General features: G+C 40.1%; 1 protein-coding gene across 2 annotated transcripts; it reads left to right on the forward strand.

The window, feature by feature from the left end:
- Nucleotides 1–661: 661 nt before the first annotated feature.
- Nucleotides 662–54,508, forward strand: ndfip2 (Nedd4 family interacting protein 2). Of its 2 annotated transcripts, XM_078402322.1 has the most exons (9): nucleotides 662–953; nucleotides 14,251–14,398; nucleotides 18,313–18,446; nucleotides 19,555–19,605; nucleotides 24,196–24,283; nucleotides 31,015–31,139; nucleotides 40,389–40,455; nucleotides 48,658–48,763; nucleotides 50,212–54,508. In XM_078402322.1, exons 1-8 carry the CDS (start codon nucleotides 915–917, stop codon nucleotides 48,759–48,761), a joined length of 756 nt encoding a protein of 251 aa, XP_078258448.1. In that variant the 5' UTR covers nucleotides 662–914; the 3' UTR covers nucleotides 48,762–48,763; nucleotides 50,212–54,508. The 2 variants fall into 2 exon arrangements, with proteins under 2 accessions (XP_078258448.1, XP_078258449.1); XM_078402323.1 differs by lacking the exon at nucleotides 19,555–19,605 and having other exon boundaries at nucleotides 663–953.
- Nucleotides 54,509–72,089: the final 17,581 nt, after the last annotated feature.

The raw sequence follows: 72,089 nt of genomic DNA on the forward strand, positions 1-72,089 counted from the left end.
CCACTGTCAGAGTTAGACGCAATGCAAATTAGAGGAATAGCATCTCACATTTCGCTTGAGCAGCTTACAACTCAGCCGTATGGATTTTGATTTTTCTAACTTCATGTAACCCTTGCTTTCTCCCACTCTCTCCGTTCCTCCCCCATCCTAGTTCTCTGACTAGTTCTACTGTCCTCCTGTCGTTATCTTTCAATATCTCGTCTCCTTCTCCCCGGCTCTCAGTCTGAAGATGGGTTTCGACTCGAAACGTCACCCTTGCCTTTTCTCCAGAGACGCGGCCTGTCCTGCTGAGTTACTCCTGCATTCGGTGTCTGTCTACACTATCCCATTTTCTCCATACCCTAATAATAAATCCCACCCTATTCCACAAGCCCCATCACAGCCTGTAAAATATGCCGCATACTGCAGGTTCTCCCTACTCCACTTCTACTTCCCTAATTTCACCCTTCTTCAAATTACCCATGCAGCATATTTTGTCATTCTACAATTGCCACGCGCCATGTTTTAATCGCCTCCCTCACACCACTAAATTAGGGGTGTGCCCCCCCCCCCTTTCAGCCTTCAACTCAAGCTGACTGGTTAGGCCGTGACGTCAGACGAGCGGCGGTGGCGTGGGGGGACGTTCCAAGGAAGTGACATAACAAAGGGCAGGCCTGCGCCGCGTTCAGTGCGCCGACCGGCTTTGGAATCATTGCTGGCGGCGGCGGCGGCGGGGGCGGGTTGTTTACTTTCAGGCGGCAGTTGAGGAGGGCAACAACAGCAGCAGCTGGAGGAGACGGCGGCAGGGGAAAGGGGAGATCGTTAGTCAACGTCGAGGGCAAGAACAACAACAACACCAGCAGCGTAGCGAGCGTGTTGGGGGAGGGAAGGAAGGAAGGAATCGACGGGCGGGCGTTTCTGCTGAGGCAGCGAGGATGATGCAGCATCACCAGGCCTGCAGTCGCTACCAGGCGGTGAGTCTGTCCCGTCCCTCCTCTCTACCCTCCCCACCCCGACTCCCAGTGTCTATGGGTGGATCGGCAATCGGGTTCCCTCTTATTTGGGTCGCTGGTTGCCCCGCGCCCTGTCCTGCTGCTGGGTCTCGACCTCGAACGTCCACTGTGCCCGCCCCCCCTCCGACAGATGCTGCTCGATCCGCCGAGAGTTCCTCTGACAGTTCGTTTATTTTTTGCACCCTTATGGATTTTGCTTCTTTTGTTGGGGTGCGCATCAATAGACAATAGACAATAGGTGCAGGAGTAGGCCATTCAGCCCTTCGAGCCAGCACCGCCATTCAATACGATCATGGCTGATCACTCTCAATCAGTACCCCGTTCCTGCCTTCTCCCCATACCCCCTCACTCTGCTATCCTTAAGAGCTCTATCCAGCTCTCTCTTGAAAGCATCCAACGAACTTGAGGCAGAGAATTCCACACCTTCACCACTCTCTGACTGAAAAAGTTCTTCCTCATCTCCGTTCTAAATGGCCTACCCCTTATTCTTAAATTGTGGCCCCTTGTTCTGGACTCCCCCAACATTGGGAACATGTTTCCTGCCTCTAATGTGTCCAATCCCCTAATTGTCTTATGTTTCAATAAGATCCCCCCTCATCCTTCTAAATTCCAGTGTATACAATCCTGATCACTATGTGCCGTGGGACGAGGAAAGATCTGCCTCGTGACCAACGCGAATATTTTCCTTTAATGCGGCGTATTTTGTGCATTGTCGTTTCCACCCACAGTGCTCCAATGCGGCGACTGTCAGTTTGTGTGTAGGTAGTGTGTGTAGGAGGTGGTGGTGTTGGCTTTTTTTTACTCTCTGTCGTTGTCATACATTTCTAGAGTGAGGCAACTGGAGTTGGCTCAAAGGCAGATGACAGGTGGCGTTGAGGCCTGACATATTGCACTGGCAGATCAGATTTTGTAATGTCACAATTTTAATGAAGGTAGAATTTCAAAAGCAACGTTATTAACTTATGAACCTTTTGCGAGGATAGATAATGAAACTGAAAATCTTTTTTTCTGAGCATTTTTTTTGTAACGGTGTTTGATTTTGTTTTTGAAAATAATGTATGAATAGGTGATTTAAATTTTGCTCATAAATTACATGATACATCGTTTGGTTTCTGTGGTATCATTTGACCTTGACCAAGTTTTAGTGCACTAAGGATGTAAGATTTATGCAGTTAATAATTATGATAAGTGGATTATGATACTGCAACATTGGCTTGTATATTTCTGGGAATCAATGTTTCTGTTTCTGGATTTAACATGAGGTATTAAGTGGTTCATATATATTTTTTAATAAAATGGTAGTTAGAGGCTGATTTTATTTTTGGTTTATACCCTTGAATTGTATTAATATGTGAAAAGTTAAGTTTCATTGTATAATAATTCAGCCTGCACCTGCCTTCTCTCCATACCCCCTGATCCCTTTAGCCACAAGGGCCACATCTAACTCCCTCTTAAATATAGCCAATGAACTGGCCTCAACTACCTTCTGTGGCAGAGAATTCCACAGACTCACCACTCTCTGTGTGAAGAAATGTTTTCTCATCTCGGTCCTAAAAGACTTCCCCCTTATCCTTAAGCTGTGACAATTATTTTTCTCCACATCCTAGATGGAATTCAACAGTTAAAGATACAATCTAAGCCACAAAAAGATGAAGAAATGGGGTACAAATCAAAAGGTATAGGTTCGGATCTATTTTCAATGAGCAGCTGAATTATTATACAATGAAACTTAACTTTTCACATATTAATACAATTCAAGGGTATAAACCAAACATAAAATCAGCCTCTAACTACCATATGTATTAACACCGCTGTAATTTCTACATGGTGAAACCAAAATGAATAGAAATACCCTTTAATAAAATTTGACAATGTACACTTTAACCACGTGTGATTCTTTTTCTATTTCAAATCTCAAATTGTGGAGTACAGAGGCAAATAAATAAATGATGGGTCTTTGTCCCAAACATTATGGAGGGCATGGTATATCTGGAATTCCCCGAGATGCATTTGGAAACAGTGAGATGCACATATTTGTATAAAATGAAGAAGCTTTTTCTGTCTTGACGCTGGCTAAAACAAAAAAATTGTAGCCTTGGGCAAATCAATTTTGTTAACTTTTCCAAATTGTAATATATACAGTGAGATATAGCAGAAGAAGGAAAGAAAAATATTTTAAACTCTCTACTTTGAAAATTTGAAAAACAGCATTTGAATTTATTTGTTTTTAAATATTATGCATTGCTTAATAGATAACAATAATGAGACTGTATGTAAAGTTTTAGTCTTTAAATGTCAGTTATTTCCAAAAATATCAAGGACAATACAAATATAAAGGTAGGAATAACACCAATAAAGTGACTACGGATTATTTTGACCCTTGGCACCAATACAACCACCCCTACTGTCTGAGTTATTATCCACAGACAAATACAACCACCCCTGTGCTCTGAGTTATCAACCACTGACAAGAAGGAAGGAGCGGCATTTCCCATTTATGTAATACTTTAAAGATTTCAAAACTAGAAAATTGTTGCTGGGTTGGGCAAGGAGATTTCAAGGAACAATTTAAAGGCGTTTTGTGGAAATAAATTAGCATTTAGGTCCCTGGTAGTTGAGACATTGCTGCAAGTTGTAAAGTATGTTTGGGAGGCAAGAATTTAAGGAGATTGGGCAACTTTGAGTGTTTTGAAGTTGAAGCAAATTACAACATAAGATAAGAATTAATTATGAAACACATGAAACAACTTAATTGTGGATTTGTGTAGGTCATCAAATATGGGAATAATACAAGCCAAATCCCAGGCAGCAGAATTTTAAATGACTTCAAGTGTACAAAAGGTGGCAAAAAAAGGGAACAGACAGGAATAAAATGGACTAATCAAGTCTAAAGGTAATAAACAAACAGATGTCTGAGGATGGAGTCTAGTCGCGTAATGCTAAGAAAGTAGCAACAGAAAATGTACGTGATGGGGCTTAGTTAATTTAGCCTACCCAGTTTACAACACAAATCGGGTCTTATTGCAGGAACTGAGACAGGAAATTCTTTCTCTATTTATAGAAGAGTTGTGCAAAATACTTTTTTTTGTATACTTAACTCCTAGTGAAATTCTGCCTACCTACAATTTACAGTCATATATATCTGATCTTGAAATGCATATTGAAGACTTGCACTCTCAACAAAATCCCATTTGTTCAACTGGGAATTTAATAATTAGAGAGATCTAATTCAACCTTTTGTTTTAATTAAACTTGAAACATTATAAACAGAATTTAATAGCAGGTACAAGCCCTTTGGGCCTGCTTTGCCAGTTGATTTGATAATGATTAAAAATCCAAATTCAGTGCCCGATATGTAACAGTCGGCTTAAAAATTCAAATATGTTAAAACTATGCTTTTGTAGTTAATTTATATGACTTTAAACAATCTACATCCTTCAACTGTTGATCTCATATCTCGTATTTTTATTAATGTTGATCTCCTTCAAGGATATTACTTTGAATAGATTTCTGTTTTTAATCCATTTTCATTCATTACATTGACATTTAATAGATTACATTAATATTAAATGATTTGTATTATTTTTATGAAAGTTAAGTTAATTGCAACATGAATGTCAATAATATCTGTTTAAAGTTTGGAAATGTGTAGATTTCAGAAATCATTTGATAAATATCCATGAAGAAAACGATGAGAAAAAATATAACAATTGTAGATAATTTTGCTTATATATTGAGATGGACATCCATTGTGTGTGTATTCATGTACTCAGATTAGCAGAATACGATGGTTTTCGAGGATCACAACTTTTCAACAAAATTATTACTGATTTACTGAAGAAGTAAATTCCACATCAAAATTGGCAAATGACATTGAATTAGTAGGTGGCAAAGACAAGAACAAAGTTGTACTGACTAATAAAAGTTCACATGACAAACGTGAGGACATCTAAAGTCAAAGAAGCTGAAATGGAAACAAAATGCTGGAAATACCCAACAGTTCAGGCTGCAAAGGTGAAAAGAGTAAAAAATAATTGACATTTGGATGAATATTCTTGCATCATGTTGTCAACGTCTTTACACAACCAGATTGATTGTAACGAAAAGATAAAACAAAATTAGATCTAGGCTACTCGGGGAACTTGAAGATTTATTTTGGAATTAATTCTCCTAAAGTTGGTTCATGCAAGAACTTTCGATTATGTCAAGATTGAAATTGCGATTAATTTAATTAATTGAGAGTAATATGGAAAGAAGCTGGAGCAGGGAAATTAAGATAATTGGCTATGATTTTTTTTTGCTTGACTGAGTAAGCTTGAGAAGGTAAATTGCCAACCCATGTTTCCATACTCCTCTTTCTCTCCCCCCCCCCCCCCGAAAAAAAAAAAATGCTTCATGCTTCTGGGACTGATTTAGCAACATTATGATTTCTTTTGCCAACGAGATGCAAGTTGGGAAAAGTGCAAATCTAGAAGTCAAGACATGTTTTAAAGGGACAGTTCCATTCCTAAGCAATTTAATTGAAATATAAATCATGTTATAGTTCTTAATTTAGTCATTGTAAAATGTGGGGAAACCTGAATATATTTCCATGTACAATTTAAAAATAGCACCACACTTGAGGTTGTGGCTCTGCTAAATTTAAATTGGACTTCTGTATTTAAATATCATCGCTCTGTTTACTTGTTTACTCTTGTAGTGCTGCAATCACCTTGCTAAATTGGGAGTTGGTTAGTGGATATGTAGATAGGTATGCTTTGAGTGGAAGAGATTTAAGTTGAGAGTTTGGCTCTGGTATACTCAGGATTCCTCGAGGTGCTCTCTGGAGATTCCCCAATTTCAAAGACATTGGGAGATTATGTGGCCATAGTAAATAGTGGAATATATGGAGAGTTGATGGGAATGTGAGAATGAAATGAGCTTAATTCAGTTGAGTGTCGATGGTTGGTGTGTACTAGGTGGGTGGAAGGGCCTTTTTCAGTGCTTTTGGCTCTTATGATTTGATTTCCTGTAAAAGGTAATTGTTCAGGATTATGGAGGGAACCGATTAAAGTGGAAGAGCTGGACTCTTGTCACCCGAAGGCACATTTTCGACCCTGACATCATGGAAATATGGCAAAAGTTTGCAGCGTTATTTTGCAAAATAACCCAGCTTTATTGTGCTTATCTTTAGAGGAAGTGGCTTTTGAAGTTCATGTTGTCGCACATGGCAGGATGAAACCTGCTTACTAAAGGTTCATAAATCTTTGCCAATGCCTTACACTGTGGCACCACTGTTCACCAACAGTGTGTCACAAACATCAGTAACCAGTATTATTGCGCAATTAAATTAAATAGAATTTGGAATTTCACAAGGAGGGCCAAAAAAATTGCACTCTGTATCTGCCAGAGAAGAAATAGTACAGAAAATCCTGGACAAAGTTTGCATAATTATGATAATTTGTTGAGTTCTCTTGGATTTCCACATTTTGTCACATTAAAAGCATTCTTTGTTGAAAGGCATGTGCACTTTCCTAAATTAGAAGCATTAATAACAATATTAATGCTCATCAAGCCATGGTGTATGTTCAAAGGCAAATGATGCAAGCGAGAATAAGAACAGTATTGAACTGTAAATAGAATTGCTTATTTGCCAGAAAGAAGTACTGTTGTCTCTGTGTAAGAACGAGGTTTTATTCTTTATTATGTTTAGCTAGACGTCTCTGTAAATGTGGACATCAGCTGTAATGTTTTAAGCTTTTCAAATATTGCTTAGCAGTTTTCAATAGAGCCCATTGCTGTTACTTATTCGCGTTTCCATAATAAGCCAGAGTCTAAAATATTGCAGCTCGTGGGACCAACAGCATGAATGCCCAAAGGAAAGGGCGAAGACAAATTCCTGCTTGACTTAACAGATTGTGATGAATATTGATATTTGAGCACATGACTTCTGAATTAATTGCTGGGGTTAGTGAGACTTTTGAATCTAATTTCTAATTATTATGATATTAGTGTATTTTCAAAGCTATTCTTTCAATAACATGACTACAACAAAAGTTTTGAATCAATTCTGTATGGTAAGAATCTAAAAAGGAGACTGGACTTGGTCAATACCTGAGTTTGTAAGGCATTTTTGTTGTATACAAGAGCTCTGTATTCTGGTGTAAATTATACACAAATTTTCCTTCACTATCACCTCCACCATTTGCTATCACTATCACCATTTGTGCTTCAAAACACAAAATGCAGAATTTCATATTTTCCCACAGTATACTCTTCTTCTTCTTAAGCCCTTGGCTCCTCTAGGGAGCATAGGCCATTGACAAATGTCCTCCACCTCACTCGGTTGTTGGCAGTTCTTTCGAGATCTCCCCAGTTGAGCCCACTCCCAGACATTTCTGTTTGGACACCTCTTCTCCAGCTGTTCCTGGGGTGACCTCTTGTCCTTTTTCCTTGGGGGTTCCATTTCAGAGCTTGCCAGGTGATGTTTGTGGCAGGTTTTCCAATCCAACTCCATTTTCTCTTTCGAATTTGTAAGTCGTTCCCTCATCTTGCTTTCCGGAGTAGATAATGGACTGCCCACTGGCCAATTTGATCTCCCCTGACTGTCCATCTTGTTTCTGCCAAGCCCAGGACTGAGAGATTGTAGCGCACCATTTCGTTGGCAACTGTGGCAGCCTTGCCAGCCTGGAACATGGTTCGGATGTTCCATGTCCCCACAAGGATGAATTTCTTTGGCGTCAGAAGGTGTGTCAGCTTCCCAGTGCCCTTGCTTGTTTGGCTGGGAAGCGTCATGTTCCCCGTCGCTGGGGCACCTTCTTCAACCAAGTGTGTAATTTGGTTTTCATTCGTCAAATTTTCTGCAACTCACACTTTTTCCAGTGTGGGGTAGTTAACCCCACGCCCAACCCCCAACTTGGAGTACCAGGGACTGCTTCGTTTGCCTCCTCACCCATGACCTGTCCAGTTTGGTTGAACCTGCCAGGGATATAAAACCCCATCCGGCGTAGCTCACAGGATCACTGGAGTATGCAAGTCTCTCCACCACGTCAAGGTTGCAGTCCAGGAGAAGCACAGTATACTCTTTGTGTCTTAATGCCTTCAGTGCAATTGATAATCCTATTTATTCTTAGTAGCCATACGATTAGTTCATTCATCCAAGTTATTTATATAAATGGAAAAAAAATAATGTCCCAGCAGCGATCCCTCTTATAATCGTGATAACAAGAAACTGATCCACACACATTCTCTTGCCGTTTCCTGTAAGCCAGCCAATCTCCTATCCGAGAGCTTTTAATTTACATGATACCCTTTGTGGCTAACGTCTTCTGGAAATTTAAGTATTGTTAATCTACTAGTTTAGTTCATTTACCAGTTTAACAAATGTTAAATGAACAACTTCTACCTTCTTTAAATTTTACCAAAAAAAACTATTCCAATCGATACATTTTCTTAAGAATAAAGTACAATGACTTTTTGAAAATGAATATTAATGTATCAGTCATCTCACTAGTCGATCAAGGCCTTGAGATGAAGTTCATCAGATTTGGCAGCCTGCAATTTCAACAATTTTTTTTTTCTGGTGATGTGAAATGACTTGCATTACTTGGGTAAAGACAATGCTCAATGGACCTGCTGCTTTCGTATTGTTAAAAGCCGTTCATAATTTAATGTTTTGTGCAGATTTCCCCTTGATCTGGAGTCCTTTCACATATTTTCTAGCGATTGATTAATACATAGTCTCTGCTGGAAGGGTCAGTTTACCTGGACGTTCACTGGTCAACATTTTACAGTTGTATTTGTATAATTGTAGCATTGGTTTTGTAGATTTTTTAGAAGTAATGCTACAGTTTAAATGTATTGGTTCCCTAAATTAGTGAGTTCATTTATAGTGGTGGGTAATTTTAATTTAACTTTTATATGGTTGGTATTGTTCCAATTGTAACAAGAGTTTGTCGGGAACAAAACCTTTTTTGAAATTTCAATTATTTGCTTTAATTTCAATTCCTTTGACAGGCCCTAGTTAATTAAACATTGAGCTTCCTCCTTAGTTCTTCTGCTGCAAAGCAACAGTTTCTCTGTGGCACATGAACATGAATGATATGTGTTAAGAGTTTGAATTACTATGATTTGGACTGCTGAATTTGCCAGTCACCGAGTTTGTGTTCTTATTTCCTGAACTACAGAAATTGCATCGTGGTGTTGTCAGTGTGGCTGAGCGTGGCGGTCCTCCATCTTCATCATATATTCTTAATGCTGATCGTTTCCTGTACACCATGCAAGTCCCACATAAATATAGCAGGTTTGTGATGCATGATTATGAATGTGTCACAAGCCTTTCCTATCCTTTTGGATATGAAATATTAGAGACCTTGAGATATTTAATGAGAATTTCCTTTTACAACTGCATAAGGTCATAACTAATAGGAGCAGAATGAGGCCATTCTGAAAGGGGAGGGAGCCCCATTGTGACCGAGGGGAAGTGCTGGAGTAACTCAGCCAACTGAATTAGTCTGAGGAAGGGTCTCGATGTTGCCTGTCCATGTTCTCCAACGATCCTGACCAGCTGAATTGCTCCAACACTTTGTGCCCTTTGAGGAAGGGATCACTGGATCACGTTGCAGTCAGGTGTGGGGTCGGAACCAATGCTCTAAGTGGCTTTGGGGATGGTGCAAGCCGTGGATGGGTCAGCAGCTCATTCCATTCACGTTTAGTTTAGAGATACAGTGACCCTTCGGCCCACCGAGTCCGCACCGACCAGTGATCCCTGCACATTAACACTATCGCACACTAGGGGCAATTTACACATATACCAACCCAATTAACCTACGATTGGACTCGTTACAGGCAGGAAATATGTTCCCAATGTTGGGGGAGTCCAGAACCAGGGGCCACAGTTTAAGAATAAAGAGTAGGCCATTTTGAACGGAGATGAGGAAAAGCCTTTTTCAGTCAGACAGTTGTAAATCTGTCGAATTTACTGCCTCAGAAGGCAGTGGAGGCCAATTCTCTGAATGCTTTCAAGAGAGAGCTAGATAGAGCTCTTAAAGATAGCAGAGTCAGGGGGTATGGGGAGAAGGCAGGAACGGGGTACTGATTGTGAATGATCAGCCATGATCACATTGAATGGCGGTGCTGGCTCAAAGGGCCGAATGGTTTACTCCTGCACCTATTGTCTATTGTACCTGTACATCTTTGGAGTGTGGGAGGAAACCAAAGATCTTGGAGAAAACCCACGCGGTCACGGGGAGAACGTACAAACTGTACAGACAGCACCCATAGTCAGGATCAGACCCGGGTCTCTGACGCTGCAAGGCAGCAACTCTGTCGCTGCGCCACCATGGCTGCCCCCAGTTTACATCTTGTATTTGTTTTATTTATGTTTATGGCGCTCCATGGCACTTTCGAGCATGGGAGGGGTGTCATTAGCAGGCCAGGGGTGTATTGTCATTTTGTATAAGAAAATAACTGCAGATGCTGGTACAAATCAAAGGTGCTTATTCACAAAATGCTGGAGTAACTCAGCAGGTCAGGCAGCATCTCGGGAGAGAAGGAATGGGTGACGTTTCGGGTCGAGACCCTTCTTCAGACTGATGTCAGGGGGGCGGGACAAAGGAAGGATATAGGTGGAGACAGGGAGATCTGGGAAGGAGGAGGGGGAGAGAGGGACAGAGGAACTATCTAAAGTTGGAGAAGTCGATGTTCATACCGCTGGGCTGCAAGCTGCCCAGGCGAAATATGAGGTGCTGTTCCTCCAATTTCCGGTGCGCCTCGCTATGGCACTGGAGGAGGCCCATGACAGAAAGGCCAGACTGGGAATGGGAGGGGGAGTTGAAGTGCTCGGCCACCGGGAGATCAGTTTGGTCAATGCGGACCGAGCGCAGGTGTTGAGCGAAGCGATCGCCGAGCCTGCGCTTGGTTTCGCCGATGTAAATAAGTTGACATCTAGTGCAGCGGATGCAATAGATGAGGTTGGAGGAGGTGCAGGTGAACCTTTGTCTCACCTGGAAAGACCGTTTGGGTCCTTGGATGGAGTTGAGGGGGGAGGTAAAGGGACAGGTGTTGCATCTTGTGCGGTTGCAGAGGAAAGTGCCCGGGGATGGGGTGGTTTGGGTAGGAAGGGACGAGTGGACCAGGGAGTTACGGAGGGAACGGTCTCTGCGGAGTGCAGAGAGGGGAGGGGATGGGAAGATATGGCCAGTGGTGGGGTCCCGTTGTAGGTGACATCAGTCTGAAGAAGGGTCTCGACCCGAAACGTCACCCATTCCTTCTCTCCCGAGATGCTGCCTGACCTGCTGAGTTACTCCAGCATTTTGTGAATAAACATTGTCATTTCATTATCATATGACCTTTGTTAGTCTAGAAAACGGATAATCCAGAAAGGCTCTGGCTCTGGGTGCCAGAAAATCGATGTTCAACCTATATCATCACCTGTAATGCTAATTTAGTTACAGGGATCATCTAAAGTGGACTCTGTTCTCTATAATAAAAGGTAATCTGATGATGGAACAGAATGACCAGACAAAGATAGGCAGTATTGTAAGGCTGTAGATGGAAAGCATTAAATTGTAAAGGTAAAGGGCAAAAGAGTGGCAAATGGATATCAGATACTTGGGAGTGAAAGTGGATTAGCAGGGCACATTCTAAAAGGTGAAAAGCTAAATATGTTGGAGGTCCAAAAAGAATTGGGAATTTGGGTACAACCTTACAATGTCAGGGAGAGGGACAAAAAAAACATCCAAATGAAATGCTGACATTTGCATCCAGAAGAATAGAATGCAAGGGAGCAAATTATATCATGGCTTTTCAAATTTCTGATTGGACCACTGCAGAAGTACTGAGCAGTTTTGGGCACTGTGACTTAGGAAAGATATATCGGCCTTGAACGGAATTAGTGGTCTCCAGGGGTAATTGCCAGAAAGTACCTTTCATGGCTTGAATGGTCCCAAAGTGCGTTCCGCTCATTTAAATACTTTACATTGTGGCCATTTTTGCAGGAAACATGGCAACCACTCTGTAGACAACTAGATTCTACACACATAAGAAATTTAGGGAACTGCAGATGCTGGAATCTTGAGTAAAATGCATAGTGCTGGGCTAACTCGGTGTTGGAGGCGGCATCTCTGGAAGATCTGGAAAGGTGATGATTCGGATCAGAACCTTCAGGACAGGTTTGGAGGGATAATGAACCAAGCGTAGGCAGGTGGGACTAGTGGAGCTGGGACGTTGGCCAGTGTGGGCAAGTTGGGCCGAAGTACCTGTTTCCACATTGTATCACTCTATGACCCTATGACTATGACTCCGATTGTAGTGTGAGGGAGAATGTTGGAAAAGAGGTGGGGGCAGATCAAAGCTGGCAAGTTTGTAAAGGTGCTTGTAAGTGCATCCATCTTTTGCTTATGTGTTGGTCTGCAAGATAAGAATTGAAAGTTGAAAACTGCAGATCATGAGAATTAAAAACAACGTGCTAAAAATATTCAGCAAGTTAAGCAACGTGTGGAGAGAAAAGTATGATTAATATTTCTGATTACTGACCTTTCATCGGAAGTGGTCAGAGTTGGAAAAGTGTATCAGTTTTGGGGATGGGGGAAGGGCGGAGAGACAGTGGCTAATGTGTATAAAAGGGTGGAGACCAAGAGAGACTGCAACATAAATAAAAGTGTTACTGGCTGAGGGATACTGGAAAAGGCTGAGATTATCTATTCGGTGGAGATATAAACAGGACAAGATGAATGTGGTGAGACAGTTTAAAAATTAAAGCAATGCAAGACCTGTCAGATACTGAGTTACTGGAAATCTGAACTTAAAGTCAATACTGGGAAATATTCAGCAAGCCAGGCAGCATCTGTGGGGAATGGTAAATAGTATGAACAGTTTTGTTACAAACGTGAATGGCTGGTTATCTGAAATTATTGAATTAATTGTTGAGCCCAAGGGCTGAGCCAGAAGGTGAATACTGTCTCTCAAGCTTGGATTGGGATTCATTTAGTAGAGTCAGATGACAAAGCCAGGGGGACAGATTGGGAGCAGAAAGGAAATTTAAAATCACTTCAGTTCTGTTTTTATTTGAGAAGGTTAATTTGTTGTCCAACAACATTTCTCATTGGCTGTGACAGAACTGCAGCAGTACTTCGAATTGAGCTGTTGTTATGATTCTGTTTGCTTCTTTTCCCCTGATGGTTCTGTTGTTCATTTGGGCATAGCATTGCACTGTGGCTTCTCCAGGCTGGGACATCTTTTTTTGGGGGGGAAGTCTGGAGCTAATTTATTATTTTTTAAATGGTGCAGATGGAATGGGTATTTTTTCTGATAAGCTTTTTGGGGGGAAAAAACAAATTATAAACTTTTTTTAAAGTTGGGGATTTATTTCTTCATGCAAAAAGGACAATTGGTGAGGTGCAGCATCAATTTTGTTTAAATCAAATTCAGAAAAGAGTGAGAGCAATGAATTTGATACCACAGAAGTGTTTTCGTATTTCAGAGCAAAAAAGGATGCTGGAAGGAACCCAGTGGGGCAGGCAGCATCTGTGGAGGGAATGGACAGACAACGCTTCCTGTTGGGACTCTTCTGGAACCCTCCTATCGTCTTATTTTAAATGCAATGGTGTCAATAACAGAATAGGGCTTGGATTGAACCATTGCACTATTTTGGGCATGTACCTCCCAAAAGATAGACATCTTCCATCTGCTTGGTTAACGTGAGCAACTTAATGTTATGATGGAAAGTGGGATCTATTGGAGAATGTCACTTAACTGACAAGTGTGTCGAATTTAGGTCCATTTTCAGGTGCATAGGATAAGTGGATGGCAGTGTGCTGTTGTTAATCTCTTCACTTTGGGATGGTGACGCCAAAAACACATCCAGAATTAACCCTCCCATAACTTTGGTATTGTCAGTGAAGTTTACTTTGCATTCATTGGGTGCTGCTAGAATTGGAACTAGATTTGAAGGTCAGGGTGGGAGGTTGGCTGAGAATCGGTTGAATTTTGGAATCATTGCATGCTATCACAGGTCAGATTAGAAACAGATGGGAAATGATATTGAAATTTGGATTAGGAGTTCTGGGGGTCTCCTCAAATTAAAGATAGGTGCAGCTGATCATAAGTGCTGTTATTGTTAGCTACTGACCTTGGAGAAACTAAATCATTCAGAAGGGAACCAATAACAAACATGTTCTTTGCTTGCAAATGCAGAAGGTTGCATAAGAATGCATGTGACCACATTGCAGAAGGTGCAAAAACAATCTGAGATGTACTAAAATTGTTTTTCTTTTCATAGCTGCACAATGAAGAAGTTTCTTCAGAGTCGCCTGAAGCAGTTCAGTCAGATGTTCCCATGGCTCCTCCTGAGACGTTGCCATCTGAAACAGAGGTACCACCACCACCTTACAGCAGTGTTACGCTGGGAGCAACTGCATCCACCACAGGTGTGATTCAGAAAGATCTTATTTCTTTTATTTTAACATTTGCATTAGTTGTGTGCTTAAGCTGGTTTCATCAATAGTTGATGCCTACCCCCAGATGATGTTGCAACGGTGCTGGTGGGACAGATTACAATTCAAAGGACTAAGAATTGAATATACTTCCATAATGCCTGAGATAAGAGCCAAGTTTTTATCCAGTGATGACAAGGAGTGGCATTGTTTTTCTGCATCAGAATGGTGTGCGGTTTAAAAGTAAACGTGTAGCTCTCAGGATTGTGATGAACCTATTATTCCTATGTTTCATGTTGGTATAGATCTTGGCTATAAGCAGAGTTCTTGGCGAGTTCTTGATGATTACCTTCATTTATCTTGTTCATTATACACCGATCAGCCAAAACATTATGACCACTGACAGGTGAAGTGAATAACATTGGTTATCTTGTTAGAATGATACCTGTCAAGGGGTGGGATATATTCGGCAGCAAGAGAACAGTCAGTTTTTGAAATTGATGTGTTGGGTGCGGGAGAAATGGGCAGGAGTAAAGACCTGACCGACTTTGACAATGGCCAAATTGTTATGGCCAGACAACTGGGTCAGAGCATCTCAGAAATGGCAAGGCGTGGGGTGCTCCCGGTCAGCAGTGGTGAGTACCCACCGACAGTGGTCCGAGGAAGGACGAACCACAAACCGGTGATAGGGTGTTGGGCGTCGAAGGCTCATCGATGCGCGAGGGCAACGAAGGCTGTCCCGTTTGGTCCGAACTTACAGAAGGTCTACTGTGGCACAAGTCACAACATTTTTTAATGGTGGTCATGGGAGGAATGTGTCACAATACACAGTGGATCGCACCCTGCTGCGTATGGGGCTGCACACGGAGGACCAACAGCGTATTAGGCAAGTGGTCATAATGTTTTGGCTCATCAGGTCATAATGTTTTGGCTGATGTTTTGGTGTGTATGCTGCAGCCCCTCGAAACTGTGCCCCCATTCAGCAGCAGCGTCAGCTCGACTGCGACGGTAGTTGTTTTGAGCGGGAAGTAACCACTCCCCTCATGTGGGACCCAGACCAATTGGGCGTCGAGCGGGAGGTCGGAGCCAATCATTCGACCCGACGTGGGGACCCGGGCCAATCGAGTGTCCAGCGGTAGGTTGTAGCCAATCAATGGACCCCACGTGAGGGTGAGCGGCAGGAGCAAATCAGGACGTGCCAGCGACCAATCAAAGTGGGGAGCGCCGGTGCTCCCACCATGTGGGACCTGGGCCAATCGGATGTAGAGCATGAGGTCGGAGCTGAGCACAAAATGGCAACTCTCCCCCAACTGCGCACGCGTCGGAGCTGAAGACATGGCAACCCTCTCCCAATTGCGCACGAGCTGAGCTGAACACAAAATGGCAACCCTCCCCCAACTGCGCATGTGCGGATGTGGCAGCCATCCGTTGGGCCCAAAGCTCTCCTGCATTGCTGTAATACCCTCCCCTCCCCCACTTCCATTGCCCACCTACTCCATCCCCACTCCACACCCCCTTCCCCCTCCCCTCCCCCTCCACTCCCCCTCCCCCTCCACTCCCTCCTCCCCTCCACTCCCCCCTCCCCTCCACTCCCCCACCCCCTCCACTCCCCCACCCCCTCCACTCCCCCACCCCCTCCACTCCCCCCACCCCCTCCACTCCCCCCACCCCCTCCACTCCCCCCACCCCCTCCACTCCCCCCACCCCCTCCACTCCCCCACTCCCTCCACTCCCCCCACCCCCTCCACTCCCCCCACCCCCTCCACTCCCCCCACCCCCTCCACTCCCCCCACCCCCTCCACTCCCCCCACCCCCTCCACTCCCCCCACCCCCTCCACTCCCCCCACCCCCTCCACTTCCCCACCCCCTCCACTTCCCCACCCCCTCCACTCCCCCCACCCCCTCCACTCCTCCCACCCCCTCCACTCCCCCCTCCACTTCCCCCCACCCCCTCCACTTCCCCCACCCCCTCCCCTTCCCCCACCCCCTCCCCTCCCCCACTTCCATTGCCCACCTACTCCATCCCCACTCCACACCCCCTTCCCCCTCCCCTCCCCCTCCACTCCCCCTCCCCCTCCACTCCCCCTCCCCCTCCACTCCCCCTCCCCCTCCACTCCCCCCTCCCCTCCACTCCCCCCTCCCCTCCACTCCCCCCTCCCCTCCACTCCCCCCTCCCCTCCACTCCCCCCTCCCCTCCACTCCCCCCTCCCCTCCACTCCCCCACCCCCTCCACTCCCCCACCCCCTCCACTCCCCCACCCCCTCCACTCCCCCACCCCCTCCACTCCCCCACCCCCTCCACTCCCCCACCCCTCCACTCCCCCCCTCCACTTCCCCCCACCCCCTCCACTTCCCCCACCCCCTCCACTTCCCCCACCCCCTCCACTTCCCCCACCCCCTCCACTTCCCCCACCCCCTCCACTTCCCCCACCCCCTCCACTTCCCCCACCCCTCCACTTCCCCCCACCCCTCCACTTCCCCCCACCCCTCCACTTCCCCCCACCCCTCCACTTCCCCCCACCCCTCCACTTCCCCCCACCCCTCCACTTCCCCCCCACCCCCTCCACTCTCCCCCACCCCCTCCACTCTCCCCCACCCCCCCCATCCTCTCCACTCCCCCCCCCACCCCCTCCACTCCCCCCCCACCCCCTCCACTCCCAGGTACGTCGGTGGCTGAGGGGCATCCTGGTGGAAGTATATGGGTCGATGAGGTCAGAGTTAGGGTACACAGTCAGAATCTTGTTTCCATGAGTGGAAATGTCAAAGATTGGAAGGGCATAGCTTCAAGGTATGAGGAGGGAAGGTTTAATGATGCACAAGGCAAGTTTTTTTTAAATACAGTTGTGGGTGCCTAGAACACGCTGCTGGGCTGGTGGTGGAGACAGATACGATAGTAGCTTTTAGATAGGCACATGGATATGCAGGGAACAGCAGGATTTTGATCATGTACAGGCAGAGTAGATTAGTTTAACTTAGCATCATGTGTGACATGTCCTACTTAAATCTCTCCTGGACAGATCTTGGAAAATTAACAAGCCTTCATCTCTATTTCAGCTGGCAACACCACCATTTGCCCTAGTTTCTTTTGGGTCTCTAAATTATCACAAGCGAGCCATTTGTCCACCCCTCCTTCTCCACAACTTAAAATGTGTTTGATTTTTAACTTTTCCTAGTTCTCATGAAAGGCCATTAACACAAATGCTACTGAAACTGCCAAGTATTTCTGGCAGTTTCTATTTTTTTAATTTGAGATTTCCAGCATCGATAGGTTTTTCCTTTTTAATGAATGGCACATTTTGTTTGGTGAAATGCCTTGGTATGTTTTACTGTATGAATGTATAACTGCGACTCCATTTAAAAAACTTTTAATATTGTCCTTTTAATTTTTGTTCTATTTTCCTTTTTCAATTCTATCTGTCCATTTTTATTTATTTTCCCTATTCTGTCTCATTCTCTACTACTTATTGTTTCCCTTTCCTCCTATTTACTACTTTTCTTTTGTTGAGGCTCCAACCTCTTATTTCCTGTTTTTTTTGTACCTGTTTCTTATCTGTTGTATAGACATTTTTTCCTATTGTCTCATCGAAAAAAAGTGCATCAGGTGCAGCCATACACTGCTAAAGCAGTTAATCTGAGTTATTTCAGACGGGATGGTGATACCAACTTGCATAAAATCAGATTTGCGAAAGGGTTCAAGGTGCGTTACCCTTGCATAAGTCAGGGAGTGCCTGTATTAACAAGTAAATTTGTTTACAATTCTCCATTTGTGTGATGATAATTTGCAGTATTAAAATCAATTTCAGTTTCATCCATATGGTTCATTACATAAATACAAATAAAGTAATTGTTTCCCCCTACTATCGCCCTGAAGCTTTTCCTAAGTTATGTCCCTGTCTATTTGACCAACAGAAACAGACTTCCAGAGTGAGCTGATGCCGGTGCCACCCCCTTATAGCGTTGCTACCTCCCTTCCGACTTACGATGAAGCAGAAAAAGCTAAAGCAGCTGCAATGGCAGCTGGGGCAGGAGAAGTTGGACAAAGAGTGAGAAATGTTTCATTTTTTAAAATATACTATATGACTATATATACTATACGGTTTATTATTTAAATAAATCTTCATTGCAAAATCTTCACTCCACAAAGGAGTTGGATGTACAGTGGTTTTATAGAAACATATAAAATTATAAAAGGACTGGACAAGCTCGATGCAGGAAAAATGTTCCCAATGTTCGGTGAGTCCAGAACCAGAGGCCACAGTCTTAGAATAAAGGAGAGGCCATTTAAAACTGAGATGAGAAGGAACTTTTTCACCCAGAGAGTTGTGAATTTGTGGAATTCTCTGCCACAGAGGGCAGTGAAAGCCAAATCACTGGATGGATTTAAGAGAGAGTTAGATAGAGCTCTAGGGACTAGTGGAATCAAGGGATATGGGGAGAAGGCAGGCACGGGTTATTGATTGTGGACGATCAGCCATGATCACAATTAATGGCGGTGCTGGCTCGAAGGGCCGAATGGCCTCCTCCTGCACCTATTTTCTATGTTTCTATGTGTAGTATATAAGCTACATCCTTTACGTGAGAACATGTGAGCATTATGCAACAATGTACATATCGATAGCACCAATTTTGTTTATAAAACAATAATATTATTAATTATGACATATTGCTTACAAAGATGTAATTTACTCAAAGATAGAATTTGCTAGATATGCCATGTATTGAAATTTGGTACACACCACAATTCTGTAACATAGAGTAGAATTGTTAATCCTCTTGGCCAGCTGTGCATCATTTGAACATTTTAGAAAGCTACATTACTGAGTCATGCAATGTTTGTATCTTTCATTTTTCAGGGGATTATAAACTATTTTTTAAGAGTGCACTCTTCAGAAAAATATTAACCTGTACATATCATTCTTTTAACTCTTGAATCTACTTGAAAATAAGCATGTTTTTAAAATTTAAGCAAATCATCTAAATGTATCATTTGTACAATTACACGACCTGTGAACAATGTGAATGAAACTACTTTTTTAGAGACATGAATGTCAAATGGTGAATTACCTTAATATTTTAGCCTCTACTTACTTAATTTGTGCTATGCTTTATTGTCTTGTGTTTTCCTGCTTAACACCTGCTACAAATGGACAGTTTAGGGAGCCTAGGAATCTGTTTGATGAAATTCTACAAGGTACATCTCAGGTACAGTTCCTTCCTGTGTAAATGACTATGAAATGCTTGAATTATATATTCAAAAATGTGGTATGTATACTTTACCAACTGAGTGCTATGCTTTCTTCTTGTGTTGGTGTTATGTTGTCACATGCCATTCACAAAGATGTCTTATATTGCCAATTAGCTTTTTCATGACCTTAAGTCTTGTTTATGAATAAAATGTATTTTACTTTAGTTTGAATTTACACATTCTCCGTACCTGCAAATACTTCAAGACAATGACTTTCTCAATTTCTGCAGTTCTTGGAGTATCAGTAATACTTCAAAGTGCAAAGAAATCCTTTTTTTTCCCTTCGTTTTGGTGACTATCTAATATATAATACTATCTTTAATTGACAAATCACGATCTTCAAGAGGAAATACAGCATTCATTTGATTCTTAAAGAGCAGATGACAGCCAGCCGAAGTGTTTTCAATTGGATTTCCTAAGAATTTGTAATTGGGTCTGAATTTCATGTTAAATGGTGATCTTTATAGGGAACACAACTAATTAACAATGGGATTAGATTACCAGAAACACATTAAAACATGCCATTCTCTCTTACAGGATTAAGTATGTAATAACATGGCCATTAATGTATCCCCAAGTTTACTGGTGATACAATATAAGCATTTTCAATAATATTCATCATTTGTTCAGTAAAAGAGAGAGTCAGATGGAATAGATTGGTATTGAAACATGATTCAAACCATGTTCAGGTAGAACATTTCCACAATGCTGGTAGTTGGACCTCTTTGTACACAGCTCAAAAGTATTTGAACTACAATTTTGTAAAGGTGCAAGCTGATAGTATTTGGTGAAGACAATTGGAACATGGGAATTTAGTCCCTTTAATGGCAGAACCAATGATCTTTTTAACTCGAGTGATTTAAAGATCAAAAAGGGATTGAATTAGAGTTTTGTTAGTTGAGGGTTGGAAAGGAAGTGGGGAGGTGATCAGCGGGAGAGGGTAATTGAAGAAAGACATGAAGATGGGAGAAACAATGTAGAAGCAAGTACTGATGTAAAAGTCAATTAGTTCTCTCTTGGTCAGCTTTGTTTCATTGAGAAAGGTACCTATCTGGTTAAGTTCCAGACCTATTTATCCAAAGTGTTTTAATGGATGATTAATGTGAAAATCTAATACATTCTTTAAAAGAATAAGAAAGTTAGAGTGAGATATAATCTATAAGCAAATGGTGTGGGACTGGCAGAATTAACCATTCAGTTTTGCAGATTCTCAGCTTTTATCATAGATCAGAATTTCCTGAATTGTAGGTTGTTTAGTCCAGCCTATCAGCAGGATTTATCACATTATGGTTTCAAAATGTCTTTAATTTTAGGCAATTGTTTTAATATTGTCTGTCTGCATGTGGTGGTGAATGTTTAAACACGTTTCATTTAATTTCAAGAACGTCAAGTTGCTTATGAGCAGAAATGATGAATTTGTCTTTCAGTCCTCCTTCGGATTAGACGGTGTCCAATACATGAATGTTCAAGGATTAAATGTGTCACTTAGTTTATCAGATTTATTGGGTAGATTTTTTTCTAATTTAATTGACTAGTCTTCATAAGTAAAACTAAAATTTATACCTTTAGATTTTCTGAAACCTGAGCTGAATGAACAGCCATGAAGAACCATGAAGATGAGGGCAATTCTATAACCTGGGTTTATGTTTTCCATTTGGGGATACCCTGTGCTGGATTCCATGTATTTAAAATGTAGATGGCTTTATTTTTTACTACTATATCAAATGAATGCAACTCCAATTCCATTCCTTACCACTGTATTACCTTTGAGGTAGGATTGTTAAAATTTAGTTCTCCATTACAACATAATCCTTGGTCATGGTCAATTTATAGATTATGGGTTGACAAAGGAACTGCTGAAAATCAAAATGCTACTGATTTGATCTGAGATTGTGGAGGCAAATGTAGCAACTCCTTGAAGTGTAGAAAGTTTGAGTCAACATTCAGTGTCAAGATGTGAAGATATTGGTGATGCAATGTAGTTAAAAAAGACCAGTTGATGAAGGCAACAAAGAATTATGCACTTTCATAAACACTGGAGATTTAAACAAAATGGAGTTTGCAGGGAATTGGGATATAAGATTGATGCAACAAGTGAGAGGAACTATGCAGATGCAGTTGTGGATAATGCATCCTTCTCAACAAGTCAGTATTATGCATTTTGTTGTGGGAGTTGTATGAAGATTCTACCCTAATTGGTGTATGCTGGGGGATGCGGGCCATGGTAGGATGCCAGTGTGGCATGGATTGTAAATTGTAAGGGCACAATTAAGCTTTGACACAGAGGTCTCGGCTTCAGTGTGATGTTTTGCTGGATTTTATCAAAAGCGCAGTATAGTACTTTGACAATATAAGGGTGGTGGAATTAGGAAAACAGCAGAGGGATTTAGGGAATGACAGGAGCAGGTGCAAGAATGAGGCTAGCTGCTGTGGGATAGGATAGGTAAGTAGGATATCGAGGAGGATTGGGGAGGTACATAGATCTGGAGAGTGGTAGGCAGGTTAGAGATTTCTAGTTTGTATGGGGAGAGGAGGTTCAGTGATGAAGGAATGCATTTTACTTACCTGACAGACATCCACTCCTGAAGTTGCTTTGCTAAGACCGTGTGGCATTGGCAGTGTCTAACAACAGATGCCCCTTTGAACAGCATAGTTCAGGCATTGAACGGGGAAGTGAGCTTGTCCTATCTGCCTCTGTGGAAATTGTGCAAGGGTGACTGACACCAGGAAGTGCCCTATTTTATATCCAGTGTGGGACACAACAAACTAGAAAAGATTGTTATAGCAATTTACCTTTGTGAAGAAAAAATATCTATTTTTAGGTGAATAACCCTTTTTTTCAAGCAATATGCCCTTGAATTTTTAGGTTAGGATATTTTTGGACTGATTACCACGATAAAAGCAGCATGCATTGAGAAAAGCAACAATAATGTAAAAGTGTGTCCACAATAGTTATTTTTAACCATGTTTGATCTATTGTGGGTGATTCTTTAATGTTCTGAAGAGCAAATTATCAATTCCAATTCTGTGAACATCATGAACAAACAATCTTTAGTCCCGAGGGGCTAGATGCAGGAAAAATGTTCCCAATGTAGGTTAATTGGCTGGGTAAATGTAAAAATTGTCCCTAGTGGGTGTAGGATAGTGTTAATGTACGGGGATCGCTGGGCGGCACGGACGGTGGGCCGAAAAGGCCTGTTTCCAGCTGTATATATATGATATGATATGATATGATATGTTGGGTGAGTCCAGAACCAGGGGCCACAGTCTTAGAATAAAGGGGAGGCCATTTAAAACTGAGGTGAGAAGGAACTTTTTCACCCAGAGAGCTGTGAATTTGTGGAATTCTCTGCCACAGAGGGAAGTGGAGGCCAAATCACTGGATGAATTTAAGAGAGAGTTAGATAGAGCTCTGGGGGCTAGCAGAATCAAGGGATATGGGGAGAAGTTGGGCACAGGTTACTGATTGTGGATGATCAGCCATGATCACAATGAATGTGCTGGCTCGAAGGGCCAAATGGCCTCCTCCTGCACCTATTTTCTATGTTTCTATGTCTGTGTTTCTATAAATTATGAATAAAGATAAGAAATTGTTTCAAACACAAGTAATATTTTCTTATTCCAGGAGCAAGCATATTTAGGATTAAATGAAAATAATAAATTCTTTAACTTTTTGAATATCTCATAATCGCAGATTAATGAACTGAACTAGAACTGGGACGGTGTAAGTAATGTGTGAACAGCAGAACAAGAAAGGAAGCTATTGAGTTGACAGAATTCTAGATTAATTCCTTGTTAGAATAGTTAACAATTTATACACAGTTTATGCAGTGCAGCGTTCACGTTTTTAAATCCCGAATGACCTTTGACAAATCCCATGATTGCTTGTGTTTATCGAAATACCAAACTCACTTATTCTACTTTCATTGGAAAGCACTGGAACAGGCACAGTTAAGACTAAGTCTGGGAGCACAGGTACATGGATAGGTTGTCAGCCATTTTCCTCATGTTTGGCTGAGGCTCTTTAATACCATTCTGTACGATACTCTATAATGGCATGGAAAGCCCATTAAATATATCGGATTTTGCTGCTGAGAATCCTTCCGTTAGTTCACACATGTTTAAATGGTAGGTCAGTGTAAGATGAGGCCAAATATTTTTGAAAGGATCTATTGCACAGTTGGAGATCACTGCTCACTACAAGTAGGCCATTTTGGTGCCATTGTAATCAAATAGCTTTACTCTGTTGTTTCTGACAATTGTAAACACAAAGTTTCAGAATGTACAATCTCATTAAAATCAAGAAAAAAATAACACATCTTTTCTCTTCACTTGCAATGATGCTAAAATCTCTCCCAAAATGTTCACAGAAGAATTAAGCTCTTTACAAATAATACTCTGTTTCTATGTGATGTTTTGCTGGGTTTTATCAAAGTGCCGTGTCATAGCTGGTTGTGTAAAAAATGGTAATGCGTGTGATTAACCGTTTAATTATAAACTCAAATTACATGCTTGCTCATACAACACTGTGCATCTTGTAAATATAGGAGGAAGATTTTCCACCAAGAGATGACTTCAACGATGCTGACCAGTTGCGAGTTGGTAATGATGGCATTTTCATGTTAGCATTTTTCAGTAAGTCTTTTCTTAAAACTTTAATTCACTATGATAAGATTGCTTAGAACTGGAGGGTGCAGGTCTAAAGTGAATTTGGAGAAATTTAAAGTGGATCTCTGAGGGGAAAGTTTTTCACACAGGGTAGTGGTTACTGGAACAAGCTGCCAGAGGTGGAAGTGGAGGAAGATAAAATTGTAATGTTTAAAAGGCTTTTGAACAGGTACATTGATAGGAGTGTTTTAGGGGGAAATGGGCTGCATGCAGGCAAGTGGGATTAATGGAGATTGATGTTGGACAAGGTAGGTATTAAAAAATCACCCTTAAATTCTAGACATGAAAGTCCACACCTTCCTTCAAGGTTCATCATTGTGTTTTCAGAAGTCATCATCTCATGTTAACTTTGCCAACAGAAACTCAGTTCACTTTACATAATACATAATATTTGTTTTTATTCTGCTATGTTTCCTAATGATCTGTCTCTAAATTGATTTGTTTTTTTGTCAGCTTAATATTAAAAAGTCAATTCTTGAATCTTAGACCTGATGGAGATTTCTTGATTCCAGTATTTTAAAGAATTTAAAGTACCTACATTTTAAATATTATTTTGGGAAGTATTCTACTGCTTGACGTAGAGGATCTGCAAGAACAAGCTGGGTTTGCTGCTTAACATAGTCATAGACATACAGCATGGAAATGAGCCCTACAGCCCATCTTGCTCACGCCGACTAAGATGCCCATCTCCACTAGTCCCCCTGCATTTGACCCATGTTAAAGCCCGTCCACCCTCTGAAATAACAAACACCGCCAGACACTGATAGTAAAGACACAACTTTATTACACTAGCGGGAGTGGGAGAGTCACTGCATGTGTGGTCACATACTTGCCAGCTCCTCGCGGTCCCACTCAATCATTCTGTGCACCGGCAGTATACTTATACACGAGTAGTCACGAGTCCAACTAATCACACAATCAGCACATTTCTGCACCGGTTCTTATTGTCTAGAACAGACTTCTTGTTCACTGCAGACTTAAAGTATAAGAAAATAACTGCAGATGCTGGTACAAATCGATTTATTCACAAAATGCTGGAGTAACTCATCAGGTCAGGCAGCATCTCGGGAGAGAAGGAATGGGTGACGTTTCGGGTCGAGACCTTTCATCAGACTGATGTCAGGGGGGCGGGACAAAGGAAGGATATAGGTGGAGACAGGAAGATAGAGGGAGATCAGGGAAGGAGGAGGGGAAGGGAGGGACAGAGGAACTATCTAAAGTTGGAGAAGTCGATGTTCATACCACTGGGCTGCAAACTGCCCAGGCGAAATATGAGGTGCTGTTCCTCCAATTTCCGGTGGGCCTCACTATGGCACTGGAGGAGGCCCATGACAGAAAGGACTGCTGAGTTACTCCAGCATTTTGTGAATAAATCACTGCAGACTTGTTGTACTACTTGGTACCGGGTCTTTCTCCTTCGTTACAACAACCTCTGCAGCTATGCAAAACAACCTGTTATACTTTAGCTAGCAATTCTAAGTAAGTAAAGCAGGCTCACCATGCGCAACATGCAATCTGTACACATTAACTCTTAAACCCCCATCCTCCTCTACACACATTTCCTTGTAAACCTTTCCTATCCAAGTACCTTTCCACATGTGTTTTAAAAAGTGTTTTAACAATGTTCTTAATTGAAGAAACGTAGCAACGAGGATCTGCAGATGCTGGTTTACATAGAAAGACTCAAAATGCTGGAGTAATTCAGCGGGTCAGGCAGCATCCCTGGAGAACATGGATAGGTGATCTTTCGGGTCTGGAACCTTGTTCAGTTCCTGAAGAATTGATGTCAATGTACTAAAACTATTTGGATTCATCTGTAATACACCCATGTTTTCATGCATTAATATGTTTTGAATCTGGAACTCAGTAGATAATGTTCCAATTGTATGTTTTCTTCTATGGTAAATAATCCCGTGATATAAATTTTTAGTACAGTGCATTATTTCTGCCACCTTGTGGAAGGCTAAACAATTACAGTGTTGGTTATGGCATGCATTACCCTGAGCAATTACTGAGATATCGCATTTCCTCTCTGCGCAGAAGTTAGCAAAATAAAACTTGATAACCATATAACAACTACAGCACGGAAACAGGCCCGTTCGGCCCTACCAGTCCACGCCGACCACTCTCTCTGACCTAGTCTCATCTACCTGCTCTCAGACCATAACCCTCTAATCCCCTCTTATTCATATACCTATCCAATTTACTCTTAAATAATAAAATCGAGCCTGCCTCCACCACTTCCACCGGAAGCCCATTCCATACAGCCACCACCCTCTGAGTAAAGAAGTTACCCCTCATATTACCCCTAAACTTTTGTCCCTCAATTCTGAAGCTATGTCCCCTTGTTGGAATCTTCCCCACTCTCAAAGGGAAAAGCCTACCCACGTCAACTCTGTCCGTCCCTCTTAAAATTTTAAAAACCTCTATCAAGTCCCCCCTCAACCTTCTACGCTCCAAAGAATAAAGACCCAATCTGTTCAACCTCTCTCTGTAGTTTAAGTGCTGAAACTCAGGCAACATTCTAGTAAATCTCCTCTGTACCCTCTCCATTTTGTCGACATCCTTCCTATAATTTGGCGACCAGAACTACACACCATACTCCAGATTCGGCCTCACCAATGCCCTGTACAATTTTAACATTACATCCCAACTTCTATATTCGATGCTCTGATTTATAAAGGCAAGCATACCAAACGCCTTCTTCACCACCCTATCCACATGAGGTTCCACCTTCAGGGAACAATGCACAGTTATTCCCAGATCCCTCTGTTCCACTGCATTCCTCAATTCCCTACCATTTACCCTGTACGTCCTATTTTGATTTTTCCTACCAAAATGCAGCACCTCACACTTATCAGCATTAAACTCCATCTGCCATCTTTCAGCCCACCCTTCCAAAAGGCCCAAGTCTCTCTGTAGACTTTGAAACTCTACTTCATTATTAACTACACCACCTATCTTAGTATCATCTGCATATTTACTAATCCAATTTGCCACACCATCATCCAGATCATTAATGTAAATGACAAACAACAGTGGACCCAACACAGATCCTTGGGGTACTCCACTAGACACTGGCCTCCAACCTGACATACAATTGTCAACCCTTACCCTCTGGTATCTCCCATTCAGCCATTGTTGAATCCATCTTGCAACCTCACTATTAATACCCAACGATTTAACCTTCTTAATCAACCTTCCATGTGGAACCTTGTCAAATGCCTTACTGAAGTCCATATAGACAACATCCACAGCCTTGCCCTTATCAATTTCCCTGGTAACCTCTTCAAAAAATTCAAGAAGATTAGTCAAACATGACCTTCCAGGCACAAATCCATGTTGACTGTTTCTAATCAGGCCTTGTTTATCCAAATAATTATATATATTGTCCCTAAGTATCTTTTCCATTAATTTTCCCACCACAGACATCAAACTAACAGGTCTATAATTGCTAGGTTTACTTTTAGAATCTTTTTTAAACAAAGGCACAACATGCGCAATGCGCCAATCTTCCGGCACCATCCCCGTTTCTAATGACGTTTGAAATATTTCCGTCATAGCCCCTGCTATTTCTGCACTAACCCCTCAATGTCCTAGGGAATATCCTATCAGGACCTGGAGACTTATCCATTTTTTTTTTTTTTTTGAAAAGTGTCCGTACCTCATCATCTTTAATCCTCATAATTTCCATCACTACTCTACTTGTTTCGCTTACCTCACATAATTCAATATCCTTCTCCTCGGTCAATACCGAAGAAAATAAATTGTTTAGTATCTCCCCCATTTCTTCCGGCTCAGCTGTCCACTCTGACTCTCTAATGGACCAATTTTATCCCTCGCTATCCTTTTGCTATTGACATATCTGTAGAACCCCTTGGGGTTTACTTTTACATTACTTGCCAAAGCAGCCTCGTATCTTTTTTTCGCTTTTCTAATTTCCTTCTTAAGATTCCTTTTACATTCTTTATATTCCTCAAGAACCGCATTTACTCCCTGCCGCTTATATTTATTGTATATCTCCCTCTTTTTCCGAACCAAGTGTCCAATTTCCCTGGAAAACCACGGCTCTTTCAAATTATTATTCTTTCCTTTCCACCGAACAGGGACATAAAGACTCTGTACTCTCAAAATTTCACCTTTAAATATCCTCCATTTCTCTATTATATCCTTTTCATAAAACAAAAAGTTCCATTTCACTCCTTTTAAATCCTTTTTCATCTCCTCAAAATTAGCCTTTCTCCAATCCAAAATCTCAACCCTTGGTCCAGATTTGACCTTCTCCATAATTATATTGAAACTAATGGCATTGTGATCACTAGACCCAAAGTGCTCCTCAACACATACCTCCGTCACCTGACCCGTCTCATTTCCCAACAGGAGGTCCAACACTGCCCCTTCTCTGGTAGATACCTCTACGAATTGATTTTTTTTTTTTGAGATCTCCTTGGCTAAGCTCAGTGGTACCAAGTCCCACGTGGTTTTTTTTTTACCCTCTTTTACAAAATGACTTACACTTGCACATTAAATTTCTGTGCTGTCCTTAGAAAAACATTTGTAGTCCTAGTGTTGTCATTGTTTTACATTTTAAATCATTTAACATACTGGATGTGAAGCCCAGTCTTGATTGTACATTCTTAATGTCCCTTGAATAGAAACTGGGAATTGCTGTCTTGAATTGCTGTAGACCTAACAATGAAAGTCCCCTCACACCTTTGCTGTGCAGTGAGTACCTAGAATTTGATTCAATGGCAAGGAGGATGAAAGATAACATACTTCTAAATCAAGGAGGCCACTAAAGGAACTATGGGTGCCATTCTACTAAACCAGCACACAGAACAGGATTTGTACCAAACAGTCAAAACAATATGGTACAAATCTTAAAAAGCATCTGGTCATTCATTCACACCTTCTAGCAAGGTAAATGGCAGCCTGTGCACAGTCATGTAGCTGTTAGCATATATGCACGGTGGTTAAATTCTGAGGAAGGATTAGTTTTACAGAATTGTCCTTCACTGATTGAACCTGTAGTGACTGAACAATATAGTGTCTGATGAGCCAGGTTTGCACATATTAATTTTCACAAATGATTTGCAGTGCGGAAGGAACCTATTTGATCCACAATATCAGGCATCCTCTTTGAAGTATATTCTTAATTCTGATTCCTCCACAGTAAAAAACAAAATGCAAGAAACATCCATTATTTTAGGCAGAATATGTTTCTCCGGAGACAGGAACAAAGTAAACATTTCTGGTTGATATCATTTATTCAGAACTGAGAATAATTTAAAAAATAAAGTTTGAGGAAGATGTGGGATAGGACAAAGAGCAAGAAAGACTAAATGATGGCAGTGCAAGCTGAGAGCTCATGGCAAGGCAAGCCTGAATTGTTTACTCCTGATGCTACAGGTGGTATCAGATTGGCTGAGTATTACAACATTTAAAAAAAATTAAAAATTCCGTATCTTCCCTGTTTTGTCTTCTGGTGATAATCCCGAGTTTATGCCTTGTTGATATGTTGTCTGTTTTTATTCTCATTAACTAATGGCCTTGGAGCTTGTAAGGGAATAACTTTGGTCACTTTATTTGTATAGTCATTCTAGAAATTATGACCAAGTAAATCTACTTCCCATGAGTACGAAATCTCTGTTTATTCATCTAATTATGTGCATTTTGAATCTCGAGTGAAATAATTTTGTCTTTTTAATCTGCCTCTCTCCACCTCCTGTTTCTCAGTTCTCTTTCATTTCTGTTTGTATCCCCTCCACTGCACCAAACAAATCAAACCAGTGGTGGATACTGTGACTGATGGGTGCCAATTTGCTGCATTTTATAAAAGATGAATCACTAACAACAAATGTCACCATTTTATAAAAGGCATGAAATACTATCAAGTCAATCAGTGAAGAAATATCTGGGGGAAATGGAAAGCAATTGCAGAAAAATTCAAAAATGAAGTAGCAAAGGAAAAAATAAAATAAAATAATGGTTAAGAATAGGGAAGCGAATGCTGCAAGCGTAACAATAGGAATATCTGCATTGCATTTACGAGAAGTAAATAGCAGGCGTTGGGAAGGCAAACAGAAGAATCGGAAAACACATGAAGATTTGCTTCATAGGAATTAAATTAGTTTTCCAGGAGGAAGGGCAATATTCATCTCGAGGAAGAGCACTGGAAATATAATGCTATTTACTTTTTGAAAAGGGTCAATTAAAAATCTATTATTTAGAAACTATTAGAATGGCACAATATTAAACTGACTGCTTATTAGTCACATGAGAAATAAGAAATTATTGTTTATATTGAGCTAATTAAAAACAAGTTAATTTTAAAGTATGCCTATTTTACAACTTAAAGTCTTAAATCTGTATTTTGATATCAACAATACTAGTGGCACAGCATTCCAAGAGCTATAATTAAAAATAAATGATCTAGAAATTTCAGCTGTGGTATCTGTTCACTTGAGAAGGGGAGTTTGCTGAATTGGGCAGATGATTTGCCATTGTAAGCATTGAGAACAAAATGAAAACACGTCAATATTGATGTCAGCTCAAACACATCTTTGTTTTGCTTTTCATGTGAATATATACTTGGGTAAAACAAAAATGCTTGATGTCTAATTTTTAAATAGATCAAGCCTTTGGTGAGAGTGGCTAAACTGTTTAAAAGTCTAAATATATTTGTCTTATTTCTGCAGTGGCATTCCTGTTTAACTGGATTGGCTTTTGTCTCTCATTCTGCCTCACCAACACCATAGCAGGCCGTTATGGTGCAATTTGTGGGTTTGGATTGTCACTGATAAAATGGATTCTGATTGTAAGGGTAAGCAGCATTTTGCTTGTTTCATGAGTATACTTTATGGGATCAGTACTGCTGGTAATTAATGTTCCTGCCTTAAAAAGGTACTTCCAGTGAAAGTTAAATGCTATGTCATTCTGAATTATTTCAATCAAATTCAGTTCTTTTCTTTGTATGTCCCCATCTTCAAAGATTTTCTGAAAACCTAATACTGACGAATATCGCTTCTTTTTGCCTGGCTGCATAGTTAATATTTTTGACCCGCACCTATATTTATAGTACTAAATTGCTTAGATGTTCTTCTTCAGGAATGCTGCTGCACAAATTTGGGTTAAGTTTATTTTTATGTCGGCTCAAGACTGAAATTGACAACTGCATTAAAGAAATGTGAAAAATGGTGGAGTTGTAACTTGCCACAAGTTAAGTGGAGGGGATTTTGGAAAGGTTGAAAAAAGGTTTATAAAAAGAACAGTAATGAAAACTGACATAGATGGAGTGGTATAAATGGTTACAGAGCATCGCAGTTGATATTGTAGACATTGGACAGTAGATGTCACCACTCTCACAAGAACCAGGACCGTAGTAGCTACAGAATTCTAGCCATAGATGGCAGTGTTGTGGAAGGGATGGGAACTATATGTCTGGAAAAAAAAATCCATTTGTTAATAAATGGTGAGCTGATAAGCTTACAATTCCATATTAGTAATGATTATCATGAGCAAATCACCCAAATACATATCAGTAATAGTTAAGTCACTTTACATACTGACTCCATGATGAATGAAATTGCAAGGAGTTTGAATAACTCTTCAGGAAGAAGTTGATTGAGACTTTCATTCTAGGGCATGTATAACAAAGAATAAAATTTGCAATAATAAACTTAAATGCACAGCAATTACAAACTCGATAAAATAATTGGTACAATAAATGATAATATTAAAAGTATTTTGCTAAAGTTCATTGTAAGTATCATTGAATATAATTAAAGTGGCGAAGGAGGCCATTTGGCTCATAGAATCCATTGACGTTTAAGAGGAGAAATCATGGAAGGGACTTGAAATAGTTTGTATTAGCTTGAATGAGATAAATTACAAATTTAAATATTGCTCACAAATCAACGGGGCTACGTTTTTATTCTGCATGATTTACCACAATATGAGAAGGTTTTGACATGCAATAATGTCTGACAGCATTATTGTTTGGTATTTTTAATTCAGTGTTCGGGTGTGGATGAAAACTTTTGTAGCACTTTCATACAACTGAGTATCTGTTAGTTTTAACCATGAATGTTTGGGAGTAGAGCCATGCTTGGGGTAAGGACTGCAAGTTTACTTCCACAAAGAACATTAATGAATGAATTGAGTTTTGACACTGTCTCATGGGAATTTTTTAATTGATATTAGAATTTTATTTGCAATTTTCTTATTGCTAAATTCAAATTCTTGAACTGTCACAGTGGGATTTGTTAGCATTGTCTGAATAATTGATACTGATGTGGGGTTACTGGCCCATTGATATCAATGGACTACCAGTCTTTTATTCCCATTGCACCTTTTTATTTAGACTAAATACTAACTTATTTATACACAGTTGCCCAATTTATTTAAAATGTGTGCTATATGAAGATTGGCAAATAAGTGGTCACAGCAGGCAAAGTAAGTTAACTCCTTTGCATATGCACATCTTCATCTGACAGAACATCAGATCATATTCTGAGGAAATTATGTAAGGAGATGTCCTTTATTCTGTTATTGACAATAACCTGCACTTTCCAAGGGGTATTCAACTGCTACATTGGAAACTCAACATGCAATGTTCCTTCAAATATTTTGGCTCCGATAGAAATTCTACAGTTTTAATCCAACTCCCTTTACTAATAATCATACATAATTGTTTGTTATTAGATTGCAGAATCAAACCTTAACATCACACAGTGCCTTCATAAATTTGAGATGAAAATAGGAGGGAACACTTTAGACTTTACTCTGAAGTTTTCCCTCTCATTTCATCCCAAATTTATGAAGGCACTGAGTCATGTTGGAGTTTAATTTCACAGATTCCCAGTGCCTGGTGGTGGCTAGCTATGTTCTGAATTGTTCTCAGACAAGCTTGAACCATTTCACCTGTGTAATTTGGCCACTTTTTCAGCAGACACTGGTAGGATAGCAGGAATGGAGAATTGATTATATATGCCCAGCTGAAATCACCAGTTCCATCAAGGATTTCTGACCTGCTAGACTTACTGACCACTACACTGGTTTGACCTACATGCACAGAGAGAGTGCTGATGCTGTTTCCTGTTCTAATGGGATAACTTATGCAGTGTTTGAGATTTTCAACATGGATCCCCTCCTAATGGGACTAGCTAGGGTGCCCTGGCTGATGTGCTGTAACACATTAACCAATGCAATATTTGAGTGTCCACCAGACGTCAGAAACAATGGTTGCTCAATTTTACTGCCAGTAAGGAGTTAAATGTGTTTGAAAATTGCAGCCTAGCCTTAACTGGGAGACTGACATATTGTGCACTGGAAACACATGTGTATCTTTTCTCGACTTCGGCTTAAAATTTGGTATTGGCCAGTGTCAGATATGACTTTTATTGGGCATCATCAAGCACTCTCCAGGTGAAACAACACAGATGTCATCTCTTGGCACCTCTGCATAATTGCCGGATGGGGAGGTAATTGGAAGAAATGCATGCTACCACCAGGAGAATGTGTAAGCTTTGCACAGATGCTGCCAGAGATCAGGATTGAACTCTGGTCACTAGCTGTGTGGCAGCAGCTCAATTAGTTCTGCCAAAAATAGGAATAATTGAAGAACTTAGTCAGTCAAGCAGCATCTGTGGAAAGAAAAAAATTGGTTAAAGTTTCAGTCTACGACCCGTGTAATGACAAGCATAAAACTGGGTTGTTTTAAAAGATCACCTGGATTACCAATGTCCTTCAGGGATGGAAATTCACCATCCTTATTCGTCTGGCCTATTGTGGGCAATTGGGGTTGCCCAATAAATGTCAATGACACTATGTAAAATGAATGAGTCAAAAAAAGGAAAAATGTTAGGGTGATCCTGAACTGACTGACTGCTGATTCAGGTTAGTATTTTGGTGAAATTGCACTGTTACTAAGGGAATTCAGATTTGGATTGGAACTGCTGAATGCACAATGAGATCAGCTAATAAAGTTTACATATTAAAGACAACTTGATCATGATTGGTTACATCTTTGTAGAGTCAGGAAACTTAGAATCTTGGTTTCGGATGAGGTGCTTTTTGTGTTTACAGTTTGTACATACAACCATAAAACAGAGGAAGTAATTCTCTAATTTTGTCTGGAGTTCGGAAACAATGGTTTTTGGAAGCAAACTCTCAAATTATTCATCATTTCAGTTAAGCAACTAGGATAAACTTCCCCAAAACCAGAAACGGTATTTTTCTTGACATCCAAATTGTATTTTCCAACTCTACTGAGCAACTGTCCTAGTTTGAAGAATAATTACTAGACAATAAGAATTACTAGATAACAATTAACATTGTTTTCTTAATCTCAGATTAAAATCCTTTTTAAGATTTCTGAAGTCGGCAGGTAGCTGAATTTCTAAAGGCCTCACTTTGCCTCTATTTTGAATTTTTTGTGCAGCATAAATTGGATGGATTGTCCTTTCAATTCGTTTTGCATTTGATGGACATGTTTAGTGTTTGCTTGCAATTTACTATGTGAAATGTATGTAAAGGTTAAACACTGTTTTTCCGGCACCCTCGGTTCCAGAGCCTTTCTGGATTATCTGATTTTTCTGAACTAACAGAGGTCACATGGCAATGAAAAGCCAATACACCCCGGGCCCGCTAATTACACCCCTCCCGTGTCACTAAAGCACCATAAAGTCCCAGAATCTTAAATAAACCATAAGTACCATGAGCAGCAAAGGCCCCATCAAGTCTACTCTGCCATTCAATCATGGCTGATCTATCTTTCACTGTCAAACCCATTCTCGGGCCTTCTCCCCATAACCTTTGACACCCTTACTAATCAAGAATCTGTCATTCTCCACCTTAAAAAAATTCTTTCGCTTGGCCTCCTCAGCCGTCTGTGGCAATGAATTTCACAGATTCGCCACCCTCTGACTGAAGAAATTTCTCCAACTCCATGTAAACTGAATGTGAATGGAATGACCTGCTGACCCATCCCCGGCTCCTACCATCTCCCTAGCTGTTTAGAGCACCAGCTTCCAACCTCACCCCCGAATCGCAAGGTACACCAGCGAACCCTTCTTACCCACCGCACGGTCTGGTGACAGGCTATTGTTGCGGCTCACCTTGGGTGCAGCATTTTCTTCAGGCCGCCAGCACCGACAGAATGCGTTCAGTCACCATGGGGCTCCCTCCCCTCTCACCTGCTGTGTTTCTTGCTGTCAGCACTGGCTTTGTCTGCTCCCTGCTCGACCGCTGCCGCCGCCTCCTTCTCCCGTCGCTCAATCGAGTCTGCCTCTTCTCTGCCCCGTCACCCTGCCTCCTCCCTCGGTGTCGTCGACATGCACCGCCTTGGAAGTGACATCAGGTGAGAAGGATGGGGGCTCCACAGTGACCGAGCATGTTCTGTTGTTGGCAGCTGCCTGAAGAAAACACGTCCTGTCAGACGCTACGATGTGAGCCGCAACAACAGGTGTGAACAGGTGAAGGGCTCGCTGGTGCACCTTGTGAGTCGGAAGCCGAGACTCTAAATGCCCGGGGAGATGGAGGCAGCCGGGGATGTGTTGGCAGATCCATCTGTAATATATTCAAAATCCATTATAAAGGGGTTGTAAAAATGAGGGTTAGAGAAGTCGCGACAGGGAGTTCAGCATTCCACTGGGTAAGTGGAAAATTGAACAGAATGATGGGAGAAGAGATTGTGTGGTGGTGCGTGGAGAGTTGAAACACAAAAAACTTGAACGTTGAGCCAGCAGAGATAGAATTAGACAAGGACAAGGAGGGATTTCAATGTTTAGATGCAAACAAATAACTCTTTTGCAATGGAGGGACATGACTCGAAAGGGCGCTCGCCTATCACATTGCTATCTGTGGCCGCTCAGGAAATTACAATTGAGCTCTCGGACCATTTGCCACGTTATAGGGGTGGGCGGGAACCATCAGTTGCCAGAAAATTGGTGCTCAACCTGTATTGGCTTTCAGTCTGCCTCATTTGATCTGGGGTTCCAATGGCATGTCATTTTCAATCAAGGCAAAATTTTGCAATGTTTTGTTTTATTCTTTATATTGCAGATGGAATGGCAGTTGCCTTTTTTATATGCATTGATCCATTTTGTTGTCAAAATTAACCTTTAAGTCAAAATATGGCAAGTTGAATTTATTCTCCACTGGTATTACATCTCAAGCAGAAAACGTCTAAGAGGTTATCAGACACATTCTCTGGAGCTTTTCTAGGCATCACTAACAAATGCTCATGAATAGCATCAGCAAAATTATTACATGGGTGAAGCTTCACTGTGTTTCAATGTTTTGGTGTTTCCTTCTAAAACAACCTTGATCAGTGTCTAAATTGGTTTTGGACTGTTGAGGATACCACAAAACAACTATCACTAATGTGTCTGTACAAGATTTTCTTTAGGCCACGTTTAGAATGTAAGGTACAGTTTTATTCTTGTCACATAATGTGGTCATATTAATTGGTTGTAAAACAGTGCTTAAAACTCTTAATGGTCTTGGTATTTATTTTGTCTGAGTTTTATTCAATTTTTTCCTCCTCGATACCACTGCTCTTGATAGGTGATTTTTCTCTCCAGTGACGTATCATTGGTTCTATATAACAGTTTTTTCAGCATGCTGAATTGGGCAAAGAATGACGATTTAAGATAGCATTTTCATCCTTGGAAAAGGATATTTTTTCATTCACCATATTGTTTCCTTGGGTCTTGCCAGAAATAAATATGTTTATCTGATGCTTTTTCTCCAGTTTAGTATTGGTTAAAATGGTTGATGCTTTTATGTCTGCACATCTTGTAAAACTATAGGTATATTGCACAGTGTAGACCAATATCAACTAATTTCTAATGTGCTTTTAAGGAAGGTTTATTCATGCAGTTGCCCAGCAGTAGCTAATTTCAATTCCATTCCTGTTGCCTTGGCTCCAGCTACCTATAGGATTAATGTAAATGGACGCTTGATAGTGGGAGTAGACTTGGAGGGCTGATGGGACAGTTCCTGTGCTGTGTGACTGTTATAACTTGATTGAAAAGATATATGATAAATTTATCTCGGAATGCTCCTGGGGAAATGGTAAAACATCTTTTTACATGGTTGTTTTTAAAAAGAATGTTATGTAGTACATATTCAACTAGGAATCAACATACTCATTTGTTTGGAATGAAATAAAATCTCAAGCTTGCTCCTATCTTAAATTGTCAAGATCCAATAGAATTTAATTTTCAGTGCTTTCAATATGATCTTGGGTTAGGTCCTTAAATTTGCACCCATCTTATTTATTGGGGCTCACCAGTAGTTTCAGTTGTTTTACTTAAGAAATGATTAACTTTGCCATTAAATAAGATGTTAATACGATAATATCCAAAATGCATAAAATCAAATGACAATATACTGCTTTGAATAATTACAAGCTTTTGTTGGTCCAACACCATTTATAATAGTTGTAAAAGGGAGAAAGGTAAGGGATGAAAGAATTTTGCAAGACTGTTAACATAAAATGGAACAAAAGAAACCTACTACAAAAATCTTACAAGACATTTGACTTGTGTTGAATAGCAACCACAGTGGGGTGTCTGATTGCTTTTCTTTTGATTATTGATGCATGCAGTCTGGTTTCTAGGAAGGAGCAGTACCTGTCCCCTATGCTATCACAGCCTTCTTCTTTAAAACATTTATTTTTTGCAGCATTCAGAGTCGAAACATTATAATTCAACAGAAAATGTAGAAATTCTGCTTTTGGATTCATTTAGCTATGTTGTACTCTCCTGTGAATTGTATGCTGAAGTGTTTGGTTTGAAAAATAAATTTTGAGTAAGAATCCTTCCATTAGACTGATATCCTTCGATTTAAGTCAAGTTTATTGCTATATGCACTATATCCAGTATGGCGAAGTACAAAAACAATAAAAACCGTCCACTGGCACATTGACTCAGCCAACACAATTAGAGAAAAAACGTGTCCATGGTTGTGCAAAAGGTGGTGCACAGTGTTCCATTGCCAAGGTAGAATGGTGGCTTTGTGCAGGTTCAAGATGGTTGTAGGAAAGTAACTGTTCCTCAACCTGGTGTGGAATTTTGGATTTCTCTACTTCTTATCCAATGATAGCAGTGAGAAAAGAGCATGGTCTAGATGGTGGGGATCCTTGATGATTAGATGCCGCTTCCTCGAGGCATCACCTCAAGTTTTGGTCTCCTAATTTGAGGAAGGACATCCTTGTAATTGAGGCAGTGCAGCGCAGGTTCGCGAGATTGATCCCTGGGATGGCGGGACTGTCGTATGAGGAAAGATTGAAAAAACTAGGCTTGTATTCACTGGAGTTTAGAAGGATGAGAGGGGATCTTATAGAGACATATAAAATTATAAAAGGATTGCTCAAGCTAGATGCAGGAAAAATGTTCCCAATGTTGGGCGAGTTCAGAACCAGGGGCCACAGTCTTAGAATAAAGGGGAGGCCATTTAAAACTGAGGTGAGAAGGAACTTTTTCACCCAGAGAGTTGTGAATTTGTGGAATTCTCTGCCACAGAGGGCAGTGGAGGCCAAATCACTGGATGAATTTAAGAGAGAGTTAGATAGAGCTCTGGGGGCTAGCGGAATCAAGGGATATGGGGAGAAGTTGGGCACAGGTTACTGATTGTGGATGATCAGCCATGATCACAATGAATGGTGGTGCTGGCTCGAAGGGCCAAATGGCCTCCTCCTGCACATATTTTCTATGTAAATACTTTTGATGGTCCGGAGGATAATGCCTTTGATGGACCAGGTCCATCGGTCTCTGTAGCCTCTTGCATTCCTGTGCATTGGAATTGCCAAACCAGGCCATGATGCAACCAGTCAGGATACTTTCTACAGTGTATCTGCTGAAGCTTGTTTTAGAGTGTTTGGTGACATGCCAAATCTCTTTCTATTTCTAAGAAAGTAGAGATGTTATTGTGCCCTTTTTGTGATTACGTGTATGCGCTGGGCACAGGACAAGTCATCTGAGATGTTAACGTCCAGGAATTTGAAGCTTGGCAGTGATTAGCAGCAGGAGTGCTCAAGGTCAAAAGCTCTTCTTTCAAAAGGTCATTGTGACATCCCACTCTGCTACAAATAAACTAATATGGATGTGATGTTAATATCAAGAACAGTGTTCTTGAACTATATTCTTATGTCAATGATTTGATTTTGTTAGGAGCTGTACGCTCATTGCATTGTGAAAGCAATGACAAAAGTCAGGTAAGAAAACAGATTGCTCATTTTGTAACAAACAAAAGGAGATACGGATCATTAAAAGAAAATTGTGTGGGCCTTGATTAATAATCAGTGGTCTTGTGTCAATGTTAGAGAGTACATTTTTTAAACCTCATACAGCCAGCAGGCTTGGCATGAATCAGATGTGCATGAGAAAATTGTGGCAACAGCATGTGTGGATGTCATTGGGTAGAAAACTAAGGCAGTAAACCCTTGTTGAAATGTGCAAGATGCAATTAGGAGCCCTTCTAACAATTTGGAGTCTTAGGAAATCTGTTTCCACATTAGATACAGTTGAATGCATTGTTTATTTTGAATATGTTCTGTAGCTGGTCTCTGGTTTAAAATTCGGCAAAAATGAACTGATAAATTGAGCATGAATTATAGTTTTTGTCACATATTTGAAAACATGCATGAAATCAAACATTCACATTTTTATCAAAGTATGATCTTTTAAGAAATATTCCAATTTGCAGTAATTTTTTATTAGCTTTTGATAAGCTTCAGATATCTTTGTTATTGTATACTACATGTTTTTCCAAAGTTTTGACACCCTCTTTCAATGATTTTCCCTTAATTATGACTCATTTCAAAACCACTATAATTGCTTTTAAGTTATCAAATGTGCCAAATAATACTCAAAGAATGTTGAGAATGAATTACACCTGCCATCTGACAACTACCAAATTACTGTGCTCAACTGCTTAGTCACAACTAAAAATATACAGATTCAAAATCTCTTGCAAATAATATGCTGTAACTTATTAAAGAGAATGGGAAGGTAAAACTTTGTGCTGCATAAGTTGTTTTTGGTAATTTATTGTCTTTCTTTTTCAGTTTTCTGATTATTTCAATGGCTATTTCAATGGGCAATATTGGCTTTGGTGGATATTCCTTGTTCTTGGTGAGCTCATTTTTATTTTCCACAATCTATTTTATGTAATTATGGGACATGTCTGAGATCAGATCCCATCAATAACATGATATACGTTTTCTCTGGATGGGCTTTACTCGATTTTGTTGAAAGTTTGTGGATTTTCTTTTGTGTGTTTAATTTCAGAACTTCTCTGTTTAGTTACTGAAGGTTTATAGTGTGTTTTTGTTACAGTTTTCAAAGTATTTCAGATAAAATTCCAGTAATGTCAATGTTTCATTTGAATTTGTTTTTTCCCTTACTATTTTCTCTGCCAGAAGTGGAAAAAGATTTCAAAAAAGTTTCAGTTTTGCAGTGAAAATTATATTTTTGTTTTCTATTGCTACATAACCACATGGCTGCTCGACATTATGTCCATTAAGTTTTATATTATGTGAGTCTAAAGTGGCATTTTGAATAGTGTAAAAATTGTAGTCAGCTGCTTTGTTTAATTTATGCTGTCATCACAGTTTGTAATCTGGAAGCAGAGATTTATATAATTAAGTAATCCTCATAGAATGGTAACAGCACAGGAAGCCTTCCAGCACACCTACTCTATGCAAGTGCAATCCATCTTATTCCAATGTGTATTCCTCTGCCTGTTTCCATGCAAGTTATTTCCTTTCAGATACTTAATGGGACTCTTTTTGAAAGCTGCAATTGAATTGGAATCCTGTACAATGTGTGGCAGAGCATCCCTGGCCCTAACCACTCACTCTGTTTAAAAAAAAATCTTTGTTACTTTTTGTTCTTTTAACAATTTGTTTTAAACTATGTTCCCTTGTTTCCTCCAATAATGGAAGCACATTTTGTGTTTTTTGCATCAAGGAGGAATGCTGTTTGCATGTCATGCACCACTGTAACATTCCCATGTCACCTTTGCTTTGCCAAGAACGACTCCAGCCCCTCTAGTCTGTCCACATAACTAAGGTTCCTCATCGCTGGAATCATTTTGGTCAATTTCTTTGTTATCCTCTCCAAAGGTCCAGTGCTCAGAACTTGATAGGATACTCCAAGTGTAGCTGTACTTGTGTTTTATTATGGTTCATCATGATTTTCTTTCCTCTTGTACTCTGTGCCTTTGTTAAGGGGACATAGCTTCAGAATTGAGGGACAAAGGTTTAGGGGTAACATGAGGGGGAATTTCTTTACTCAGAGGGTTGTGGCTGTATGGAATGGACTTCTGGTGGAAGTGGTGGAGGCTGGCTCGATTTTATTATTTAAGAGTAAATTGGATAGGTATATGGATAGGAGGGGATTGGAGGGTTATGGTCTGAGTGCAGGTAGATGAGACTAGGTCAGGGAGAATGGTCGGCGTGGACTGGTAGGGCCGGACAGGCCTGTTTCCATGCTGTAGTTGTTATATGTTATATGTTTATAAAACCTAAGATTCTGTATGCTTTCTTTCAACTTGTCTGCCTCATTCAGCAACCTCTGCATGTCTATCCCCAGGAGACATACTGAATTGTGTTGACTAGGGTAGATCTTTTCTGCTTATGCCTTTTTTTAGTTGGTATTGCCTCTTGTTATTCTTCTTGCCAAAATGTAACACTTCATGTTTCTCAGTATTAAGTTTTATTTGTAACTTACCTGCCCATCCCATCATTCTGTCTAAATCTACTTAAAGTTTATTATCAATCTCACAGTTCACTACACTTCTAAGCTTTTTGTCATCTGCAAATTGGGAAATAGTCTGCTTTACACCCAAGTCTAAATTCTAAATAAATATTAAGTACAACTATCTTAGTATTGACCCTTGGAGTTCAAATACAATTCACCCTCCCCCATACAGAAAACAATCTTTCACTACTATTATGTCCTGTTACTTAGCCAATTTTCTATCCGTGCTGCTGCAGACCCTTTAATTCCACGGCCTTCAATCTTGATGACAAGCCTATTATGTGCCACCTTAAGAAATGCATTTTGTGTCATTATGCCTAACAGGTGTGTAATTGCTTAACTATGCTTGAGTATTTATTGAAGTTTTGCTGTCTCTCCCCTTCATTCACATGGGAGCATTTCTTACGTCTTGTATTATGAAAAGAACACGGTACAAATGTGTGTTAGTGAATGCACATATATGGTAGAAAGTTTGAAACCATTTATTCTAAATAAATAAATTCATTGATTTATTTATCTCTTAAAGAGTGCCCATTACAGGGGACTTAACTTGAGATTGATCAATTCCATTTTAGATTGCAAATTCTAATTTGAATTACTTTTGGCAAATCAGACTTGTTTATATTTGGTGATTTTTTTTTCCTGTTACTATGTTATTGTCCTTAGACTTCTCAGAAGAATGATCTATTTGGAAAGGTTGGAAGAAGTGAAACTTGAGAAACGTGTTTGCAAACTGCAAAATAACCCATTAATAGAATAAATCATTTTTCTGATTTGCAGACATTGCTTCCAACTATTATAAAGATTAACATTATTTTACTGTTATTAACAATAAATATTTCTCACATTTCTAAAGGTGGATCTTTTGCTCCCTGTCATATGTTCATTATGCCTACTATTATTCTTTAAAATTGTTTTCTGAGTATGATGGTACAGACATTGTCACAGTAATTGCACGTGCATGTAACATTCTTAAACAGGAATCCGATTATCACTCTACTGATCAGGACGGCACAAGTCTACTCTAGAAATTCTCAAATGGACTAATTGATTTAAATGGTGGACTTGGGAGCAACAGAACCATGGTGTTATAATACCTCTGCTACACTGGATAAATATTGCAGTGTAATATTTAATATGGAAAGAAGAAAAAATATATATTTTTTCAAATGTTAGCACTCCAAATCTGAGGAAAACTTGATAAATCAATGTCCTGATTGCAACTTGTCATGAATATAACCTTTTTTGTACTGGGATGATTTCAAGGCAATTCATGAAGGGTGTCTGATTTTTAGACTGTTATATAGAAGAAGAAAAACACAAAGTATTCCCAGATTTAGCCTGCATTGATGTATTATTTGCTAAGGCATTGTTTAATGCTATTGTAAGACATCAAGGGGTGAGGGTTGGTAAAAACTTGGTATATTAAAACATAAACAGCAAAGTTTCCCATGAGGTCATGACCTCATGGGAAACTCTACTTATGGAGAGACAAACTTGGAAGGACAACCCCAGGATATTAGGATTGATGAATTTTCCAATAACAAAGGAAAACTTCACTAGTAGATCAAATTATGTTTGTGAGATGGACCTCAACACAATATTAATGGTCAGAAGCACATATCAGAGTTGCAGATAATGACTTTGAAGAAAACTATCTTAACTCTGACAGAGATAGAAGTCTACCTGGAATGATTCAAACGTGAAGGTTCTCAAAAGATCTCAACAGATTTTGGAAGCAAAATGATATGCTAAGATATTTGAAAGGAAAGGGTGCTTGAACATCAGTGCAATAATATGCAAGGATAGAAAGTTTTTTTTAGGTGGGAAGGGGTGGGGGGTATTGTCAACAGCCCTGAAGGTATTGATTCGTCTTCTGAAGGCCATTGCTTGTCAGTTAATCATGAGAGCCATGGAGGAAGAGTCATGCAGTCTGCATTTCAATGAGAATTTGGTTCAATGAGTAGTTATCGATAGTCCAGGTGGAAAAGCCACAAAGAGGAGATGGGAGAGAAACAGGAAAAAAGTTTGAATTCGTGACTGAAAACTGGTAGGGAAGTTGTACATATTAGGAAGGGAGAGAAGCAGCTGGTGTCAATATATTCATTGGAGGTAAGAGTGGAGAATAAGGAGTTTAAGCAGATTGTTTACAATGGGGAAGGGAGTCAGAAGTTATCCTTGCATTCAAGCATGATCCTAGAATAATAAACAATTTGGGAACATGTCTCAGTGGTGCTTCTGTTGTTTAGCCAGATCTGACAAGGAATGACAAAATCATTTACCTGCCAAAATCACTTGTTTCTGTCTCTCTAAATCTACGCTGGTGCTCTATGATATGGCCATTATCAGAACTCGAGTTGGACTAATCAAAGTTGAACAAGAGAAATAACAACTTGGCAGAATTATTGGAAGGTGATTCATATTTGGGGAGCTATGTCTCAGCGTTAGGAAGGAAGGAAAGACTTCCTGAGTAAAGTTTTAATTATCTCAATTTTTTAATTTTTATTCTGGGTTAAAGGACTAAATTTTGAAAATAAAAATCAAACAAATTAAGTACAGGGATACTTAACATATATATTTAATGAATACAAGCTCGATAATACATTGCAAAATCTGATCATTTTTGTACGTGAGGCAATGCTACAGAGGAAGTGTAGATTAAAAAATTGCAAGGGCTGCAATGAGGTAGATTGGGAGATCATGAATTCATCCGTAGCAGATGATAGGCTCATTCGATTGTCATGGGTATAGCATGGAAGAAGCTAGTTTTGAATCTGATAATGCATGCTTTCAAGCTTTTGTATCTTCTGTCCGATGGGAGAAGGGAGAAGAGAAAATGACCATTGTATGAATGGTCCTTGATTATGTTGAATGAGTGAATGAATGAGTGATACTTTATTGCCACATGTACCTAGGTACAGTGAAAAGCAACAGAGCCCCTCCCCCCCCCCCCCCCCCCCCCCCATCCCCCGCGCCTTCTGAGGAAGTTGAGTTGTTGACAATTGCTTTCTTGGCCATTGCGTAAATGTGGTTGGACCAGGACAAATCGTTGGAGATATTATGCTTCGGAACTTGAAGCTCTCAATCATCTCCACTTCTCATATGCACCATTGATATAGACTGGTATGTGTACTCCTCTCTTTCTTCTTCACCCACTTCCTGAAGTTAATTGTGTGCTCCTTAATTTTGCTGACATTAAGGAGTCGTTGTTGTCTTGACACTATTTACTAACCTCTCTCTTTTCTGTATTCTGTCTCATCATTATTTGAGGTCTAGCTCACTATGATGATGTCATTTGCAAATTTGTAAATGGAGATAGAGCAGAATTTGGCTGCCCATCATGAGTGTATAGGGACCATAGTTATGGGCTGAGAATGTGTTGTTGCACGGAAGGTTCAGTTTAGTTTATTGTCACGTGTACCGAGGTATAGTGAAAAGCTTTTGTTGCTTGCTAACGGAAAGACAATACATGATTACAATCGATCCATTCACAGTATGCAGATACACGATAAGGGAATAATGTTTAGTGCAAGATAAAGCCAGTAAAGTCCAATCAATGATAGTCTGAGGGTCACCAATGAGGTAGATAGTAGTTCAGGACAGTTCCTTAGTTGCAGTAGGATGGTGCAGTTGCCTCTTAACAGCTGGGAAGAAACTGTCCGTGAATCTGGAGGTGTGCATTTTCACACTTCTGTATCTTTTGCCCGATGGGAAGGGGGAGAAGAGGAAGGTTCCTATTAAATCTGACAGTGCCAGAGACCCAGGTTTGATCTTGACTATGGGTGTTGTCGGTATGGAGTTTGCACATTTAATTTAAAGGTTAGTAGCAAATAAGCATTAAATTCAATTGGAAAAAGACATCCATTTTTCGTTCATTGGCATTCCAGATTAACACCTAATTTTGAACATTTACATTTTGATTATATTTCAGAACTGAATTTTGTTTTTGCACTGTACATGAATAATCACTCATGTTTTGTCACTAATTATATTGCAGCTTTGTTTCTGCTTTGACGCATTTTGAATTGGCCATGTTGCAATTTGTTTGAAGAATGTTGTAATAAAGGACAGTTGTCAGATAGATTGCTGGTAGAAAATGAATTCAGTTCCTTCTGGAAAATACACCTGTTTCATCCTTTTCCAAGTACGAGCGAGAAGACTGGACAGTGCATCACCGCTAATTTAAATTCAAGGAACTGACATTTCATTTCCTATATAATCCATTTCTCATTTTAAATTAAAATTATCTTTCTTTGCGTTTGTTGAGATGGTGAGAGGGGTAATGTGAAGTATGCTTTCTGCAGGGTGAAGTATGAAAATTATTGTGTTATTTGATCTGTTCTTTGTACACTGCACTTAAAATATGGAAGATCCATAGTAGCTTCAACTGATGTTGGTTATTTAATGTTTCGTGAGAATCGAAAATCTGGGCACTTTACAAAATAAAGTAGGTAACAAAACGGCAATATAGGTTGAAAAGATGAACTACGAGGGGAAGCTGGCCAAGAATATAAAGAAGGACAGTAAAAGCTTCTTTAGGTAAGTTAAGAGAAAAAGATTAGTAAAGACAAATGTGGGCCCCTTGAAGGCAGAAACAAGTGAAATTATTATGGGCAACGAGGAAATGGCAGAAGAGTTGAACAGGTACTTAGGATCTGTCTTCACTAAGGAAGACACAAACAATCTCCCAGATGTACTGGAGGACAGAGGATCTAGGGAGACACAGGACTGAAAGAAATTTGCATTAGGTGAGAAATAGTATTGGGGCGACTGATGGTTCTGAAGCTGATAAATCCCCAGAGCCTGATGGTCTGCATCCCAGGGTACTCAAGGAGGTGGCTCTAGAAATCGTGGACGCATTGGTGATCATTTTCCAATGTTCAATAGATTCAGGATCAGTTCCTGTGGATTGGAGGGTAGCTAATGTTATCCCACTTTTCAAGAAAGGAGCGAGAGAGAAAACTGGGAATTATAGACCAGTTAGCCTGACATCGGTGGTGGGGAAGATGCTGGAGTCAATTATTGTTGAGGTAATAACGGCACATTTGGATATCAGTAAAAGGATTGGTCCAAGTCAGCATGGATTTATGAAGGGGAAATCCTGCTTGACTAATCTTCTGGAATTTTCTGAGGATATGACAAGTAAAATGGATGAAGGAGAGCCAGTGGATGTAGTGTATCTAGACTTTCAGAAAGCCTTTGATAAGGTTCCACACGGGAGGTTGGTGAGCACAATTAGAGCACATGGTATTGGGGGTAGGGTATTGACATGGATAGAGAATTAGTTGGCAGACAGGAAGCAAAGAGTAGGAATAAACGGGTCCTTTTCAGAATGGCAGGCAGTGGCGAGTGGAGTGCCACAAGGCTCAGTGCTGGGGCCCCAACTATTTACAATACATATTAATAATTTGGATAATGGAATTAGAAGCAATACTAGCAGGTTTGGCAGTATGAACTGCGAAGAGGATGCTAGGAGGTTGCAGGGTGACTTGGACAGGTTGAATGAGTGGGCAGATGCATGGCAGATACAGTATAATGTAGATAAATGTGAGGTTATCCACTTTGGCAGCAAAAACAAAGAGGCAGATTATTATCTCAGTGGTGTCAGATTAGGTGAAGGGGAAGTGCAACGAGACCTGGGTGTCCTTGTACACCAGTCACTGAAAGGAAGCGTGCAGGTACAGCAGGCAGTGAAGAAAGCTAATGGCATGTTGATCTTCATAACAAGAGGATTTCAGTAAAAGAGGAAAGAAGTCCTTCTGCAGTTGTATATGGGCCTGATGAGACCACATCTGGAGTGTTGTGTGCAGTTTTGGTCTCCTAATTTGAGGAAGGACGTCCTTGCTATTGAGGCAGTGTAGCTTAGGTTCACAAGGTTAATCCCTGGGATGGCGGGACTTTCATATGAGGAAAGATTGGAAAGACTGGGCTTGTATTCACTGGAGTTTAGAAGGCTGAGGGGATCTTATAGAGATGTATACATTTATAAAAGGACCGGACAAACTAGATGCAGGAAAAATGTTCCCAATGTTGGGGGAGTCCAGAACCAGGGGCCACAGTCTAAGAATAAAGGGGAGGCCATTTAAAACAGAGGTGAGAAGAAACTTTTTCACCCAGATTGTGAATTTGTGGAATTCTCTGCCACAGAAGGCAGTGGAGGCCAATTCACTGGATGAATTTAAAAGAGAGTTAGATAGAGCTCTAGGGGCTAGTGGAATCAAGGGATATGGGGAGAAGGCAGGCACAGTTTACTGATTGTGGATGATCAGTCATGATCACAATGAATGGCGGTGCTGGCTCAAAGGGCCAAATGGCCTCCTGCACCTATTTTGTATGCTTCTATGTTTCTAAAAGTGAGAATAATTTGTTTCTGTGTTTTGTAGTTGGTTTTAAATCTGTTACCCTCATCGGCTGTAATCTATTTTTTTATGGTCCTTGCAAACCTTTCCAACTGATTAATTCTTTGTTCACATTGTTGATAACATAATTATATCCATTCTAAAATAAAGAATATTTACACGTTTTATTCCTTTTGGGACTCAGTAAAATATTTAGTATTTCTTTTCTCTTTAGGGTTGCTGCTGTTTTTCAGAGGTTTTATCAACTACCTGAAAATCAGAAACATGTCTGAAAATATGGCTGCAGCACACAGGACCAGACTTTTCTTCATTTACTAGAGGTAATGACACGTTTCAATGGGAATTGAATAACAGTGTGACTTATTCTACTTGTTTTTATGTGTGATTTGAAAGATTACTTTTTTTCTTCACCTATTTAGTTTGTTAATATCATTCATATATAAGGAAGTGAGCATCTGCTCAGTGCGATTAAAAACATTTCATCAGTGTTGTCCTGTTTTGCCAGCTTGCTTTTAAGTGCTATGCACAAGCATCTTCTATTTAGTCCCAAACTGCAGATCTAGGGACATGTGAAGTATTAGTTACATTTGTCCATAAAGTGCCGAATCATTTTTCCAAGATTACCAGCATTGAGCAGGACCATCCGAGGAGAAATATTTGAGTACTAGGATCAAATAATCCAACTCCATTAGTCGTCATTTTGTACAAACATATAACAGGCCTTTAAAGAGGGTACTGGAAAAATAGGTAGGTAGAATAATTACATTGCAATTTAAACATCAGTAAACCAGAGGGAAAATCTCAAGTGAGGAAATGAGCAAAAAGGAACTCTGTGCTTCTTGGCCCAAAAGCATTTAAGGCTCTTAGCTTTTGCAATCACCCCCCTCCCCCACCCCCTGAATGCAACTTTGATATCATAATCTCTCCTCCCCTACTGCCACTTTATCCTGACCTAGGTTCTTATTTCCTGGTTGCATCATAATGGCCCTGATATACTGGCTCTCCAGGTTCAATCTCAGCAGAATTTCCATATCCTCTACCAACCGCAGAAAACATTTCACAGAGGTTGCTGTCTGGCATTCTGTTGCTTGATTGCCAAGAATCCAGATTTGCTGTCCATTTACATGCACATTCACTCATCCCCGCACTGACTCATTAAAACATGTAAGCAAAATGTATGCAGAGTGGTTCACAATCAAAATTGGTTTGCAAAATTTATTTTTAAAAGAGTACTAAAAAATGGATTTTCAATAGTCAATCTTGAAATGAGTTTAATGAAAATAAAAATTTCAGAACATAAATGTTATTAAATGGGTTGGTGGAGAAGGCTGAGTGGACAAACGATGTCCAACAGATAGAAGCATTAGTTGGTGAGAGGGAAGCTTCCTAAAGAAAGTGCTGTCCACAAGGGCTACAGTGAACCATGTCAACTGGACCATGGGTAAAGAATGGCTCACTGTGCACCTTGCAAGCCGGGGATGGCATCGGAAGCCAGGGCTTGGGTGGCAGTGCGAACTGGGGGCTGGTCGGCAGATCCGTCTGCTTTAACCAAAGTCCATTATAATATCGGATGTGCAGAGAAAGTTAATTTCCAAATTTAGCATAGAATGAATATTCCTACGGGTGAAATATCAGGAGATTGATTACAACAATGCAACTGTTCCATTTTATAATGTATTGCCTTCAGAAGCATGCAACTGTAGAAGACAAAGGGAAATGAGGAAGATGATGGAAATCCCAAATAATCTTATAATTTTATATCTCCTAGAATGTGGCTGGTGAGCAACTTGAACATTCCTTCCTAATGTGACATATCCAGATATGCTTCAAGCTGCCAAGTTATTTGCTTGTAAAACTACTGAAGAATAAACAAGATGAGTTACCACAAAATCTAAGCAAAGTACTTAATTGAAAGACTCATTGCAAAATGAGTCAATGTTCTGAATTGCTTGATGGTTGGAACTTATCCTTTCAGATTTGAAATTAAAAAATAAAAAGTGAATATACACAAAGCCCTTTTGAATATTAATAAGTTCTGAATTACTACTTGCTACTCAAGACATAGTGAAGCCATCCTTGTTTCCTGAATTATTGACCACAATGTTTATGCTATAGATGCTAATAAGTTTGTAACTGGATATCCAAAGGGCTTTGTCTCTTGCCCACTTGGCCATAATTTTGAGAAAAAAAATCTAGAATTATTTTAAATAATTGACATTTGAAAGCAGCCCTTTTCAATGCTAAGGTAGTATATTTAAAAAAAAAAAAGTTTTACTGGAATTGAAATCAGAGGTCTGTTGACTTTCTTGACATGCCTTTATAAACTTTCAGAGCAGGAGGTAACCCCATGTATTTGTATGGTTTTAAGCTTTTGAAATGGCTTTGCTGGTTTATTTTTCATTATTCACTTTTTACAATTGACTATTGCATGACATGAAACTGCTTTGCTAACTCTATTCTCTTATCTGCTCAAACGTTGCATCAAATTGTTAGGGAAATGTAACTGGAATTTAGTTAATAAATTTCAACGGTAAACTGAAGCAATAGCTTTTTACATCCTGTTATAAACTTGCTTTATTTGCCTGATTTTCTTTTTAAAGTCAATCATCAAATCAAATGACTATTTTGAAAGGATTGTTCATTTCAATGTATGCTTTTTAAACAAAAATACTTGAAAGAAAGTAATAAAGTCAAAAGGGTATTTTAAGAACATTTGAAATCAATGATGGTGATTTGTTGTGAGTTTGCAAAAGATGTAAGTGCAGTATTCTGCACGCAAAGATTTGAGGAATAGATGCTGATTTGATCATTTGATTTTCAGCAATTCAGATTAAAAAGAAATTTGCAGTACAGTTTTGTTTCTGAATTTGAATAAAAGTGCATATGAGATTTTTTGTAAAAATTCTGCTTTGTATTTGTCTAGATAATGAAGGAACACTTGCACACATTCACTTCATTTTTTTTAGAGAAAGAACTGTGATGTTATCTTTAACAAACAAGTTAATTGATGCAAAGGTAGACACAAAATGCTGGAGTAACTCAGCGGGTCAGGCAGCATCTCAGGAGAGAAGGAATCGGCGACATTTTGGGTCGAGACCCTTCTTCAGACTGATGTCAGGGGAGGGGGCGGGACAAAGATAGAATGTAGTTGGAGACAGTAAGATGAATGGGAGAACTGGAAGGGGGAGAGGATGGAGAGAGAAAGCAAGGGCTATCTGAAGTGAGAGAAGTCAATGTTCATACCGCTGGGGTGTAAACTACCTAAGCGAAATATGAAGTGCTGTTCCTCCAATTTGTGCTGGGCCTTACTCTGACAATGGAGGAGGCCCAGGACAGAAAGGTCCGATTGGGAATGGGAGGGGGAGTTGAAGTGCTGAGCTACTGGGAGATCAGGTAGGTTAAGACGGACTGAGCGGAGGTGTTCAGTGAAACGATCACCGAGCCTGCGCTTGGTCTCGCCGATGTAGAGAAGTTGACACCTGGAACAGAGGATACAGTAGATGAGGTTGGACATATGCAAGTGAACCTCTGCCTCACCTGGAAAGAGTGTTTGGGGTCCTTGGATGGAGTCGAGGGGGGCGGTAAAGGGACAGGTGTTGCATCTCCTGTGGTTGCTGGGGAAAGTACCTGGGGAGGGAGTGGTTTGGGTGGGAAGGGACTAGTTGACCAATGTGTTTTAGAGGGAACAGTCTCTGCGGAAAGCAGTACCGGGTGGAGATGGGAAGATGTGGCCAGTAGTGGGATCCTGTTGGAGATGGCAAAAATGGAGGATTATATGCTGTAGGCTGATGGAGTGGAAAATGAGGACAAGGGGGACTCTGTCCTTGTTACGAATGGGAGGAGGGGGAGCACCATTGCAATCAATGTAGCGGAGGAAGAGTTCGGGGATAGGGCCAGTGTATGCCTGGAACATTGATTGTTTGACATACCCTACAAAGAGACAGGCATAGCTAGGGCCCATGCGAGTGCCCATAGGTACGCCTTGGATTTGTATTCATGGGTATGGGGAGAGGGCAGGAATGGGGTTACTGATTGTGGATGATTAGCCATGATTACATTGAATGGCGGTGCTGGCTCGAAGGTCCGAATGGCCTACTCCTGCACCTATTGTCCATTGTCTATTCGGGGATTTGGATTCGTCACCATTCCTTCTCTCCAGAGATGCTGTCTGGCCCGCTGAGTTACTCCAGCATTTTGTGTCTACCTTCGATTTAAACCAGCATCTGCAGTTCTTTCCTACACAAGTTAATTGATACTATGGCCATTAATTTACATTGGAATTTACTTCAACTACATCTAGGAATGCCTTTTCTCATATATTAACTGAGGCCCTGTGACAATAAGAAATTACTCCTTGTGAGCAATGAGAATGGAAATGATGCGGGACTGTGATTCTGATATTGTGCTTGACCTACATTCTCTATGGGAGTGATTCACAACAATTTGATTAAAATGCAAATTTCATAGCAGAAATCAAATATCAAATTAGCTGTATGGTGCAGAGAATCGTTACTAGCACTGTGCATTTTGGCAAATGCTGTTATGAAAAAAAGCATGGTCTCATTTTAGCAGCTCCCCAATGATACCACAACAATACATGTGGTGTCATATGGAGGATGTCATCAGGTCATTATTCTGTCATTGGTATCAATGATTTTACATGATGTTAATTATATACTCATTTAATGGTTTTCATTCAAATACCTTATAAACAGCTTGAATTTGGCAGTTGCAGCCAGATAAAATTTGAAACTGAGTGACAATTGGTCCAGAATCTTAAGAGCTTTGGGTTTTCAGGCACATCTTAAAAGACAATAAACAATAGGTGCAGGAGTAGACCATTCGGCCCTTCGAGCCAGCACCGCCATTCACCGTGATCATGACTGATTATCCACAATCAGTACCCCATTCCTGCCTTCCCCCCATATCCCTTGACTCCACTATCATTAAGAGCTCTATCTAACTCTCTCTTGAAAGCATCCAGGGAATTGGCCTCCACTGCCTTCTGAGGCAGAGAGTTCCACAGCTTCACAACTCTGAGTGAAAAAGTTTTTCCTCATCTCCGTTTTAAATGGCCTACCCCTTATTCTTAAACTGTGGCCCCTGGTTCGAGACTCCCCCAACATCGGGAACATGTGTCCTGCCTCTATCCCTTAATAATCTTATATGTTTCAATAAGATCCCCTCTCATCCTTCTAAATTCCAGAGTATATATCCCAGTCGCTCCAGTCTTTCAACATACGACAGTCCCGCCATTCCGGGAATTAACCTCGTGAACCTAGATAAAGAAAGAATTCCAGTGCTTGGTACTTGGGTAGCTCAATGCATGTATGCCAGTGAAGGAAAAGTGGAACTGTTAAATACTCTAGGTGCAACGGGAGAGATATTACAAGATTGTATGGTTTGAGGAGGTTAGGGATTCAAGGAGGTGCAAGGCTGCAGAGGGATTTGAAACGTGAGGAGGAGAATTTTGGATTGCGGCACCAAGACTTGGGATCTAACAAGTATAAAAGGAAACATCAAAATTATCCAGAGCCCCTGGACGGAGCAGAACATTGACAGCATTTCGGCTTTGAATGACATTTTGATGAATATGTAATGACAGTCATGCAAAATCAATGGTATCAATGACAAAATACTAACTGGATGATCTTCTCTTTGTGACACTACAGTTACTGTTGTGGTAACATTGGGGAGTAGTTGAAATAATGACATTTAGTTTTAAAACTTGAAGCAAGATATGCTTAAACATAAACATTGACTTTAGGAGGCATGTAGTAACCAAAAGTAATCATGGCATTTACTTTCTTTTGGGGTGTTTGCTGCCTTTCGTACTCCTTGGTAGCATTGATTACTTTCAATAAATTAGCTCTTGATTCAGACCAGAATCATGTCTCTGTTTCTTTTTTAAAACCATAGCATTAGAGCCTCGAGTTAGGCTAAAGGACACGGGCACACCCTGCACATTGAATTATTTGGTTATTATCAAACTGCTGTTTGTGGAAATCTGTTTTGTGGAAATATGTGTCATATTTGCTATATAATGCAAGCCAAACGTCATAGAATACTTGTTGAAACAAACTGCAGATGCTGGCGTACAAAAAAAAAAGAAAGTGCTTGATATCTCAACAAGTCAGGCAGCATTTCTGGAGAACATGGACAGCTGACATTTTGGGTCGTGACCCTTCTTCAGAGCTTCAGTCTGAGCAAAGGTCCCACCTGAAATGCCACTTATCCATTTTCTTCATGGAGTACTTCATAGGCTGCAAATTACTTTGGATCAAACAAAAAGAGCAGTGCTGCTTTACATGGATGTTAGCCCTTTCATTTGTAGTTTTAAAATGCTATGGTTGAATTAACTAAGGATTTTGTGTAATTAAAAAACTTTGTGAATGTATCTGCGCACAATTGCTTCAACAAAGTTATTCCTCTACATATTTCTCCCCATTACCATTTTCATTATACAGTATGATCACTCGTAGCATCAAATTGAATTGGGAACTGTTTATCCGTTTTCTGTGATGTGGGCATTCTTAGCAAAGATACTAGAGGAGCAAGATGAACCACTCCGTTGAAATCGCCTATACTGAAGTGTAGTGCGCAAAGGAGCCATTTTAGCAAGCAAAATCCGTCGTTCGCTATGCCTCTTGCAGTGCAATCAGTGTTTTGGGGGAACAGTATGTGATGATACCATAAAAATGCAGAATATATCTCATCTATCAATTCACAGATTTTTGTTATTTTTCTTTTTAAATGTTTCTGCAAGTTTCTGCCTACTAAAATGGCACGATGACATACTACAGTTTTTAGGGTCGAGTGGTCTATCTTGCTCTGCTCTTTTATCTTTGATTCTTAGTGAGATTGCTAATTGTTGCTCATCGCTCATCGTCCTTTGAGATGGTGAGCCATGTTGAACTACTGCAGATCTTCTGGAGAAGGTATTCTAAAAGTAAAAGTTATTGAGGTGAAGTTCCAGGATTTAATGCCGATGAATGAATGGAAATATATTTCCAAATTATGATGGTTGTGTGACTTTCTGAACCGGCAAATGTTACTGTTCTCATGCACCTGTTGTGTTTGCCTTTGTGACGGAAGTTGTGGAAGGTGCTGTCAGGTAGTGGAGGTGAGTAACTGTAGTACATTTTGTCAGAGGTACACACTGCACCGCAGTATGCTTGTGGTGGAAGGAATCAATATTGAAGATGATTGGTTGGGTACCAATTAAGCTTTGTTTTTCGTGGATGCTCTTGAACTTGTGTGTTGTTGGAGTTCTATTTGGCAAGTCAGGCTGGTGTCAGGGTGTAAGAGCAGAGTCATTTGCTACTGGATAACGAAATTCTGATTTACTTATGTAGCCACAATTTTTGTATGACTGATGCCAGTTGAGTTTCTGCTTTTCAGTGACCTTCAGGATGTTGGTGGGGTATCTGGAATGCAGTATCTTTGTAATGTAGTTGAATATCACGGGTCGGTGGTTAGGCTCGCTCTTGGTGCCTGTTAACTTGAACTTTAATAGCAAGGCAGCCTTTGAACAAATTAATCATTCAAGGGCCCTGGTAAAGGCAGTCAATCTCACCTGTGATTCATGTTTGCACCAAAGCAATAATGAGGTCTGGAACTCAACGATCCTGGTGAAGTACTTGACATTCATGAACAGGTGACTGAAAGCTTTGTCAACATCACTTTCCATCGTGACAAGAGACTGCAGATACTGGAATCTTGAATTTGGAAAAAAAGAACAAATTACTAGAGGATCTTAGCATCTGTGGAGGAAAATGGATGGAAGACATTTTAGGTCGCTTTTCTTCTGAAGACTAATAAAGGTCCTGGATATGAAACGTCAACCTTAAGTCATTTTGGTCATGACAAGTCCTACTGATTATGTACGAATTAGTTGGATTGGACACGTTGGGCGATTCTCCACATTTTCAGACAAATGACATTGTGGCATTTGGAACCTGCTTGGCTAGAGATAAGGCTATCTAATGAGGATATATCTATTGTACTAGACCCTGGGAGTCTACAGCCTTTTGGGTAGTGCCTGCAGCCCTGTCAGTGGAATGGGGTAAGTGAACTGGCAGAAAACTCTTGTATGACATTATTTAATAAGAAAGGAACTGAGGTGAATTGTACACCTAGCAATTGCAGCTTAACTTGGTTACAAATTCTTGCTTTTACCACTTGGGTGCTGGACCATTGAGAGTGGAGATTCCTCTTTAAATTAGCTGTTTAATTTGCACCAGACGTGGCGGAAATGCAGAGCTTTGATCTAATCCAATGATTGTGGATTTTGATTAGGTCTTGTCTGCTGATTTGCCATATAGTGGGCACATAGTTTTTGGTTGCGGGTTTACTAACTTTTGGCTATGCATAGTGTTGCTTCCTAGCCATCATCCATCATTGAATCAGGTTTTATTCCTTGGTTTGATTAGAATATTAGAATGCCAGATGTGCGTGACTGTGATGTAACACATTATACTTGGGTATTTTTTTGATGCTGCCTCAGAAATGCCATGTTTTTTCCCTTTCCAAGTAAATACAATTGTAGTGCTATACAACATAATGGAAGGTGTCATTGTTGTGTAGACCTACTTACTTGTTGGTCCTCATGGAGCAATATGTTCGTCACTCCTACCAATTTCCTGGTGGACCGAATTTGAAATGGGTGGTGGTCGAAGATCGAGTTGAATTCATTCCTCACATTGGTTTGCTCTGTTTACTGTCTACTGCAGACAGCTATGGGGTGGGTCAATGATAGTGCTCCCAAGCAAGTCTTGCTAATGGACATTGAAGTTTTCCATTCAGAGTGCATTCCTCCCCTTGCTACCATCAGTGTTTCATTCAGGTGTTCAGAGTGATATTCATCAGCTGAGGGAGGATAGTAGGTTGTAATCAGTTTCCTTGCCTGTATTTGACCAATTGCACAAGACTGCATAGTGTCTGAGGTGAATGTTGATTCCCAGGGTGCTCCCTCTCACCTTTTACCATTGTACTCTTATCACCAGGGGGTGCTTCCTGCCAGGGAAACAGGAGGTATCCAGAGTATATATAGGAGAAAATTTAACATTTAAAAGGGCTTGACTCATTTTTAAGACGCCTCATCTAATTTGGGCACCATTCTCTAAATGTTTGTCAGGACGACTGCAAAGATGGCTGATCTAATGCAAGTATTGTTTTCTGTTTTGTCTGAACTAAAGTGATCAGTTTCATCCAAAAGGAATAAAGTAGTTAGGACGTAGATCACCAATGATCGATTGCATATTGTTATTTTATTAATGGTTCATCAATTGTATGGTATTTGCATAATTTGGTGGAAGTTTAAACCTTCTGTTAATTGCTCAAAATAATTTCAGTTTAAATAAATTGCTTGTGTGTATAATGACTAGGAGAGGGTTAATCTAGTTGCTTATCTAATTCTAAGCAATTTTGTTGGCTATGGTGTGGAAGTCTAAAATCTCATCACTGGGAACAAGGGAATTAGGCATTATTTTTAAAGCCAGGCAATCTATTCCAGATGTGCCAAATGCTGCATTTCTTCCATGCTATTTCCTGTTAGCCTGGATTGGAGCAGCTGCTGCCAGGGTTTGGGGATACCTAGCCAAGTTTTTCCTCTTCCTTTAGCATGGAAAAACTTGCAGTGTCAGAGTGATTTATTGTCTTTGGTTCCCAGAACTTCTTGATCATCTGGGATCTTAGTCTGACTTAGAACATAGTTACTCTGCGTGCTGCACAATATGATTTAGTTATTCATTCATCATGCATATGTTACTGGAAGATTCAGCAGTTATGGGGATAGTTTAATATGAGGAAGATATAAATCTAATAGTAAATAAGTACTGTTAGCCTAGAAATTTAATTGCATGATGGTATGGGTTTATCAGTGCTCAGGATATGAAAATCAGTGTTTCCCAGAGTCCCTTGTAACATTTTCCAGTTTGTTTTACAACATTTGATCAACTTGTCATGTCGCAAATCACCTTTGAAACATGTTCTGTATGGGATGAGCATATAATGTCCTTTCTCAATGATATTTTAATGTTATCAGTAGAAATTAGATCACTTGATCCCAAAGTGTATCGTTAGGCACTCCTAAATTCATCGAAGTGTTCATGCAACTGTGTAGATTTAAGAGCCATGAACTCTTTGTTGGTCTAAGTTCTACAGTCTTTTGGACAATATTCTGAATCCTCATGACCAGTTGGAGTATGGATGTGGATACAATCACCTTCCAGTAGGTGCTTACAAGGTACCGTACCAGTTGTGCTAGATGACTTGAAGCCATAAGCCAGGTATGAAGGCAGGGTAGAATTGGATAAGAGGAGCTTAGATGTAATATCATCTCACAGAGTCCTACACTCTGAGGAACATTGCAGAGATTTTTGAATTTGTTCATGTTGGGGATCTGTGATATTCAGAAAGCAGACCAGCATGAGCCTTAGAACTGTGCATAGATTGTTCTGCTCTCCAAAGTAAACAACACTATCGCCCTCAGCATTGTGGCCACTGGGTTCTTAGGTAGCAGTCACTGATCTATATCATATCTCACTGTAGGAAACCAAACTTCCACTTGTTTGCCTTCAGCAAATAATAATAGGTCAGGTGAGCACATTTATATACCACCATTACTGGTCTCCCCAAGGTTCAGACCAAAGTCTCATTGCATTTCAGGATCATATTGAGGACATAGAGCCTGTTGCAAATCATAAGAGCCACCATTCCCTTAATTTTCAATTTGTGATTTCCATGAGTAAAACTTCTTGAAAGTCCACTTGCAATACCTTTGGAGTGTGGCAGTAAAGGCCTATCTTGTCCTCCCCAATCACAGCAACAATGAAAGCTAGGACATCACCAGATACCTGGGGAGGAGGAGGGGCGCAGGAACCAGAGGGGTAAACTTGATCATCACCTATTACGTCCCTTGCAACTTATTCAACAGGTCAACAGAGATCCTGCTTGGGCATTCAAGAATGAAGAAAACAGAATCCAGAGCAGGAAGAGGAAAAGTAACTAAATTTTACTCTAGTTCCTAATAAAAACCATGTACTCCAGGCGTGCAGCATAGGTTCACTAGGTTAATTCCCGGAATGGCGGGACTGTCTTATGTTGAAAGGCTGGAGCAATTAGGCTTATATACACTGGAATTTAGAAGGATGAGGGGGGATCTTATTGAAACATATAAGATAATTAGGGATTGGACATATTAGAGGCAGGAAACATGTTCCCAATGTTGGGGGAGTCCAGAACAAGAGGCCACAGTTTAAGAATAAGGGGTAGGCCATTTAGAACGGAGATGAGGAAGAACTTTTTCAGTCAGAGAGTGGTGAAGGTGTGGAATTCTCTGCCTCAGAAGGCAGTGGAGGCCAGTTCGTTGGATGCTTTCAAGAGAGAGCTGGATAGAGCTCTTAAGGATAGCGGAGTGAGGGGGTATGGGGAGAAGGCAGGAACGGGGTACTGATTGAGAGTGATCAGCCATGATCGCATTGAATGGCGGTGCTGGCTCGAAGGGCTGAATGGCCTACTCCTGCACCTATTGTCTATTGATCATGTACACCCACTAATGTGGGAATAAAGGGCATCCAATGGCTGATTATTTTTAATTTGATTAAGCCTCATGTCACGAGGTCATTAAAGCATAGGAAGCCTTCACCTCAACGATAGTGAATCTCACATAGAGTAGATAATGGAAGACTTCATTCCTGTATTCAGAAATATACAGGAACAACAAAGAATGAAAGACCCGCCCAGAATGCAGCTTCTGCTCATGGATACCTCATTTCTGTACTGCATCCAAAAATAAGCCCAGAAAAAAAGATATTTGCAGTTTTCTTATCCTACAATTGCCCAGTGCTTCAAGATGTCTGAAAGCTCGTCAAAATAATTTGGCATCACTGCACATCAATCTTTACCTAATTCACCTGTGGCTATGAACATCTTAATATTGCCTCTCGACAATATTAATTATCTTTTCTATAAAGCAGCTGTAAAGTATTCAATCAAGTTAAAGAGGGTTGGAGGCACCTGTGTCCAAAACGTATCTGAATTAGCAATATTACTGAGAAAGTGCTAACCAATGAGATGGAGAACTGAAGTTTCTAAAAAATATTTGAATGCAGTATTAGAATAGTATGAATGTCACTAAAATTAGAACTAATGCAGAACTATTACAGCACAAAGATTACAAATTTTGATCCCTCAAAATTCTTGGATTACTGAATATGACATAGAACTCCATTTTTGCTAAGATTGCCAATGATACAGGTATGTTTCCTGTACTTAATGAATATACAGTATGTGTGCCTGCCTGCTTATCTCTAATTAGGGTGTGTCATATTTTTCCATATTTTCTTAAACATAGAAAGATACATTCAGCCCATTGAGTTGGTTAAGTCTGTGCGGCTTATCAAGTTTATATTGACGATACCTATGTGGAACGTATCTATTTCTATCTCTTCAAGTGTGGGTATGTGGGATTGGAAATGTCTGCCTCTAGGTATCAGAGGGTATGGATGTGGGATATTTATTGCTTGGATCTAAGTGTGTGTGTGCGTTAGGGTTTATGTCTGTCAATAACTTGAGAATGGGATGGGAATTTATGTTCAGCAGGGTGGAGTAGTGTGAACCATCTGGTGCAGTTTGTACTATCAGCTTTTTATCAATGTCAGGTCATTGTACTTGGTCCTTATTTCTGGTATTTATGTTCCATAATGATGGCTCTGCCTCAACCTTTTGACAATAGAGTACAGCATGGTGCAACACAGGAACAGGCCCTTTGGCCCACAATGTCTGTGAAAGATAAACTGATCACATTGCCTGCACATGATCCATATCCCTCCATTCTCTGCATATCCAGGTGCCTATTTAAAAGATTTTAACACCACTACCAGATCTGCTTCCACTATCGTATCGGTCCCCAGCACCACTGTGTAAAAAAACATGCCTAGCATATCTCTTTTAAACTTTGCCACTCTCACCTTAAAGCTAGGCCCTATGGTCTTTGACATTTCCATTCGTGGGAAAACGGTTCTGACCATCTACCCTATCTTTGCCTCTCAGAATTTTTTCCTCAACTCCGGCATTCCAGAATAAACAATCTACATAAAGTGGGGAATGTATGCCTCACTCTTTCCTCTCATGGCTCGTTGGAGAGGTCCCTTTAAGGATTGTATGTTGGCTGTGCAGTCACCTCACAAATTGCTAAGACAGAAGTACCATCATGCATGCTCTTTCCCTTGTTAGAAAATACTGCCTGGTGAAAAGGTGCCTATAATGTTGTACTAAGATTGTAATTGAAAATTGTGATCCTCTTCTCCAGCATAAATCAGCTTGGTGATATGCACAAAACAACAAATTAACTTCTAAATTATTTTGTTCGGATTTTATTCATAGCAATGTTAGTTAAAAGAAGTGTTTAAAAACTATTTTAAATTAGGGTGCAATTTTAAAGATGGATGACTATTTTTATATATTTTGGCACGTCACTACAGATGTCCAATTCGATTCATCTGTCTACCAGGTGATTTTTACGATTTAAAAACGGAGTCACATTTTGTGAAATACATGTACATGTGCGCTGTTAGAAGTTTTCAAAATTTAAACCTGCCTTTTTTGATGGGTTCTGGCAGAAAAATCTGTTTCAAAGAAGGTGACTCCAAAGCTGCACTTTTGCTCTCAGGCCCAAAAAGAAAAAAAATGTGCATGTTTGTTTCTTAATTTGAAGATCTGGTGTCTTATTACAGTAATGGATGATGCAATTCATTAGAACAATGATAAATAGTTAGCCCTTACAGGTGCTATTTGCTCTCTATAATGATCTTTGAACTGAAATTTAACGTACGCAAAATAACTCTTGGAATTAAAAGAAACCAGCTGGGGCTAAGTTGCACGCAAAACAACTTCTGCAAAGGGGCTTGCATTAGGAGGCAAATAGGAAAATATTTATACCACATGTGCGGATTGGAAAATGTGGAATTATTTACATCCATGTTAAATGATAATTATTGAACATTGATGATTAAAACAACTTGTTTTCGAGACAGGGATTATCTTTGAAATGCATACCTAGGTGTCTGTTAAGGGATTTTCAAATGGTGGACATGCATTTGTGCTCCCAGCATGGAGCTTGGTACGTCAGGAGAGTACATGGTGAACTTAGCCTTTGTATTCTCTTTTCCTTAGGCAGTATTTTGGGATCAACAACAACTTACTCCCAGTCTGGCTTTGTGGTTTTTGAGGTGTCTAATGAGGCCAATGTGGGATCTGCAGACTCTTCCACGTAGTCAATGTAATAAGGGGGCCGCACACTAATTTTCATCTGTCCTTGGTGAATAAATTCCTAATAAGCATTCCTGATTCACAAACCTCTGGAGTAAAGCTCGACTAAGAATTTCCTGGTATTTTTTTTAACTAACTGAATAAGCCACTCGATCCATTAACCCACAACATGTAGTCTAATGCAAGAGGAAACAAGCCCCAGAATGTTTAATACTACATTAATATTTTACAAATAATATGTTAAACTGCTCCAGGGGGATTTCCTGAGTTAGTTGGAGCCCCCCTGGCCACAGATTCTGTTGGTCTTTGCAATAATCTGTTGCACCTCAGCAAGGGGAGCACAATTTCTGGCATGCACTCAAATCTGTTAAAGTCAACGTTTGGACCAGTTAACATTATTGCCTCTTGAGTTCGAAGGTTGTCAATTTAAGATTAAATACTGGATATCTAATTCAGACAGATACACAGTAAAATACAAGGTGTGCTGCATTATTCAAGCATCATTCACCATGTAAACATTTCTTGCAGCATCTTTAATCTGCTTAGATGTGAGGTTACAATTCCATAACACTATCCTTCTTCTTGCGCTTGAGGCAGTAGAAGTTATGTAATGTCCTCCAGGCGCTGTAGACAAAAGTGGCAATCCCGTGGGTGTTGCTCTGGGTGTAGGCCGCCAGGGTATAACCAGGGATCTTCAGATGGGAGCTGTCACTTTTGTGAGTCTCTTGGAGCAGGATTGCAGTGACTTTGTGGGTCTCTAGCAGATGTTCAATGATGGTGGTCTTTGCCTTGGTGAGGCCTTCCGCATTCAGCTGCAGCAGGGTGATGCCATCCGGTTCGAATCCGTAGGTGCCCGCCCTAAGAAGGGCGCATGCTCCGGGTTGGCGCCAAGCTGCAGCGACTGAGGTTGCATTTGGGCTGCAAGCTGTTGTTTGTTGTTATTTCTGCTTCTGCTGTCTCTGTTTGTTGTCGTTCGCCTGACTGAGGTCAGTTGACAGGGCTCACCATGAGGAGGTGGACAACATGAGCCCTCATAACACTATTCACAGAGATCCTTACCCAAAACAAAGACTAACAGTTGTCATAACAAAGATTAACAGTTAATGGGTTATTTTTCTTGTTCTTATTTATTATATCACTCATTCAATTTTTTGGACTGAATGCCCACAGGAAATGGGGATTGATTTCAGGGTCAGAACTTATTGCTTACCTCTAATGGCACCTGAATTTACTATCTTACCAGGCCATTGCAAGTCAACTAAATGAAGTTAGCAGAAATAGTTTGGAAATATATTTAAGATTAACATAAACACCCTAAAAGTGAACTGGAAGAGCGTTTATTTTAAAACAATAATTAAGCGTTCATGTCATCCCCAATCTGAATATCAACATTTTATTCCTGATTGATCTGACTGTATTTTCTCCCTTCTGTGCTGAGATTTGAACTAGGCTTTTGAATTAGTAATTTATTAACGTTACTATTACGCACAGTACTCTCATGGTAAAAATGAAACATAAAAAGTAGTGACTTTAATACTAATCATGACAGTGCTCTCTCCCTTGGAACCCTATCACTGGCTGACAGGCCAGGAGAGGCCATTCCCCAGCATCATCAGTAACTGCTGCATCCAATTAGCTGATATTGGTTTGGCCACCTGAACCTTGTTAGCCTACTCCCTATAAAACCTAGGCATTCGAGCTGAAGGAGAAATAAAGAGAGAAGGAAGAGGAATGGTGAGAAAGTCGTGCGCCTCCTTTCTAGCTGTGTTCTGCTGCCCCAGGTTCTAGGAATACTGAGACAAGGGGACAAACCTGAGGGTGCCATGTAGTCAAGACTGAGCTGCCGGGTAGAAGCCCTAGCCCGCTATAGCCTCTACTGAGGCTAAGACTCAGTGGCCGGGGCAAACCTGAGATGCCTCATCCTGCACGCACGCGCCGCCCACACACAGCCTACATCCATAAAATTTAATTTTCATTTGGAGAGGTTATTCGGCATTAATTAAGATTGACAATGTCATGAAAAAGAACACGTTGAAATAGACAAGCCTTGAAAACTTCAGAAGACCTCTTGTTCATTGGGAAGCACAGGAATAGTGAGTGCCACATTGGATATAGTCAGTTCATTGTTTTTAAGAATAGCAAGACATCTTGTTCAGCAATTTGCTGATTTCTGCATTTAGCAGGCCATATGCCTTTGGCCTATTTCCTTGTCATTTTCGCTGTTAGCCTCATTGTTATTAGTTATAGTCCAATATACTTTGTAGTAAACATGAAACAATACATAACAATAGCAGGTAAAGCAATATTTTTTTATTTTCATAGGATGGAGACATGGTTGGAAAGAAAATGCTTATTCCAAATTTATTTTGAGAGGTAGCTGATGAGCCACCTTCTTGAAGTAGACAGTACATCTTGTGTTATAATCTTAGGGAGATATAGCACAGAAAAAAGTCCTTTAGTCCACCGAGTCCATGCCAAGCATTACCGACCTATTTGAAGGGTCTTGACCCAAAACGTCACCCATTCCTTCTCTCCAGAGATGCTGCCCGTCCCCCTGAGTTACTCCAGCTTTTTGTGTCTATTTTTAGACTAATCCAACTGTAATTTATTTCATTCTCCACATATTCCCAACATCAATGGGTGGGAGTCCAGGTGAGGCACAGGAGAGGGGAGAGAGGGGTGTGGAGGGGAAGGTGGGGGAGATGAGTTTGGGACGGGTAGTTGGAGGTTACCTAAAATTGGAAAATTCAATGATCAGTAGAGGAGTGTCAGTAAGGGAATGGGAAGGGGAGTAAAAATAGTTAGCAATCGGGAGATCCAATGGGCCTTGGCGGACCAAACGCAAGTGTTCAGTGAAATGGTCGCCAAGTCTATGCTTGGGTCTTGCCAATGCACAGGTGGCATTTCCCATACACTTACTATTTGTTTCCTTTCCATGATAAACAATGATCATGGTTTTGTGAGGTGCTGTTGGACTATTCTGGGCCAGTTACCACAATTTATTTTATGGATGGTCTACACTGCCTACTGTACGTAGATGAGGGAGGGAATAAATATTTATGGTGATGGATGGGGTGATGATCATCCTTTGCCATAGACGGTGTCGATCTTCTTGAAAATTGTTGGAGATGGAGTAATCCATGCCAGTGGAGATTAGTCATTCTCCACACTGGTAGAGGGTGAAAAGGCTTTGTGGAATCAGGATTTGATATGATACCTGCTCTGGTATCAAATTTATTTATTATGGCTCATACATTTATGGTTACTAGCCAACGGGGACATCCAGAATCTTGACGCTGGGGGAGATGGCAGTAATAACGTCATTGAATGTCAAGGAATTCTCATTTTAGATCATCATTGGCTGGTACTTGTGTGCTCATCTTACTTGTCACCTGTCATCTTATGCCTGAATATTTCATTGTGTGTCACTGCATGCAGCCATGGACCTTTTCAGATGCTGATAAGATATGAATGGAATTGAACATTGTGCAAACATTGTGGGAGAGTCTAGGACCAGAGGTCATAGCCTCAGAATTACAGGGCACTCTTTTAGAAAGGTGAGGAGGAACTTCTTTAGTCAGACGGTAGTTAATCTGTGGAACTCATTGCCGCAGAGGGCTGTAGAGGCCAAGTCAGTGGATATTTTTAAGGCAGATAGACAAATTCTAGATTAGAACGGGTGTCAAGGATTTTGGGAAGGCAGGAAAATGGGATCAGGAGGCAGAGATCAGCCATGATTGAATGGCAGAGTAGACTCGATGGGCCGAATGTTCTAATTCTACTGTAACTTGTGAACATTCCCAATTCTGACCTAGTAATAGAAAGAAGATATTACACCTTAAGATGACACTGCCCTGGGGAACCCCTGTAGAAATGTTGATTTCCCCCAACATTTTATTTATGTGCAATATATAACCTCAGGCAGTGGAGAGTTTCCCATTGATTCTCAGTGACTTCAGTTTCACCAATATTCTAAGATGCCACTTTCAGTTAAATGCTTTGATTGAAACGTATGAACCTGAAGAGGTCCTGACAGGGTAGATATGGAGGAGATGTTTCCTCTTGTGGGAAAATCTAGAATTAAGAGTCATTCTTTAAAAGTAAGAGATTGCTAACTTTAAGCAGGGATCGTTCTTTTCTCTCGGAAGGTCATGGGTCTTTGGAACTCTCTTTGAGCAAAGGATGGTACAAACAGAGTCTGGATATTTTTAAGGTTTTGGTGGATATCTTATAAACATGGGGTGAAAGATTACCACGGGTAGATAGCATTGAGATTGAAACAGATTAAGGTGGATTAGGCTCGAGTGGTGTGTGGTTTGTTCATGTGCCACTTTGATGTCGATGCTTCACTCTCGCTTTACCTCTGGAACTCATATTTGGATGAAGGCTGTAATGATTGCAAATAATTCAGCATTATCTTTGGCACTCAGCTGACTTTTCCATTGTTGAGGAATCCCCTCCTTGTGTTTGTTATTTGATTATGTGTGGCATTAAGGGTTGACTAATCACAAAAGAAGTTTACCATGGTAAAACCAAATGGTGATCGTGTTCTCTGACTGATGTAATGGGCAATTCTTTTCTTTAATACTGTCAAATATCAACACCCACCAAGAAGCTCAATGATCATCCCCTTCACTATGGTCTTACTGAAACTACAGCCACCATTCCTGAATCCTGCATTGTAATATTTTAATGAATTACCTATTTGTCTGTGTCTTTGCCAGTTGGCTGTTGATAATTTTTAACAACTGCCGCCTGAAATCTCCCGGTGTGAATGTGTACAATATGCAGGCATCATTGGGAGGACAACGCTGTTAACAAGTAACCATAGCCTGTTGAACCAACATCTTAGTTGGGTGTTTTTTAAAAATGTTTCTCTGTCTGAATGGCTAAAATAAACGGTCATTGAATGTTTGAATGCAAAGATGACAAGGATTCCAAATTATAGTGTTTGCTTTAAACTCCAGGCTCCTGGTTATTGACCCTATGTTAACCCCCTCCCCCTCCCCTCTCCCTCCCCCCTTTCCTCCACTCCTACAGTATAACCCTGATAGTTTCTGGGCAATTGTTCTATTTCTGCAATTGTATTATTGGCACAAATTCCCAAACTCAATATGTTTGTTATTAAATGACTGTTTTGCTTCATTAAATGACATAAAGTACTGTGACCCTGGGAGTACAGAGCTAACAAAAGTTTTTTTTACAGTCATTTCCTGACATATTTTTGTTTTGTAGCTTGATGAATAATGTGATCACTTAATATTATTTGATTTTAAATTGTTCCTTTAACAAAAATATAATTCAATCACATACTAGCATTAATTTCTTTTTGATATTCACTGCTTCTAATTGACACTGACAGCAATGACCTGTATGGAACAGGTCATTCAACCCCTCTCCTCTCAAATCTATCTACCTCTGTTCTATACCCAGACAGCCTTGGGTAAATGCTCCTTGTTATTTCTATTCTAAAGCATTGGAAATAGCTTTTCTGCATCTGACTATTGAATTGTTGCAACACCTTATTTGGAAAAAGCCTCAAATCTCTCAGTTCAAGGAGTTGCATGCGGGATCCATTTAATTTGTCCCATATATCAATGATCTGGGTGAGGGAATCAAATGTGACAATTTCAATTTTATTGTTGATACAAAACTTGATTGAATTGTGAGTAGGGGGAAGGAAGTAAAAAGGCTTCAAGGTGATATTGACCAGATAATTGAGTTGGCAAGAAAATTGAAAAATTGTGATATGATCTCTTTGGTGCGGAAAAAGACAGAGTTTGGGTAATATAGACATTAAAAGGACCTAAGTGTTCCTTGTACACAAGTCACTAAAAACAAAATTCCGGTGCAGCAAATGTCAGGAAGACCAATGGTACATTGGCCTTTATTACAAAAGGATTCCAGCACAGGAGTAAAAATGTCTTACTGTGTAATTATATAAGACCTTTTTTGTGAGACTGCAGCCAGTCTCAGGGCCAAGGGCAAACCATTTGGGATCGAGATGAGGAGAAATTTCATAGTGCAGAGTATGATAAATCTTTGGACTTCTCTATCCTGGAGGGCAATGAGGATTCTGGTGTTAATTTTATTCAAACTAGAGATTGATAAATCCTGGATATTAATGGAATCAAGGAACATGGGGAGAATGTGGGGAAATAGTGTTAGTGTGGAAGATCTGTCATGAAACTTCATGAAAAGCAATGTAGGCTCAAATGGCCTAAACCTGCACTTATTTTTTAAGTTTTTATATTTTAGCATTGATGTTTGGAAGACCACTTTTCACCTGGGATAGAAAGCTTGGCCACTGTCCCATCTAGTTCTGATCAATCTAGTTGTCCCAGCGATGTGCACCTTCTAACATGAGTTCTCCTTCCCTGCTTGTGTTGTTTACTGTTTATTGTCAAAGATTTCTTGGCAACAAGGGTGAGCCACCAAGATATCCTTTTCGGAAGTCCCTGCAGGTAAATGCAAGTGTTAGGAGAGAGGTACATTTCCTAGCACAGGAGGGGTGTTCCCCAGACCAGTGTCAAGTGGGCTTGGACAGACGTTAGTATTATTATCATTATCCCAAGAAACCTGGGTTCAATGTGGAAAGTCATTTAATGACCTCACAAGGACAACAATAGTAATCTTTCATTTCATGTGCCAATGGCTGACAACCATCATCACTTGACCTTCCTCACAATTCTCAATTGTTACTTTGCCTCCAATGCACCTTTACATTTCGAACCACAACTGGATACTACCACTCTTCCCTTGTTCATTCAAAACAAAGTATCCCTTTTTATCTTTTCTCCCATTGTTGATGCAATTGAGTCTTCAATGCAAAGAGGTCTTGATGACCTGGCAACATCTTTCCGAGAATTAGTGTCATGTCATTTTTGGCTTTAACCATATTATGCACTGATAAAGTAAACTATTATTCAGTTATATCTTTCAAATTTCTTTCTCTCTACATCTTACTTTTAACCCTGGTGTTTGTGAAATTACTTAAGAACGGTGCCGATATATTAGGATACAGTGTTGTATTAGAACATTTTACGTTTCTGATGTATCTGTGTTTAAGGAATATGCTGAGAGATCCATATCTGCAGCTACGGAAATCAAATCAAGGAAGAATGGTTCAAAATAGTTTGTTTAACTATCTGGCTGCATAGAGATCTCATTACTCATAATTTTGCTTTGCTGAACAGACTGTTAAGCCGAAAATAGACACAAAAAGCTGGAGTAACTCAGCGGGACAGGCAGCATCGGGTCGGCATCAGACAGAAGAAGGGTCTCGACCCGAAACATCACCCATTCCTTCTCTCCAGAGATGCTGCCTGTCCTGCTGTGTTACTCAACTTTTTGTGTCTATCTTCAGTTTAAGCCAGCATTTGCAGTTCCTTCCTACACAGCCTCACTGTCCATTTAATATCAGTGGTAAAAATTAAGGTTAACCCTGTGGAATTCATCACCCTCATACATCTTTACCACCAATGTACAACAACCACTTTACAGCTGAATCATTCAGTCATGTTGAGAACTAGTCCTTAAAAAGCTAGCCTCCATTATAATTTCCTTTGACTACTCCCATCTTTGAGTAACATTCTTAATAAGTTTTACAATGCAAAGAGCAGGTTTGGTCAGAAGTTGGATTTTCAAAGTTGGAACTTCAGGATGGTTTACATCTTCCAGTAATTCCTGTCAAAGAGAGTGCATCTTCAGTAGTCAAGAATGCTCCTGCAGTAGTCTCATCCTTTGACCACAATGCGCAGGTATGTACTCAGCTTTGTATTCAAATGGTGGAATATTAACACTATCAGGTTACATTTGTAAACCGCAAAAATGTTATTTTATATCAAAGATGTAAATTAGGTGCTGTAAAGAAAGCAATGTACAGTACCTTCTCAGATTTGATTGGTATCATTGCACCAGTCACATCATGTATCTGTACCAATAAACTTTGTGTGTGTGTATATATATATATATATATGTGCGTATATATGTGTGTGTGTGTTTGTACAGGTTTATGTGTGTGTATATATATATATATATGGATTTTTATATATGTATATGTCTGTGTACTTGTGGGGATGTGTACATATCCACACTATTTTTTCTCTCGTTTATCATATTGTTTATATGTTTACATATTCTGTTGTGCTGCAGCAAGTAAGAATTTCATGGTTCTATCTGGGACACATGACAATAAAACATTTTTGACTTGATTTTGAGAAGATGCAATGAAACAGGTGACATGACTAATCTAGGCCCCACAAGAACTATTAACATAATAGCCCAAACTATCAACAGTGAAGTGACACTTGCTAATAATCCCATAGAAAGATTCCCATGAAGATTTTGTGAATCTCTAAATGTGAGTTTGCCCTTTTCCAACACCTGTTGCTACCATGCATCAGTCAATGGGATCCCTGGCATCCAGCATTTATGATCTCAAGCTAGATTCATTCAGATTTTAAAAAACTCACAGAGAGCAAACTAGGAATCCAAAGTTGAAAAAAAAAGAAATGTTAACTGGTGCTGAATTATAACTGTGGATGAAATATCACAAATAAGCAGGCAAAAATTATATATTTATTTTAAAATCACACAATTACAATTATTCACAAAAAAGATTGATGACACAAAAACATAATACCATTTTAAACATCCAGGCCATTTGCTGGGCAGTAATAATGGTTTAGCATAGTTCTTAAAAACTAATTTGGATCACATATGACTATAATACTTTTTGGATATTTACAATATGTGGTTCATAAATACCCAATTTATATGGTAATTTAAGCAATTTCCTGTGGCTGTATCTGAAAAGGGTACAAATAGTAATTCGACAAAACATCTACAGCAATTTGAGGATTTCTGCATGAAATCCTTAAAATTTGTTTTCAATTTTACACTGCAATGAGTTGCACCAACGTCAGTCCCATAAATATGGGCTCTCACTATTGACAAAAGCAAAGGACATTATTCCTGCACAAGCAGTGATCGACCCACTTACCAACTCATTATTTCTATAATAATAGTTTCCAAGTTCATTTTAGGACAAAGTGGTGTTGTGCTCATCTTTAATTGTCTTTGAGTAGGTGGGAGTGAATCATCTTCCAGTCACTATAGTCCTCTGGAAAGATACTTCCACAGAGCTGTTTGTTGACTTTTCCATTACTCAGACCGACTTTGATGAAGCATTAGAATGAAGGAATATTTCTTATCTTATACTTGTAAAGACACAGAAGGAAATCACTGTCCATTATGTCCATGCCACTTCCATGAGAGCAGCGACACCATAAGTACCATAGAGTATTCCTGTATGGACTGTTCAGCTCAATTTGTTCATTACAACCACGATGCCCCTCCCTAAGCTAGTCCCAT

Source organism: Rhinoraja longicauda, chromosome 7 (assembly GCF_053455715.1).
Source record: "Rhinoraja longicauda isolate Sanriku21f chromosome 7, sRhiLon1.1, whole genome shotgun sequence".
Classification (NCBI taxonomy): domain Eukaryota; kingdom Metazoa; phylum Chordata; class Chondrichthyes; order Rajiformes; family Arhynchobatidae; genus Rhinoraja; species Rhinoraja longicauda.

Bases quoted from the DNA above. Each gene is read 5' to 3' on its own strand.
- ndfip2 (XM_078402322.1), top strand. From the start codon at position 915: ATGATGCAGCATCACCAGGCCTGCAGTCGCTACCAGGCG. The intron at 14,399-18,312 runs GTGTGATTCAGA...TTTGACCAACAG, and splicing joins AGCAACTGCATCCACCACAG to AAACAGACTTCCAGAGTGAG. The intron at 24,284-31,014 runs GTAAGTCTTTTC...TTATTTCTGCAG, and splicing joins TTTCATGTTAGCATTTTTCA to TGGCATTCCTGTTTAACTGG.